This window comes from Oculina patagonica, chromosome 1 (assembly GCF_052425735.1).
Source record: "Oculina patagonica isolate OP01 chromosome 1, crgOcupat, whole genome shotgun sequence".
Classification (NCBI taxonomy): Eukaryota; Metazoa; Cnidaria; class Anthozoa; order Scleractinia; family Oculinidae; genus Oculina; species Oculina patagonica.
The window spans coordinates 6,457,387-6,524,571 of NC_135758.1; the positions used below are offsets into that span (position 1 = coordinate 6,457,387).

The following is a 67,185-nucleotide window of genomic DNA, read 5'->3' on the forward strand; positions in this document are numbered from 1 at the left end:
TTGTGTTCGAACTGAAGCTCGCGGCAGCCGAACATGTGGTCAGAGGCTCAGATACAACAAAACTAAAATACAAGTTGACAAACATCCAGCTGGAGTACGAGATGATAAGAAGCAAGGAAATTGCAGATGAAGCGTTCAGCGCTTATTCGGGCGGCAAAGAGTTCGCTTACGACCACATCCAGCGTGATAAAGTGACGGCTTTTGCAAAAGGCTCCGACACACGTCTGAATCTAAGGGTCAACCCGCAGAGGAGGTCCATGAAAGGTATCTTGCTCCTATTTATTGAGCAATATAACAAAGGTGCAAGGAGCTCGGAAAAGTACATTAACCCGGACCTTACAAAAGTAAGCATCACTGTCAACGGCTCGCCAAACATGCTGTACAACAACGGCATCGAAGGAATGGACATTTGGGGAGAAGTTAAAAGATTCTACATGAAAGAAAAAAATAAAACGCAGCACATGACTCTGCAAAAGTTTTACACAGAAGACAAGTTTGGCCTTCTTATTGATCTGCGTTCCATGGCTGACCACTCGATGCACGGAAGCGGCACGCGCCTTGTGAACACAAAGGACGGTGTCCAGCTTGAGCTAGAGAGGAAAGCAAGCGGCTCAGGTAATTTGAACTGCCACATTTACGTAATCAGCGACGCCCAAATGAATATAATTGGCAGGCAGTTAGAATCTGTGCTTTTATAATTTTTTCTTTGAAAAAGTGTACCTTAGGTACATATACGAACGAAGATGGATCCTGCCAATATACCCTTCAACGCCCTCATTGTGGGACCAACGAACTCAGGAAAAACAAGATACGTGGTCAATCAGCTTTGTGGCCCTTTCCGAGGCAAGTTTGACTACATCGTGCTCATCTGCCCGACGTTCGCGCACAACAAGACTTATTATCGCTTTGCTGAGGAAGATCTTCGATTTTTTGTTTTAATTTGCGAGCAGCACGAGGTTGAATCTTTGTTAAGGCTTTCAAGATTTCTTTTTGAGGGAACGAACACGCTTATCATCCTCGACGACTGTGCTGCTTCGAAAGATGTAAAAGGAAGAACAGGGGAGTTGGTGAATCTTGCTTTCTCTGCTCGCCACGCAGGTTTGAGCGTATGGGTGTTAACTCAAAAATTGACAAGCATAACATCCTCATTCCGCGAAAATGTTGCGGCAATCGTTTTCTTTTACACCCCCTCTGCCAAGACCACGAAGGCAATCTTTGAGGATTACGCTGGCGAACTTGCCAATGAGGATTACAAAGAAATCATTTTGAAGCTAAAAAAAAATAAGTTTTCGCATCTTGTCATTTCTCATCGCCACCCTTACGGCACAAAATTTTTTTATTGAACATATTTTTTAGAGTAATAAATGGCTGACCCGTTCGCAACAACCTCACCCGATGCTGCATGTGAACAAGAATTAGCTTCCGTAATGGAACTGCTAGGAGCTGAACCAGAAAGTACAGAAAGCGCTATGGCACTCATTCAAGGCCCTGACATTCCTGCTTTGCGTGAACAGCTTGCAATCCTTGTTTCAACAGGCAAGTCCAAAGAAGCAATCGGTGTGCAGCTGACACACGAGCAGGTGAAGCGCTTGACAGATAAAGAAGTTGAAAAGTACTTCAAGAGATATGAGGCATACGTTGGCACCAAGACAACGGAAAATCTTATTGACAGCGCGCTAACTCTTTTAACAAAATTAGCAAGTCTGCTTGTGCCCATGAAAAATATTGAAGCTTTACAAAAAGAGCTTAAAAATGACTACATTATAAACAGCGAGCTTTCCAATCTTGTCGGCAGTTTGTCTTTCAATTACGGCAAGCTTCTTGCTCCTGCTTCTGCTGCTTTGATAACAGCAAAATATATTGATTACGACTCAGCAAGTTCATCAAAAAAACAGTCAGATCTTGATGAAATCGCCTCTGAGCGGCAGGGCGCCACGGAAAAAAGCTCCGAAGGCACCTTTACTGAGTAATACTCACAAGACTTCCTAAACAAAGCTAAGAAAATACTGAATAATTAATGAGCAATGCTTAGAAATTGCTTAGCAAAAGATCTTGCTGAGCAAATTTCTATTTAAATATTATTTTTTCATAAATATAATGGCCGAGCTCGAACAACGTGAATTGGAAAGTAACTCCGAAGGAGTTAACGCGCCGCAAGGGCGCGCTCCTGTTTCTACCTCTTCTCCTGTCACTTCAACAACTCCAGCAACAAAGCCTGCCAAAAATCCAAAGCGAGTGGCTGCTGGCAAGCTTGCAGCTGAAAAAACAAAACAGGCTCGTAAAGCACAGAAAAAAGCTGCTGTCGAGGCTGCTGCAATAATTGCAAAAGAAAAGGAAAAGAAATCTGCGGCTGCAAAGCGAAATGTAACACCACCTGCCGTAACGGAACCAGCTCCGACCGAGCCTCAGCCGCAATCAAGCGGTCTCACCACAAATCAATGGATATCTTTGCTTGGTATCGGCGTTGCAATCGTTACAACTTATGTGAAACGCGAAGACATAAAAGCCTTTATAAACGAAAAAAGAAGTCCGACATTTAAAGCTCCGCCAACTCTTATAACTGATGACACACAAGTTACAGCAGAAAGTATTGGAAGGGTTGCAACGCGTTCTTCAGACACGCGCCAAACGGGCTCTAGAATTCCGCAACCAACAAACCAAAATGGCTCAAAAAGAGGAATCCGTCCGATGGATTAAAAAAATTATTAAATAATTTTCATTTAAACATTCGATTTTTTAAAGTATACAAAACACGATGACCGACACGAAGACATACACTATGCCTGACCCAATGGATTTTGGAAGCTTTGTTTTGTTGGGTCACTGTGCCGAGTTCTTTGGGAAATTCTTCGAAGAAGATGAGGCACGAGCAACAGCTGCTTTGGAAGGGACAAAAGCCTTTTTTAACCAGCTGAAACCAGAAGAATTAAAAAATTTTATTGCTATTGATGAAAAAACTGTGGAAAGTTTAAACAGGCAGTATGAGGATTTTATAAAACTTGAAAAAGAGTATGAAAAAATAGAAAATGAAGAAAAAAGAAAAGAGAAGATTGAAGAAGCAAAAAGTTTGATGTGTGCTGAAATGAAAAAAATCTTTAATTCCATGTGGCATGATGTGTTTGACCAACTAAAGTTTTAAAGAAAGTGATTTCTGTTTTACTTTCTGACTTCAGCAATTAACTTTTTTTTTATTAGAACTCTTTGATGAGATTAAAAGAATTCATAAAATTATTTTTCAATTTAAATATTTATTTTTATTTTATAACAAACACCATGTCTGACAACAAACTCGTAAAAACACTCATGGATGCCGCGACTCTCACTGGCCTTGCCGCCGGAATCGGCTGGGCTGCCAAAAAAGTTGTAAAAGAAAACTTCACATCCGACCCAAGCAGCAGTTTTATGAACTATGTAAAGTTCACAGCCGTCATGGCTGGCAGCGTTGCACTTAAACAGTATCTCGAGGACCAGAAAATTCTCCCCACCAATTAAAAAAAATATCTTAATATAAGAACAAAAACACACAATGGCAAGCGTAGCGATTATGGCTGGCGGAGCTATCTTGAACGCTGCTGCTTTCATTGGCGGCAACTATCTTGCTCGAGCTTTGGGTGGCGGAGATGACGCCGCTTTGAAAGAAAAAGAAAGACACGACAAAGCTCTCGAGGCTTACCAGGCAGCTTACGCGAAGTACTCTCGCGACCGCACGAAGCTTCTCGACTGGATCGAAACCAACAATGAGATCAAACAGCAAGCGAAACAAAACTTTACGAACACAGACTACGCTTTCAAACTCTACAACCAGGCACATCCTGACAAACAAATGATTCCTCCGAAAGAACCCAAGTTCTCTGATTTCTATCAGCCAAGTGAGCAGCAGAAACAAGGTGAACTTATGTTCGTTGGCGCAGGCGCTCTTGCTCTTGGGTACGCTGCCTTTCGGTTTCTTTAAACGTTTCTTTTTTTTCTTGTATACGCATGGATGCAAAGATTTTTGCGGAGCAAAACTTTTCGAAGAAAATCTCGAAAGTCTACTATAGCCCCCAGGGCTACTGGAAAGGAATTGTCGCGATAAAAAAATTAGCCGAGGCGGCCAAGGTTTCCGAAGATGCCGCAAAAAAGTGGCTAGTTAAGCAGGCCCTTTGGCAGATCTACCTTCCGGCACCACGATACGTTCCTCGCCCAAAATTCGATGTTTCTACCCCTAACGCGGTCCACCAGGCGGACCTTCTTTTTCTGCCACACGACAAACTGCCGAGAGGGCGAAAAGTTTACAAATACGCGCTGACTGTTGTTGACGTTGCCAGCCGTTTCAAAGAGGCCGAGCCTTTGACCTCCAAAGATTCAACTGAGGTTGCAAAAGGTTTTCAGACAATTTACAGGCGAAGTGCACTAAAATGGCCACAGATGCTTCAAGTTGACCCTGGTCGCGAATTCATGGGAGCTGTTACCAAAGAAATGGAAAATCACAAAACCTATATTAGACGCGGGCGTGTTAACATTCACAGAGATCAAGCTATTGTTGAACGTTTTAATCAAACACTGGCAGGGCGCCTGTTTGGTTATCAGTACGGTGTCGAGATGACCCTGCCATCTGGCCAGCGGTCGACAGCGTGGGTAAAAAGGCTACCCGAAGTTGTTGCCGCTCTGAACAACGAAGTAACCAGTCTTACTGGCAAGAAACCTGCTGCTGCAATCAAAGAAAAGGCTGTTTCGTCCAAACCGTCCTCAAAATATACAAGGCCTGTTGGCTTGAAAGAAAAAAAACTCCCCTCTCTCGTTAATGTGCGCTATCTCTTCCAACCTGGCGAGCTAGAAGGCGGCGTAAAAAGGGCAACAGATCCGATTTGGTCATTAAAAGTCTACAGCATCGAAAGGTCTGTTACTAAACCTGATCAGCCAGTGCTTTATTACTTGCACGATGGTCCAAAGCGCGGCTTTGTGCGTGAAGAATTGCTTATTATTCCTCCAAATACACAGTTACCACCAAGCACTTAGTGCTTGAGCCCCTTGGGCTCAGAAAAGCTATAAACGTTCTGTTTATGTCGGGGCCCCAGCCCCCTGCAACAAAAATACGAACCTTTTTTATGGGAATTTCTGGCGTTGCAGCCGGCGTTGCTACTTCTTTTATTGTTCAGCGAGTCATTTAAACACTTGCCCCTTTTCGGTACAGCAAAAAAAATGTTTTGTCTTCTTGTTTTTTGCGTCGTTGCTGTCACTTCCTTCTTTTCTCACACGGGTGCGTGCCGGTGCCCCTTGGGCACTCCTGAGTGGCTTTTTATTTATTAAAGCACTCTAGAGAGACCTTTGCTTGGCGGCTAGTTAGTTTTTTCACCCCCTTTTATGAGGCGGTGGGCTCTTTTTTTTGCCCCTTCTCTGCAAGAGCTTCGCTCTCGTGCTCCGCACCCATCCGATAGTGCCCATATGCCAAAGTGTTTATCCCATCTTCCTCTATCCATCGCTTTGAGTCAAATGGCGAAAGCGATTTTTTGTTTACCACTATAGAATGCATCTCGTGGGCATAGCTCCTTAGCATGTGCATTTCGTGAAAGCTTTCCTTGTTTTGAAAAAGTGTATCTTTGTAGTCTTCATGATCTATCTTCTCTTGTGTCACACACTCTTTTACTCCCTTTGCCTTTTTTATATTTTTTTTGTCTTCTGTCAGTATTGAATACATTTTTGGCCTCAAACAAACACACTCTGAAATTAGTTTTCCTGCGCATTCGTCTTTCATTTTTCCCAACACCTTTTTGTTTTTGTTTGAATGAAGTGAATGCTCTTTTGGGTAGTCGCATGTGTCGTACTTGTCAATGTCTTCGGCCATGTCCGCGTAAACGTCTTCTGTTTCTATCTCAAGCAAAAGGCTGTCTGTGTCTGTGTATAAAAGCTCGCAACGCTCTCCATATTTTTTTTTCAGATGGTTGTAAAAGAAGTCATACATGCATAGCTTGCTTACGTCAAGGATAGTCATGCCTGTGTAGACCGGTTTATTAAGAAAAAGCTTACTTTTTCTCATGTCTATTCCAACTAGGTCGTTTGAAAACATTACATGCCTTGAATACAATGGGTTTGAAACTAATTTCCTTATTTTATTTGTTTCGTCGCTTCGCGCTATTCTTATGTCTACACGATTTCTCAAGTTTTCCATTGTTTTTCCAAAAACCGAGTTGTTCATATCCTTGGGTAAGTTCTTTTCACAGTCGTTCTTTGCTTTTTTTCTAAATTCTGTGTTCATCCGGATGTAGGGTTCCATCCAGCATTCCTGTTCAAACTCTAAGACCCTGTGCACTTTTTTGAGTTTCATTCCCTGTTTTAAATAAAACTGCAAGTTTCGGTAATGCAAGACATAATTGCTTTTGTTTTCAAGAGTTAAAACAAGCTTTTCAGTGTTTGGCGGGTTCAAGCCAAGATTTTTTATTATTTTCTTTTGGTAAGGTGAAAACATTTCTTTGTTTATTTTCTTTTTCTCTGGCGCCAATGGATAACTGGTGTGGGCAATATGCAGCTCTTTCGGATATTCTAAGTCCACCTCTAAAATCCATCCAGATTTTGCAAACTCTTTTTTTGTCATTATTTCTTTTTCTGTTGGCATAACCTTTCTCCATCTGAAACCACTTTTCGGAAGCGGCTTGCTCATTGCCCATCCGTAAAGGTTATTCGCATCAAGGTAAGTTATGTATTTTTTTGGCTGACTCGGGTCAAATCCCTCAACATATGGGTTGTTAGCCTTTGCGTATCTCTTGCTTACCATCGAAATCCCGCCCCTTATTCCCCTTTCGATAAAGAGATGCATTTCATAGTCTGTGAGTAACTCAAGCTCTACTCCTGTCTTTTTCAAGAGTGCGTCCCAAGAAAGGCCTGGCAACGTGTAATAATGGGCGGGATCCAACTCGTACTTCTCAAGACTGTTTTTTCGAAAGTTTTCAAAAACGTCGGCTAATAGAGTCACGTCTGTTTGTACATACAAATTGTGGTAGTCCCCAAGATTTCGGCAGCCAAAGGTTTTCCACACTTTTTGCGCGTGCGCATAATCTTCATCTGTTATGTGCTCGTCAGAGAGTTTGCTGTAAAACTTTTCTTTTTCTGGCAAACTTGTTTCTTTAAATCTTTTCCATGAGTCCATGTATTCGTAAGGATAGATTCCCTTTTTGCAAAGAAGTTCAAAACATTCTTCGCTTTCTTCAGATCCCGAAAAATCCTTTGTTATATTTAATAACTCCTTCGGTACCGCCCCTACAAGTTTTTCAAGCTTTCCTTTTAGAAAGTTCAAGCTGTCAATAAACCTTAAACCCCCAAGTGAAAATGTGATGTATTTTTCCATGTTGTTTGCGACACACTTTACCTCTTTCTTTGACTCTTTTGAAATTTTTGACATTTTCTGCATTAAATGGTGAGCATCATAGCCCCTCAAGTTGTGAAATACAACTGGTATTTGGTCAGTTTTTGGTTTTATTCTCAACTTCAAGTTGCACTCGTTGTGCGCGGCTCCTCGGAACTTTCCTGTTATGTGACAGTGGTCCTTTACTACATCCCTGTAGTTAGGGTGAATAAGCGTCTTGTGGCAAGCTAAACAATTTTTTTGGTTTTTTGAGGCTATTTTGTGTGTTTCTTTTTCCAACTTTTTTAGCTCATAGTGATACTCGGTATCCAGGCTTTGCGCTGTTTTTTCCTTTTTGTAAAAACAATTTTTGTGTAGCTGCCCAAAGTAATTAAGCTCCTCATTATTTCCCATCCATACCGGTAACGAGTCCAAAAAGTTTTGTTTTTTCAACGGTTTTTCACAAATGTGGCAGTTTTTGGCGTTTTTAAAGTTTACCCAGTCTTCCCATTTCATCTTTAGCGGTTTTGGCGTTGACAATTCATTCCTTATTTTTTCCTCTTCGATTAAAAGCCTTTTTAGGAACACTTCAACTGCGTTTTCGCCTCTGTAAACCACGGGTTTTTCGTGTTTACCGTCACTCCTTACAACTGTGTAAGCAAATCCGCACGCCTCGTGCTGTTCTGTCTTTTCTGTGTAGCTTTTTGGCTCTAAGTCTTCCAGATCTTCACCAAGATCTTTTCTCTTCTGGCGGTCCTCGGGCGTTTCGCGTTTACATCCTTGCATCTTTATTAACAATGCCTCAAAGTCGGCGTAAATTACAAAAGGCACTTTCATTTGTTTTTGATAGTTTTTAAAATAAAGGGTGTTTTTCCCCTCTTCCGGCATTTCTATTCTTGTTGGCCTGCCGTTAACTCCATTGCAATATTTTTCGTGGTTTTCGAGCAAGTCTGCTCTTGTGAAACATGTCAAGCACAACATGCAAAAGTGATTTTTATGTTGATGTTTATTTTGATCATGTAACAAAGCGCTTACTCTTTTTATAAAACAGTAGTGCTGGATTAATCCTGACTCAATCAACATAAGACAAATACGGGGAATGCCTTTTTCTTTTTTGCTTATTCTGAGCGGAATCACACGGTCGTCTTCCCAGCCAAACACGTTTATCGCAAGGTTGCTGTTTTGCGCCTCAAGCTTGTCAATTTGTTTTACTGGCGTTGGAAAATCGATTCCATTGTAGTTAATTCCGTCGTCAACTGGGTATCTACTTGTTCTTTGCGGATTTTTCCCATCTCTTGGCGGAAATAATGCAGCTCTCAAAGCCCATTTCAAACATTGGTTATCCCTGTTTTGCACGTTAATAACTGCTTTCTTGTTTGCCAATTTTGGGGGCAAAGGCAAATAAGTTCCACCTCGCAACGGCTGGTAACGCGCAACATTAATGTACGCCGTTTCTATTCTTTCAATAACCCACCCCGAGCCTCTCTCTGACCAAGCCTCAATTTCTCCCTTTGCTTTTTCAATAAATTTGTCAAACTCTGGCTTTATTTGGTCTTTGTTGTCTTTTGTAAAAAATTGCGGTTCTCTTTCTCTAAAATAGTGGTGCATGTGTTGCGTTACTCTGTTTCTTTTTATCGAAAATTTTACTTCAAGTCCAAAGCTTGTTTTTTAACTTTTTAAGTCATCAATTTCGCTTACTAAAAGATCATAAAACTTTTTCTTGTTTTTTCTTGCAAAAATGTAAAGATCTTTGTTGTTTGTGTCAGTTTCGGGTATGTCCATTTTCCATACTCTAAGCCATTCGTTAAAATCGGTGTGGGCGAGTGAAAAAGACAAATTTCTTTGCGGGTTTCTTTGAAATTCACGAAGGTTTTCTTCCATCATTGCTTGCAAAGCTTCTGACGAGTATCTTGCGGCGGCCATCTTTTGCATATACTAAGAAAAAATATTTGTTCAATTGAAATTTCTTCCTAGCACACCAATGGCCGCTCTATATTTTGTGCGTAAAATGTATATTAAACATCTTTTTTAAAAAACTTGGTGTGTAAGGGTTAAAAAAGGCCTCTTGCGACCCCAACACATATGGGGAAGCCGGTTGTGGACACTAATTGTGAAAAGTAGCGAGGCGAGGCTGGCGAGCCAGGCGAGCCAGGCGAGTCCGAGCGAGTTTTCACAATTAGTGCCACAACCGGCTTCCCCATATGTGTACACGACAAGAACTCATGGAACCGGATTTCAACCGCGGACAGCTGTTTCGCCCTTATTGGAATTTGCTACATCGTGCTGATGAGCCACAATTAGGGTCCACGGTTTCAATCCTGCTTTACCAGTTCTACTCGAATTGGTGTCTCTCAAAGACTACTTTTTTCACGTAGTATAATCAGCCTTGCTATATTTTTTTCTTATTATTATATTATTATTCATTCAAAAAAGAATCGCTGACGTCACGCGGTAATGCCTGAATGGATTTTTCTGGCGCAACAATGGTGGCTACAATTGTAACATTACGACGAAAAGCTTTTCCAATTACACTTTGATAAAGACAGAAAAAAAAAAAACACACGAAAAAAACTTCAGAGGGCAGGCCTTCGTGATTTAGAGCTTATTTTCAGGACCAAAACATCGAAAATTCAGCAACAGCGGAGGAATTTGCCACTGTTTTACGCCGAAGTGAGAACTAGCTCAAACAGTAACTGGTCGCTAGAATTGAACATTATGCGACGAAAACCTTTTTCAAATTATGAGACGATTAAGACAGCAAAAACACAAAAAGGCTTCGAAGGAAAGTCGGTTGTTATTTAGAGCTTATCTTCCAGTCAGAAACATCCAAAATCCAGCAACAATGGAGGAATTTGCCACTGTTTTGCAAAACACTGAATTTATGCCGAAGTGAGAACCCATTTCAATTCATTTTGTGTTTTCAGATTTGAGGAAATATTTTGAATGAATAATAAAACAATTATTGAACTCCGCTTTCGTATGCTATGAAGAATTATGCAAATCTCTGAGGTTGTTATTCGCCTCAAGCCTTCGTCTTCGGCGGATAATACGTGGGTCTAACTTAAAAAAAAATTCTTACACCAAAAATTTATTTTTAATCTACATTTCCCTTATAATCAACACTAACGAAAAGAACGCTACGAAACTTCAATGTACCAAAGTGCACAGCTAATATTTTAACCAATGTTACTACCCTTAAAACTCTATTAAGGTATCAGCCACCCTTCAGGACCGTCCACGCGCGGATCGCTCTAGCGCTTTTGTTTTTAATACAAACCCCTACAAGCTGTTAATAGTTCCACATTATGGATTATTCCTTTACAAATGACCAAAACCTAAAACAAACGCAAAATTGAGACTATTTTTTTTGCGAAAGTATATGTCTGTGTTAATCAAGCTCCAGGCCCGCCGAAAATCAGACCTCAAGAAAGGGGAGGGGAATGGAGGAATGTAAATATTAGGGAGAGGGTTCGATCCAAGTAGCAATTTTCGGGGAAACTAAAATTAACTTTCCCATGTAATATTTCTTTTTCTAATAGTCCTTTTTTAGCCTGGGAAAATCCCATACTAATTTGGGGACACAATTAATAGGTATTAAAAATATGTAAAAAGAGAATTTAAAATACTTATACTTAGAGCTATATAAAATATTTGTGATAATTAGATATTAAGAAAATATTTAAAGAGAATTTAAAATACTTAAAGCTATATAAAGATAAAATTTATGATGAGCAGATATAAAAAATATGAAAAAAAGAGAATTAAAAATACTTAAAACTGTATAAAATAATTATGAGGAGCAGAGGGAACAGCTCTTGCAGCCATCATCCATGACAGAGCTAGGAGTGGGGTGGGGGCTCATTAATAAATAAACAAAAAAATAAATAAATAGAAATTTCCTGTGGCATTTTGATAGCTGCTCTTCATTCACTGTTCCAGATCAAATTGGTACGTGAATATCGGATCTAAATATCATTTTTTTTTTACTTGTAAGTGAAACGTTATAGCAACTAGGTTTCTAACATTGTCACTCCGTCTTGCATAAGGAATGCCATCAGTTCTTGCTCTACTGGGTGATGCGCAAGTATCTTAGCTCTCTGGGACTATAAAAGATTTAACCTGTACTCGTCAAGTGACAAATTGAGAGCTTCCAAGGTAGTGCTCTAAATCAACAAGAGTTGATAGGATCGCTTTATAAAATTTAATAGACTTGTGCACTTTCTTTGCAGTTCCAAGCGATTTTCTTCTGTCCAACTCTTGGAAACACTGCGTCATTAGTTCAAGGCTGAGTCTCGAGGTCGACGAACAAGTTCTATATACACGATTGCAAAATGGGCCTGGTAGGCACAGGATCTTCTTCTTCAGGTCTTCGACATGCATTGTTTCAGTTGCTTCTTTCAACTGCAAACACTGATGAGAACAAAGAAAAAAAATTTTATTATAAAATATAAACCTCTCGTGCAAACATAGCAATACTATTGTTTTTCATCCAATCAAATTGCAAACTTCTAAAGACAAATAAAGCTTGGGCAATGTCGCCATTCAGTTGGTACGCTGATGACCACTAATGACTCAAAAAAATTGTTTGCAAGAACAGAAAAGCTCAAATAAAGAGGAACAGTACTTAAGTTTTGTTTTAACAATCAACCAACCTTGTCTGCAGGAAGATGCCGTCCGAAAAAATTGTTTGCACAGACAACGACAAAGAAAAGATTGCCTTTTTGTCTTGAAAAAAAAAAAGATCCCCCCATTCCCCCGCCACTCCAAAAGGAAAATGGTCCGTTCCTTAGGTTCTCATAGACATCATATGACTCCAGACAGCCAAAAGAGAACATAAAAACCTGAATAAAAAACCGACGTGGCATATAATTTACAATTTTATAGAGTACCGATGACAGAATCACATCGTCACTTACAGTTTATACAGCACATAACAGGAAGGGAGACACAAAATTGGTATCTTAACATCAAATCCTACTAGTCCAAAATATCCAACATGTGTCACACATCAAATCTGCAAACGGCGGACCTTCGATTAAAAAGGATTTCAAGCCAAAGGAGTAAATCAGTCGGTGGAAATGACCGGCTTGATGTTATCTTTGTAGCCGAAGATGATATATGTAAACATGTACCAATAAATTTAAAGCTTCCTTTAACTGTACTGCTTATTGGACGAGCCAGTTGATTCCGATTTTATTTTCATACTATTTTGGCAAACTGGGGTCTCAAACAACACTGAAGGACTTTTTGCATTAAATAAAACTCAATTCTAAACGAGAAAATTTCATTGTTATAGAACTTCAACATGGCCCCCTGAAAGCAAAACAACAACGAGAGTACAGAGCATTAACAGTTCTTTTACAAAACTATCTGCTACACTAACAGTGGTTATTTTTGGAGAAGGAGACGACAAAAATCACACACACACACACACACACACACACTTCACGAATTATGAGTTGTTATAGATAAAACAAGGTACAAAGTTCTAAAAATGTTTTTGTCGGTGCGTGTATTTTACAACGACTATGCAATAGTAACTGTTTAGAATTTATCACACAGGCAAAAATACTTTCACTAAATGTGCAAAGTTTTATTAAACAATATTTGTACTAGTGTGAAGGCTACTGTTAAGTTTCATTGTTGTTCCCTGTATGAAAGTTTTCTCGCCCGCATCAGTTACTTCCAAAGATTTGTTTCTCAAACGAAGACTCCTTACCAGCCTGCGCACGTGTCTTTTACACCTCTAATTATAGCTGTATCGATGCTACTATGTTGTGATACCGGAGACTAGCATTAGCTTTGCTGTTACGGAAACCATTCACATCAAAATAATTTCTTTCGTAAGCCGCTTCCCGTTCTTTGGTGAGTAAACAATACCGCATTTGCGTGAAAGCGATTGATGAGCCCGCCTAAATTATAAACTGCTGTTTTTATTTTTATTATTATAAAGTATTTAAATTATCTCGCCTTTATCATTGAAATTTCAAGTAAAAAGGAACACAAAAAAGGAAAGAAAACGCTAGTTGTGACAATATAACTGCACTGAGCGCTCTTTTTTCTATCAGTAAAGAAGTTCCTTATTTCAGTGATTTGCATTTTTTAAGTAGGTCGACTAGTTGCAAATACATTATCGACAATCATCCATATTGCATATACAGGTGACTACATTCATAACGTGCTTACGTATTTTGCTTTTGTTTTAAAGGATGAGTTTGTTCTCGATCTGCAGTGATATCCTTCTTTAATCTTTCTTGATCTTTTGTTTATCTTGTCGATCGGTTTCTACGGATTAACTTAAATGGATTTATATAGCTCTTCATTAAGTTCAAATCGGCTTATCTCCCTTGGTAATCTTTCCCTAAGCTCGTTGCCATTTCACGGACAAATAACGACTACTTTTTGAATGCTTGTATTAATCTTCGATTTTGTGAAGCTGTTTGTTGATCTTTGTTGTGTAGATTGTGTTTTCCTCGCAGGCTTTCACCTCAGTATTCATGTATTTCATGTGTTTCTCTTTGCCCTTGCTTGTTTTTCATTCGTGTTCGTGATTAGTTGCCTGGCTGGTAAAGGCAGCGATCTCACTCTGTCGTCCTGAGCTCAGTTTGCCGAGGAGCAAGTATTGCTTCATCGCTCGCTCCCTCGTTTGTTTCTATCGTTTTATTATTTTATTTATTTTTGTAGATATCATGAAATCGCCTAGCTACATGGACTCGATTTAAAGTGATTTTGGTGTTTCTCACATACATTTAGTCAGCTAAACTTTAACCTCCTTTAGAAACTTATTCACTTCTGTTGTTGTTATGGCTACTCTACTTTTTCCTGTTTTCTCCCAACATTGTGCACTTTAGAAATATAAAAATTGTACTGTTTTGAACAAAATGGAAATAAAGTGAATACAGTGTGTACTCAGTTGTCCCTTTTAATGCTTGCATTGATTCATGTAGAGCCTCGTATTATGTTTGTAAAGTGGAAATGTCCGATTAATAAACTTGCGTTGTGCAAACTTTGAAACCCATTTGATGTCGTACAGGAGATTTCATTGGCTTCTCGGGAAGCCATTCTCAGTCAACATGATTGTTAAGACGAGATCTTTGTTGTTTGTTTTTATAGCAAGAAATTACTGTAGATTTTTTTCCTCACACTTGTCCACTTAGGATGTGCAGGGGAAGGAAATAACAAAACAATGCCATCGTTTAGAATAAAATCAAAGAAATGTAATACGCCTTTAGGAAGCCATTACGAGGAGTAAAGTAAATCGGAAAGTTTATCTTCAAAAGTCATGGCGTTTTATGAAAGGAAAACGAATTAATCTTTGTTGACATCAGCTGGAAAGTTCCCATTTTGAAAAGTACCCAAAATTTGACAGCGATCTTGTAACGATTTTCTCGAAACGCATCTCAGTTCAACGTAGTTCTTGAGAACATGGAAAAGGCAGGATCTATCCCAGAAGTACTGCAAAATTCCAGCGAAATTAGCTCACTAATCGAAGCAAAATAAACGGCTTTAGAAAGTGTAATTTCCTTTTGTGCCGGCTGAATGAGATATTTGTTCACGACAAGACGCGTGCATTTTGTTTTCATAACAAAATTAAAGAGTAATCTAAAACGTGAAAGAAGCGTGTAGTTACAGTTAGCAGACCGCCATTGTGTTTGTGTTTTGGGACAAAAGGAACTCAACAATAGACCGCGTGGTCTTTACACCTCGGCTCTGTAAACTGTATTTACAGTTTGCCGAGAATTTCCTGTTCACAGCTTCGTTTGGTAAACTGCCACAATATTTTGTTCCCCGTGCACACGAATTCAATACGCTGGATTTAAAGTTAACGCAAATTAGCTTTTTGGCAAACGGACCTTGTGGCCGTCGTCCCGACCGCCTTTTAGTCGTTGGCAAGCCTTCTTGAAATTTCAAGTTGTCCCTTGTTGAAACATAAAAGAAAAATACACATCCCATAAGTTTTAAAGAGAAAGTTGACTTTTCTGTGTGACAGGGACTAACCGAATGTGTCTAGTCTTCATTGTTTGGGAAAGCAGGCTTTTGTTTCGCTTAAAAGTTTTAATGCTGCCGTTGCTTTGTCAGCTGCTAATTTGGGCAGCTATGTTGACTTAGACAGTTTGGGGCCATTTTAGCCGCATTTGGAGAACTGCAAATGACCTCAGGAACACGAACAGTTTTCAATTTGTATTTTTCCAACTGTGAATCGTTTTAGCCGACAGTCTTACGAGAAATTTCAAGTTCAAATGTTCTTTTGATGAAACCGCAAAATTTAACATTTAAAAGGTTTTCCATCTCGCGCCCTTTTAAAAGTGGGTTTCGTAATGATTTATGAATGGCACATGTCACAAGTTATATTTAAATCAGATACTTATCTTTCTAGCACGATTTCCCGTTTTCCTTGCAGCACAGTGGAGCACGAACTCAAAAAGGAAGTCCACGTTTGTTTCGAAACCACTTCAAGTCAACTAACATTTTAAAAAAGCCGCCGCCTACACCTCCTACAGCACTGCTAAGGTAGGAAGCACTTCTGTTAGAGTAGCTATTTTTTCGTCTTCCCTGGCTCTTATCCAGAACTCAGTTTGCATTTCTTTGGGAGGCTCTTGAATCTTAAGAGTTGGTCTCGCACGTGGAATACGGCTTGCCAAAACTAAATCTATTGGTCAAAACTCTGGGGCAATCTATTTTAGCCAATTAAGCCAGCAATTCACAAGTGCCGACATAAAAATAAAACTTTATTATAACCATCTCCCGCGGCTGAAAACTCTTAAGGGTAACATGAGACCCCAGCGAAAACGTGTTTCCTTTTAATAACCAAATTTGCAGTGGTTTAGTCGCTTTCTCTTTGCTTTTATAGTTAGTTCGTACATGGACATTACCTTAGCAACTCTAAAATTTCGCACTTTGAAAATAAGCTCAAAATTGGAATTCCCGTACTGGCCTTTTTAATTTTATATCGAGTCTGAAGAAGACCAGAGAAACTGGTCGAAACGTCGATTCAAAACCAATTTTTAACCTCGGAAAAATTCCTGGAAGAGCAGACAACTTTTAATTTTTGAGATTCTTTCTTCTCACAGTCTAGAAATGAAGAACAAATCATATGTTTTATATTTTGCGGATGTGGCGTCTAATAATGTAGTTCATTCTCATTCATTCAGCATCTATTCGCAGTTAAACGTTATAGTTAATTAAAATGGAAGCGTTTGATAATTTCGTTCGGGATTTCTTGTTCAGTTTGGAGTAATCTCCTGGCTACAAAGGTTGTTTGAATTGACAGAATGTCAAGTGAAGCTATGCTCAGTGTGGAAAAACCGAATTATTGAGTATCAGACATTGTCCATTTTTCTTTCGTCAACTAAAGAACACACGCCTAACATGCGGGAAAAATTATCTGCTAGCAAAATAACTAACATTTCAGGTTGTACTTTAAAAGAGCTTTCGTAAGGAGTATTCTCCCTGGGCCATGCTCTTGTTAGATGGTTTACTTGTTTCCTCTATTTTTTTTTTTATTTTTTTTTTACTGTTGAAGCTGCCTATAGCCGTTGTCATGTCGGTGCCCTGCACATGTTTTTGTGATAGTCGCGTTTCCTGAAAACAGGTATAATGCATTTTTTAGCAGCTGTCAAAACGCCAAAAGGGAAAGTGTTGTTTTGCCTTCATCCGAGAAACAATTGCCTATTTTGTCATTGTCCTGGGCTGTCGGAGAGGCGTATTTTCCCTGGTGAAAGCGTCAACGCTGGTAAATCCATTCCAGTGGCCGAGCCACATTGAAATCTGACATGGCTTTTTCTTCATTAAACAATTTCCAAATGTCGCTTATTGATGTTGCCGTTTTCTCCTGCTTTTAAGATATTAAATGACCATTCTGTTTCCAAATATTTGTGTGTCAATTGAGTTCGATGGCTGGGTGATGTTATCAACATTCAATAGCGGAGCGGAGAAGAAAGCGTTTGACATCTTGAAAAATCGCCTGTTCGTTACGTGCGATCGGGTTTCGTTTGCTTTATTTATTTCCTCGGCAGCGCTGAAATCACAGAAAAATGTTATTGTTACTCATGGCCTTTTGATTGGGTCTCCGAACAAAACTGTTTATATGAACTATTTTGCTGGAGGGCAAAGTGGCCGTTTGTGATAGAAACAATTGCAATTTCAAGGCAAGTGAACGCTCCTTTCGTATTTGTCAAGGTGACGCACCTGCTTTGTGGACAACAGTTGTTCAATTACTTTTACACGGTGCTGTAGAAACGGGGGGGCAGGCCTTAGCACGAGTCACGTAGAAATTAACTCCGGTTGTTGCAATAAACATCCAGAAAGAATCTTTCTGTATGAATGTTTCAGTCTTCGCTTTGTTGTGCTAGCAAAACGTATTCCAACTATGACAATGTAAGTAACGCCCCTTCAATTAGAAAATACTAATTTGCAATCTTCTATTATTTCATTCTCGCGTCCTTACGCCTCCTTGCCTAGCTTAGCAAAAGTAAAACGGCCCGTTATTTTGCGTCCCTGTAGTGAACCATGAGGAAACACTCTTAAGCAATTCTAAGCAATTCATCACTTTAAAAATGACTTCTCACACTGTAATGAAGAAAATACAGCTCGCATTATGAAGATTGCAGTAAAGTAAAAAATAATTATGATGTATATTGCGGGTCTATTTTTTTTAGTCGGTTGCTCTAATGCCTCGGTTTCAAGCTCTTCAATAAGGATTTCTCGCATTTTTTCCAAGAAGTAAACGCTTTGTACAGTTAGAACGTAGAAGGATTTCTAGTTATAGTCAGGTATATGGCAAAATTTCGACGCCATGTAATTTTAGTATTTATATTGCTGATTAGCGAAAACGGGCATAAAATTAGTTTTAAGTAGAATTTAAATTGTTTTGCTTCCCGCGATGGTGGTAGAAGTGGCAGACTATTTAATAAAAGATCAGTTTTGTCTCGTTGGACTCAATCAGTTTTCGTGATAAAATTTACTAGTAAAATTATGCTTCGACCAGGAGTTTTCAAGACTTTTTTTTATTATTATTTAAAGCATTTTACTTGCTTTATTGGTATGGGAAATATATTCAGATACAAGCGAAAGGGCAGCTAGGAAAGGCTTCTCGTTAATTTATTGTATGTTCTTAGGTAGCCACACAATAGTAGTACGTTGAAAGATTTTGTGCAACCACAAGAAGGACGAATAAAAAATTATCGCTTTCAAAGAAATAAAGTGTAAACTAGGTGGGAAAGTAAAGCACTTTTTTGTTGTACTCGCAAAGATCTCGAGTCTGATTGTTTTATTTTCTTCAAGCGCAATTAGTAATACCAGCTTTAGCAGCAGTGTTCAAATTTAGAATCTGTTCATTTGAATTTAATATGCAACATCAATGGATCTATGAAATGGGTTGAATTGGATGAATTGTGCTATTAATAGCCCTTTTATAAAGTAATTTCTTTCACGAGTAAAAAGAAGTCTGCGATATTTCCACATATTTTCTTTATATTCTTCACAATATACGCTTTTTTATATTTGGTTGAAAAGAGTTTTCGCGCTTTATATACCAAACAATATTCCTTCCATATGGTCGTATAAGGATATTTATTCTAAGTCATTTTTCAATTCACTTCTAATTGTTAAAGCAATTCAAGCAGAAAATCTCAGACGAAATGGAGACAACATGAAAATCTTACCACTCTAAACAACCTTAACCGCTTATTTCTCGCTTTGCTCTTTTTTCTCTGGTTTCAGCGCTATCCACAGTTTCTTTTTAACCTCTGCGTTTCAAGACGGTTTTCTATTGTGTCATCTACTTAACTTGCACAACAACGACGACAAAATTAACTTCTTCTCAAGCAAGGAACGTCAGAAAATTATTCTCATTTGACAGGTTTCGTTTCTCAAACAGGTGGTCGATTTCAGTGCCTTTTTGCTGTCACCACGTACATTCAACAACACTATAGATCGGACTCACGTCAGTCGAGTATAGTTCGAGTTAATCTTGTATTCAACTGGTAAATTAAATTTCCTTTATACTTTACCTGTCGCTTTAGTCACTGGCACCAGAAAATAGATTTCACTGATGTCACATTCTCGCAGCTTTCAACTGTGTGAACAGAGGACCACTAAAGGTGTCTTTCTCGCGATGTTCGTTTTACTTTTATCAATGCTTGGAGTATGTTTGTCTTCTTCCAACGTTTAAGCGCGATTTCTACTTTTTTTCATGGCAGTTATTATGTAATTATTCGCTACCCATTTTGATTGTCTACGAGCTAAAAATGTCTTTAACACATTTTTGTCAATTCTGTAAAAATACAGAGGTTTCTGTTTACTTGCAATAACTAAAACAATCAGTTCGTGTGAATCGAAACAGCGAAATCAAAATTAAACAGCAGATTTTAGGTATCGCAAATCACGTCTCTTCATGTTGTTTTCTTACGAAATGGAAAGTTAATTCTTCTTAATTATTTTAAGATACGCGAATTGAGGAGTATATATGGTCACCACTGAAGCGATTATTATATAGGGAGAGTTCTATCAGCCTAAATATCACCAAATACAAAAAAAAGAAAATTGCAGTATTGAGCAAAGCTTTCTGGCAAGATCACTTTTTATTTTAAGTTTTTGTTACGCATAACCTTCATTCTTGATCAGTCGAAAATTTTGATTCGAAGTAGATGTTATATTGCCATATTTGCAGGTTAATAACAAACGTATTCGCCTGCCTAAGAACCACCTCTCACGTATTAAAGTTTCCATACTGAAACATTCAACAACAGTAAAAACGTTTTGGCAGAAGAAAGGAACATCTATATTGCCAGATAAGAAGATCGCTCTTTAGTTTTGTTCTAAGTTCGGTAAAGACGAGAACTTATGAGCCAGTTTGATTTAACATTGCTTGCTCGCCGTTAAATATGAACATGCTATTTCACAAAATCGAACATGGTAAACAACAGGGCTGTTCGACTACAGGTCTTTGTGCGTTTTGAAATAAGATCTAGCGGACAATGTCAGAACGAAACCGTTAAAAAAATGATTTAATACTAATATTTCTTTTACTGTGTACTTTAGTCGTTTTATTGCAAAGAACAATGAGTTACGAAACATAATTGTTAGATTCTTGATTGAGCCGGTCTAAGAAGAAGTTATGTTTGCCTCTCACTCTTCTGTGTTCAAGTGGATGTTAATTTTTTAGAGGGATCGATTAAGGCTAAAATACGAGTTTGTTGCGGTGTGAAATATTCTTTTTTTCTAGTAAAGCTAGTTAAGATAAGTTTTTTATTGTATATTTCAGTTCAGTTACTTCACGACGCCATTTTGAGCGGAGTGAAGTAAGCCACAGATCAAATGTCTTGAAATCATTTCGAAAACAATTAAAACGAATTCAAAGCAAAGGTTCCTTTAGGAAGCGCTTTTTTCTTCGTACAACTTTTCGCCTAACTTCTCGGGCAGCTTTTGGTGCGTGAACGGCAACTTCTTACATTATTTATTTCATGAAATGAACGATCGTGCTTTTAATTAGTATTTATGGCATCAATGCCTTGTATATATGATGCCGTAGGTGACAAAATTAAAACGGGAATGTGGTCAACGTTATTCATTTTATAATTTCTAAGTAAGAAATTGTATATTTCTTTGGAGTTTTTTAACTTCAATTTACCAAAGATTGAGTTTTGAGCTCTCCTACAATACAAGAGACACGATGACCGATAACATTTGAGACAAATGTTGTAAGGTTTCTTATTTATAATTTAAAAACGATTTTCTTTTGAGACAGTTAATACATAGTAGTTTTCATGTGTAAGTTTTATTAGAGATAAAGCAGCAGATAAATCTTTATAGCAGTACGTGTTAGCCTTCCCTCTGTGCTGTCTTTTTCTTTTGTTGCCAACTTAAGCAACAATACATTAAAAATGTACTGGTGTTCAATTTTTTTTCTTTACAGGTATTTAATTACTCTTTCGTAACTTGTATACACAAAACTCGATTTTGAACTGCGCCAATACTTTCATTCTTTATTTTGTTTTGACCCGCAATTCAATTCTGAAAGAAGGCACCATCTGAGAATTTTCCCTTCGAAATTATTTCAATATAAAGAGACAGTGCATTACCAGTAAATAAGCCGCGTTATTTACTTTGCTTCGTGCTCGTATCAATGACTTCTGCTCTCTTCTAATTCGCTCACTCTCATTTACGCGTCAATGTAAAACAACGTTAAGTACTAAAGAACAGTACATAAGTGACATTGAAGCGAATTATTCTGTACGTTGTTCTTCAAATACTTCGAATCTTCAATATGATTTATTCAGTTGTGAAAATCGAAAACTTTTTTTGTGTGTTAAGGTGATTTTGTTTCAGTTCTGTGATTGTGTTAAGATATGCTTGGTAGCCTTTACGGACTAAAATTCTCTCTTAATTTTATGCTTTTAAAACGTTTTATGGAAGCGAGGAATATTTTAGCTGTAATACGTTCTGTGGCTGACTGAATGTCGCCCCTTTGAAATAACAGTTATTCCAAATTCTTTCGTGAGCGAGTTCCTTTTATGAGAATTCGAATGGCTTCTCGAGTTCAATGACGAGCATATGGTTAAACACAGTAGTTTACAGATTTTCCTCTTTCAAAAGGCTCCTTCGCTGCACCTAAGTAAATGTTTACGTGGAAAATGTTTTCTTTTCACAGCCAGTTGTTTCAATGGTTGAATTTCCTTTGTGTTTGACTGGTACCACCACCGCGGTACCTGCATCTTGTGTAAGAATTGTGCCTATCCCCTTTTCTAGAATGGAGACAAATAAGCAATCTTCAGACAGATATATTATGCTCTTTGTTGAACCACCTCAATAGCTGAACACTGCTAGGCGGAGAGCACGGCGATAATTCGTTTAAACTGCAAATCATTTCTGTTAAAAAGAAGCGATAAATTTCTCCTGACGGGTAATCGAAACGTCTAGAATTTTTCTCAGTCAATCAAGCATCTGGCTTTTCCACACCGCTCTGAAATTTGAAAGCTGCCACAAAGACAAAGCTCACAAATTCGAAGCTTTCACGAAGATATAGAGAATTCCTCTGACGTCCGAAGCACGGTTTTTTCCTTTCCACCCAGGTTAGTATTCAACTTCAAACGTTGTTCTAACGAAATAAATATTCTTGTCTTCTTTCTTCATTATTTTTTCCCCGTTTTAAGTGCCGTTCTTTTTCATCATGCATTACCTTGCCTATTGTATTATTAGAGACAAACGATTGATTTTAATATTATAGAATGTCGTCAACCAATTTTTTTTTTGCTGTTTGCTGACTGAAACAGCTTAATCAAAACTCTCTCCCTTTGATACAGGTATTGTGTAGTCTACCATTGTTTTCCTATTTTCTTTAAATGTTTTTTTATTTCCAATTTATTTTATTAAAAGTCATCTATTTTTTACAGTACATGGAACGAGGTCTTTATGATCAACCCGTTCGCGACAATTGACATTTTAAATTTTTGCTATTAAATCTCGGTTGTCATTTTTTTAGCCAAGAGAACTTCGTTATTCAAAATTTTTTAGTACAGTACTCCTTTCATTTTTATTCTTGTTTGAAATAAAAGCAAAGTCAATGAATTTTCACAATGAAAGCGAAATTTGTTTTTATTTTATAATTAAACAGTCGATTATTGAGCCTTACCCTTTACTTTGTTGCAAGGAAATAGACTAAAATTCAGTATATGGCTGAAGAAAGCAGAAGAAAGTGAATATCAAAAATGATAACTAATACAGACTTAATCAAGGGATTGTACAGAGTTTTAGATATCTCAGTTTGATTTCTTTGTAAAACGTTCCTGAAATATTGAAGAGTACATTTTAATAAAGAAACAACATGTACATGTAGATGTACATCAAAGATCTTAGGCCCATTATGTTTGCTTTGCAGCCGTGCATTTTTTTCGCTACTCTTAAGTATACGATTTGCTATTTCCCCGTACATGAAACTAAACCTTGAATTCAGGCACCAGTTGCCTATTCTTCTGTTTCGTTTGAAGTTCTTTGAAGCTTTTTTAGTGATGGTTTTTAATTTTAAATTCTATGAAAAAAAGTAAAACACAAATCTCGTGATTTTATTAAACATAATTGTACGTGTGTTTGATTGCATGAAAATTGTTCCCTTGTGAAACGATCGCTCAAATAATCGATTTTGAACGTTATATATCTGTTACGAATGGATCTTACGGGAATTTTTATAATTACCTTATTGAAGGAGAAATCTAAAATACCGAGCCGGTTAATGAACTGTTTCTCAATTTCGTGGCCATGCAATCAATGAAAGGCAGATTGCTCATCGTTTTACCTCCCTAGTTCTTAAGCTGACAAGAAAATATGCGCTTATGGTAAAAAGTGTATATTTCGTTGTAAGTTTCCATATACCAGTGAATTCTGAATTTTGCTATTCAGAAAGTGTACCGTAAGGATACCGCACGGTTAAGAAACTTTCAGCTAGTAAGTGACTTCGCCGCTTGATAAATAAACACAGTTCAATTCCATTATTTTCAAGTCGTGAACTACGTTACTTTTCCTTTACCACGTTTTAAAGCTAAAACGTTTATCAGCTCAGCGGTATGTGTATCTAGTGTTGTGTCCCGCCTTAACAGCTTTTCGCAACAAAGTAAGGAAATGACCCTAATAGAACAACGCATTAAGCAAACGCGAATTCGCAGCAGTGAACTGCGGAAAGAGGTTCGCTTGTCTGGCTGCGCGCGGAAAGTTGAAAGGTTTTATTTGGTCTTTAATTTGTTAGTTGCATGCTCTTTGTTCTGTTTTTAGTTGAACATGAAATTTCATATTTATACACTTGAATTTCGCACAGAAATCTTTCGCCCACGTGGTTTTCACCCTTCTCGCCGGTTTTGTGATTTATTTGTCGTTGCGTTGAAAGAGTATTTTTGATGCTGTCGTTTTCGCTTTTGCGAATTTATAGTGCGGCTTATTCACATTTATTTTGCAATTTGTCAGCTCCACATTTTGTGCAGATTTCCAATGTGAGAAAAATATTGTACACAAAGACTGCTACCCGTATTTTATGTAAACACAAGATTTTCTTTTTGTGGCCAGCCCTTTCTCGATTGTGCTAGAAACTTCGCCATCTCCATTGAGAGTGAGTGAAACTTTTATAGCAGCCCTGTGTTAACACATCATATTTTGCTACACTGTCGCAGTTCAAAATATTAAAATCTCAGTTATAAATAGAGACCTTGCACTTTCTCTGCATGCATGTATTAAATATTTCAAAATGAATTTAGATCTTCTAAAGATTTAACCTGCTAAATGTCTTAATGTTTCAACAACAACGCAGCGTCGCTTCGGGAAGGCACAAAGCCAAGTACTTCTTTTATTTTCCAGCTTGTTTCTTTAATAAAAGCGAAACTTTTTTCTGCTTCATCCTAACATCCTCACAGTTTGCCAACTTATTAAACTGGCTAGGACATTTTGCACCTTGAAAGGTTTATACCTTTACCATGCCTAAGAGCGCCATTACAACAATCTTTTCTGAATAGTTTTTATTCCACATTTAGTTTTTCGTAATTGAAACTCATGTTTTCAAAGCGCGTTGAACATTTATATTTTACGTCTGCATTTAGTCGTGTGTTATGGTTTTGAGAGATAGCGCTCTTTTTTGACACAATCGTTTGCTTTAAGTGTAAAGCTACATGCTGGCATTTTATTTTTTTTTATTTAACGCCGAGTTTGTAATAAATAAATGTAGCAAAGTTTGCATGCGTGAATTCACAGCATGGCCACTGAATATTATAAACTGTGTAAATGGCTTCGCTGTTTTCACAAATCTTGTACAATTTTTCAAGTGTCTTACCAAGTTTTAGCTATGTGTCGAATGAACCCGCACATGTACTGGCAAAAAAGATAGCAAAAGAAAAAAAGCTTTTTGCAGGCATGGGTCTCCACTTATATTATAATTCCTGTCCTCTGAATTTTGTCAAAACCTGTCTGAAAAACGAAAGTACCTGCTCCCCTTATTATGAATCTTCGTCGCTAAAAGTAAACATCTGGAGACATTAAAGTGCACTTTGGCGTCGAGTGCTTTTTCTCGTTCTTAATGCGACGTTAAAGTAATGAAACATTTATTGTAAGCGAAAAAAATACTTCTTCACAAGTTTCTTTTCGGTCGCTATAGGTAATTTCACCCCGCTGTGTTGCTGTAGCATTTGCCCCGAAAAACCGACCGTTTAGAAATCTCTTGCTGGGCTAGTTAAGGGCTGACTGCGTTTTTCTGGAATGCGCAACTAAGGGATTAATACGCAGCTGCAACTAACTTAAAAGAAATTTAATATCACGTTCATACTCCTGGCGAGTGGCAAGGCGTATGAGCTGTTCATAAACTGTAGAATTCGCTTTTGTTCCTAGTTTTCTCGAGTTAAATGTTACTTTGTTTGCGCATACAAAGGGACTGCGATCGCTTTATTCTCTCCAGCTCTTTCCCTTCGAATTACTGACAAGACACTTATGTGCGCTTTTGTTTTATTCTTGAATTTTCTTCCTTCGAGTCCTTTTATTTTATTTCACTCACTACCCAAAGAAACTTCATTTTAAATGTCATTTCATTTAAATTATCTTTTTTTCCGTCTCTTTCTGCGCTAAATTAGAAACAATGCAAGCCTTGTTTTTCTTTCTTTATCACAATATAGTGATTAAGGTGTGCTTCTTATCGGGAAAAAGAAAATTAAATCCGTAAGGAATTGTCCACTTGCGTACATTTTGTGTCCTGTATCATAAGATATGGCAGAAGGTATTTCCCCCTAAAAGGGTATTTAACGGCCCGCCAACCAGAAGTGGCTGTCACTTATAGCACGGCCTTTTGAAGTTATTTACCCACTGAAAAGCATTAAAGGTCGGCACGTTTGAATCTCCGCATCTGCGGAACACAACTGTGCTATGGCCTGTCGCGTGTTTGTTCTCGATACGCAAACAATTTTATTTCAAAATAAACACAGCATTTTGCTTTTCCTGGAGTAACTGTTTTACGCTGTGCGCAGTATATTGGAAATCCGTGACTTTCCTTCCTGTGGTTTTAATTGGGAATGGCGTTTAACCTGCGTGCTTATTGACTGTTGATTTCGCGTCTCGCTTATTGGCGCGTCATATGAGCACGCTCAACCAATGCGCGCAGTGCTTTCATGACATTCCGCTTTGAGAAGGCTTCCGAACCCATTTAAAGTCTCCAACTTGAGTAGCTGGTGGCCACTCAGAGCACTTCCTTATCGGATGTTCTTTATTTTGTACCTGCCTTTTTAACGGCTCTTCTGTTGTCTGAACAGTCACTTAAGCTTTTTTCTCACACTCGTCCGATTAACTGCAGTCAATAAGCCATTTATCTCACCTTCACCGTCATCAAAGTCTGTCACTGGAAGTTTTGTTGCAATACGGCTTCTCCGATAACCTGGAAGAACATTAGCGTGAAGTAAGTAAGGAATCTTAATTATAAGTGGTGCTTCGCATACAAAATTTTAATGTCCACTTTACAGAGAAGCTGCTATGTTTTAGTGCGTCTCTGTAAGGGTATATCTATGGTAAGAGGAGTTTAAAGTTAAGCTGCGTTGAATAATGTTCAACTTGATCCATGCAAGTTGGTTCACCTATTTATCGAGCGGCTTTCAGGTATCTTTGTAGTGTTTCCCAGAATAACAAGCACTCATGCCAGGCCAGCGTATGAACCCATTACAAAATTCCTGTTTCAGCACTAAGACCCTCAAAAGTTTAAAATACTCAACTGAATAGACAGCAAACTGGCCAATGGTAGTATGTACCTATAAGGACCTTTTGTTATTGCTAAAAAAAAAAATTGTATGCCATTTTTTCATGGAAAGCTTTTTAAAATAAAATAAAAGCGACATTTCTCAAACAAACTGGACTGACAGCAATCAAATTATGAGATTTTCTTTAGGATTTGTTTTTTACGATTTAAATCCGTCGATTAAAAGTTTGACTCATTCACTCCCCCTTTCCTCTTTTAGTAAAACATCTTTTAAGTCTCGATACCGCAAGGCTGGCGGGAAGAATTAAATCGAAGCCTTAGATTAAAGACGAAATCTCGTTATACTAATCACACACATATTGTGACTATCCTGAAGGACGAATGCTTACTATTAAAACCGGACATCTCAGTTAAAATTTCCCTTGATAAGGAAATTCCGTTTTATAAACGGCGATCGACAAGGCTTTTTACGAGTGTAAAAGATCGTCGCACAATTGTTTGGAACTCGTTTAGTTTGTGTAAAAGATTAACGTTCTTTTTGTATATAAACTTTCTTCATCTTTTCTATGTATGATCGTTGAACGAGACAGCCTTCCGTTCCTGTCCGTATCTGTGACAGTTCTTCGCCGATATGCTATGATATTCTTCGTTGCAAAGACAACTCTTTCTTGGCGCGCACTCAAGTTCTTGTGCGGCGGCAAAGCAGGAGCAATCGTGATTGGAGATTGGAGAAAGAAGAGAAACGGGGCTGGGAAAAGTAAGATGCCTGTTTGCCGCGCTTTTTCCTTTTTCCGCCGCTGTATTTTGTTTGCTGCTGGCAGGATAATTCGCGAGAGAATCATTGCAAGTTGGTGTGAATGTTGCTGTATTTCAAAATTTATGTCTTCGCGCATTAAACGATCCATAGAGGCTGCAAATTATGTTACTGTATACCTTTTTGAAGTTCACTTCTAAAATACTCTTTCTAGTTCGTTTCTTCAGCTCTGTCAGCACTTTTTCACCTCAGTAATGGCCAAAATTTGAAAAGCTAGCTCTCAGTCAGAAAAAATTTTCCTTGAAAAAGCTCGGTGAAGACATTGTTCAAGTTAACGATGTCAAATACTAAAACAGATAATGATTATTTATTATCTTGCTATCATTGACAAGCAGTTTGTCGATTTTTACCTATACGAAAATTCGAAGTAAGAATAATAAGCACCTTTTCTGGCATTTCACTTTATTCAGCTGCAGTGTTTTGTGAGGCGTAAATCTACTTCATGTTAATCGCTGGTGACAGCGGTGTGAAACAACATTCCATACCCGGCTGCTTTTATTAGTCAGTTTGTTTAATAGCTGGTCAAAATATCAAGTCTCTCTGACGACTGCTCTGATAATTTGGTGGTAACTTCATCAAGAAAATATCCCCTTGTTGATTATTTTCTTTGTTCTGATAACGTGTATGTTGCAAAATAAATTTAGATTCAATGGACGAATTTCATGCTTATAGCTGTTTGAACTGAATGAACAATCGCATGCATTATAAAATGTTCTTATTTTGAACTACATTGCAAAAGTCGAAAATTCATATCTATGAGGCCGCGATAGAAAACCCAAATACAAATTAATTCAATAATTTATATAGTGATTGGGCTAGCAACGAAAAGCGCAAATTTATAGGAAGGGAATACCGTCCCCTATAGTTGATTGATTATTTTTCTGTTATATTAATTCTCGTTATCCTGTACGAAGAGTTAAAGTATAAATCAAGTTATTAGGAGGTTTGCCACAGACATTTATAACAGATAAACCAAAGATGCAGCTCCTGTGGAGATCTCTGAACTGACAATAGTAAAATTAAAAGGAACATTCTTGGCTCTTGGCGCAATTTTGTATGTTGGTTTTGTAAGAAACGCACAGTGCCTGTCTTAGAAAATAATGTCTCCATTCAATTGTATGAATCTAGATGAATATATGTCAGAAAAGTGTTAGAGAAACCGTCTCCTAGACAGTTAAGGGCTTGTGATAGGCGGTGATAGATCACTACACAATTGTGTCGAAGAAAAACGGGTTTAAGTGCAAGATAACGAGAGGTCTGAGATAACCGACTATGATGGTTGCGTGGCGACCAAAACGCCGGACTGCGAAGGAAACTACAGATAGTGGGCTGTATTGAACTCAGTTAATATTTCACGGAAAAGAGTATGATTCATGCAGCCTGAGATTGTATGGTTGGCCGAAGAGAAAAGCTGTACTTTCCTGGACGAGTAAACAAAATTTAATTTTTAACAGCTCCCCTTATTGTCGGAACAGAAATTGGAATTAATTGACCCAATATGCACTATTAACGTGCAGCCTGAGATTCTATGTTTGGTCGAAAAGAAGGCTGTGTTTTTCTTGATGAGTAAACAAAATTTAATTTTTAACTGCTCTGTTCTCCACCCCTCATTGTCGGAACAGAAATTGGAATTGATTAACCCAAGATGCACTATTAACGTGCAGCCTGAGATTCTATGTTTGGTCGAAAAGAAGGCTGTGTTTTCCTTGATGAGTAAACAAAATTTAATTTTTAACTGCTCTCTTCTCCACCCTTTATTGTCGGAACAGAAATTGGAATTGATTGACTCAAGATACACTATTTGAATAACGTGGCACTCCCCGCACAGCCGTACGTTTCTTCGCCTTATTAGGAAAACCACGTGTTCTATTCGAGTGCGCACCTTAAATGACCTGCTCTAACAGGGTAGACAAAACATGACATCCTTATATGTAGCACCTGTTGGTAGCGAGAAAGTTGTACACGTATATTTAACTTACACAAGTTAATTTCGTTTTTGAAAACCCCCTGAAGGTGAGAAAAATTTTTATGCTGTTTTTATGCTGTCTATGAAAAAGTGATCTCTTCTTGAAGTTTTGTTTGCCATGCAATTATTCCTAAGTCATGTATGCATACTCACGCTACTCACGGATCGCTGTTAACGACTGCTTTATTCAAATTATAGGCAAGCATTTCTTCTTTAATTTGGAACATTTCATTTGTCTTATATCCTATATAATTGTTTTCTTTATATGTTTTTGCTCTGCATCTTACACCAACAAGCTAAATCAATTGAACTTTTCGAATCTGACTCCACTGCATTAGTCATGAAGGTTTTTTTATTTATCCAGGGTCGTATAACAGCTTCTTAAAATTAATTCAACTAGAATGCAGTTTTACATTTTCTTTTTATTTCTGCTTGCAGCTCCCAACGCAGAATAAACCTATCGGGTTTACATGTAGTAGTTTATTTTGTCGCAGAAAATGTTTGTTCGTCTTTCTACTCATCGTTCAAACGTTGTCTTGTTAAAGTGCAACAACATTTTCTCTACTTAATTTTAATCTGCTGGATATTACCTTTAGCTTTTTGCATTGTAAATTCATATTTATCTTAATGTGTAAGCAACTCTGCGAGTTTGGTAGTAGAAAAGTTAATTTTGATATTTTTCTTCTACGGGGAAGAACTGTAGTGTAATTTCTCACCAAAATCATTGACCAACGTTGTCTTGTTAAACTGCAACAACATTTTCTCTACTTCATTTTAATATGCTAGATATAACCTTCAGGTTTTTGAATTGTAAATTTACATTTTTCTCAATGTGCAGGCAACTCTGCGAGTTTGGTAGTATTTTTTTGTCTACGAGGAAGAAGTGTGGTTTTTACTTCTCAACAAATATCATTGACCAACGGTGTCTTGTTAAACTGCAACGATATTTCTCTACTTCATTTTAACCAGCGAGATATTATATTCAGCTTTTTGTATATGCTAGTTATAACCTTTAGGTTTTTGTATTGTAAATTCATATTTATCTCAAAGTGTGAGCAACTATTCGATTTTGGTAGTTGAGAACTTTAAGTTTTATATTGTTTTTCATTTACGGGGAAGTAGTATTGCATTTAAAACTCACCAACATCTTTTCTATTACATAGAACATTGACATTTTTTTACCACAGAGTGTTACAGAAAACTTTCTTACTCGAGCAAGATACTACCTACGTTTTGAAGTTTGGCGGTGTGTGGGGAGTTAAGAATGTTATTTTTCCCCAGTTCAGTGTCTTCTTCACCTCAGGCGGGGTTTCCCTTCGACCATGTTGCGCCGTTTCAGGAATCCTCGTGAATGTCTAGCTCATAGCTTATAGCATTGTTGTTTCGAGGAAATCTATACTCTATACTCGGACCTTATAGCAAAGCTTGTTTATGTAGTACCAACTTCACAAATCGTTCAAATCTTTCTGTTTTTCACGCAGTTTGACTCAGTGTCAGTGGCATAATGTATATAGTTATATATACAGTTGGTGCTCACATAACATTAGTATAAAGGGACACTGTCACCAGTTTCACTTCAAAAACTCAAGAGCTCAAAGACATTATTGAAACTACGAATAGTGGCCCAATCTTGTTAAAAATCACTATGCCAGTGCACTGAATCGATAAACAAACGGTATTATTGTGATGCCATCAGGAACTTTAAAACTCAACTTGAAAATTTCGGGCTTTTTTTTTTCAAGTTCTGTATTTGTTAACTGGAAAAACACCGAAAACCTATAATGGCTCCCTTCTTCCTTCAACAAAAATTTAGCTTATTTTATATACGAGAAGACCAATTCGCCAATTTTAGTCCCTTTCACCGAAAAGCAGTAAAATCCCCGTGACAGTGTCATTTAATTGTCTATTCTATTGTGGATCTTGACTGGCTTCTTAGATCATCTTGTAAACGGTCTTTTTCAACTACCGGAGTGAATGATCCTATATTGTGACAGTATTAAAACCAACAGCACTTAATCAGTTCAAATGAGTTGTATACGATGATGGCAAAAGAGTGAATTGCAGAGACATTCGATAATATGATGATCAGGCTCACACAAAAGATCGCTTAATTCCTTCTTACTATTGATAAAATAAAAAAAATATATATGTAGATAAATTTCAATGTCATATTTTCGTTTAAACATTTTTCTTTTCTATCTTGCTTTCTTCACAGACCAAGTTTGCCGACGGTAGATTTTTTGAAAGCACGGTAGTTACACAAACTTCATTGAAGGTTTGTATTTCAGGTTGTTAAATGCGTCGTAAATGTGAACATGTGTATTTATTACATCCTCGTTCAAAGGGGTCGACCTGGCCAAGAAATTGAAATTTACAATCATGTTGAGATTAATTGGCGAGGAACTGATCGCTGCAAAATATTTGCCAGCGTTTTAACTTATCATGATGCACACAAACATTTGCTGGTCAGAGCTAGCCTATCTCTGGCAATTGTCGATTACGCAAGAGATTCAAATAGAACATAATTTGTTTGACAATACGCAGAATTAAAATGGGGAATGCTAAAAGTATACACGTCTTTATCTTTCACCACAAAGTTCAATCAGTTTCCCTTTTCCAATCTTTTACTTTCAATACTGCAATAGTCATGAAGGTTTTTATTTGTACAGGGTCGAATGACAGCTTCTTAAAAATGATTCAACTAGAATCGAATAGATTTTGTGAATATAAAGTAAACTTTGTGAATAAGTATTAATCTAAAGCTCGACGCCTTTAATGTTAAAATGATTTCTTAGTTATGTATTTGAATTAACGTGGAAGGCACTTTCAAAAAATCTTATATTGTTTTTTAACTTGGTTCAATTATTGGTGTTCATGGAAACATCATCCTCCGTGAACATTGCAATTAAATGGGACATGTTTTTATTTAATGTTCATTCGTCGTGCAATGGGAAAACTGACAGCTTAGCCATAATTCTTTCTGTTTTTTTTTTGTTTTTTTTGGTTTTTTTTCCAATTCCTATTTATGTCGTCTTTAAATCCACATAATTTTTTTATTTTACTTTTTAAACGCTTTACCGCCGACATCGTTTCTGGTGGCTGTGATCTTTTAAAATACTATTTCGGGTGGCCACTTTGTTTTCTTGTTTGTGTCCCGACTGACCGACTATTTACCGATTCCATTCACTCAGCTGCGAGCTTAAAATTTAGCTATTACTGATATTCTCTTTGCTTGGATGCAAATAGCGGTAAAAAAAATAGAAATTATCAGGAAATTCCCCAATTGTATTACGTGTGTAACTGATTTAGCAATAATGGAACTCTTTGTCCTAAACTATATATCGACTTGATATATCATCATATCCTAACCGTCCGTTTCCAATTTATTTCAGATGAATAGCGGAAAGTTTTGCGCACATGTTAACGGGCGCTTGATCAGTTTGGTGTTTGTCATAGAATTGAACTTTATTCTCAAATATGTCTGATATGTCGTTACTACGCTTTAAATTGGATCAGCTTTTCAATTAAAAATTCAGACATATTCAGCGTTTCCCATTATTGGAGGCGGATTTGTTTGCCTGTGTATTTTATTTGTATGAATGGATTTCGGTGTGTGCAGCAGGCTTGAGAATTGAACAGCATAGAAATTACTCTTTACTCTTTATTACGATCATATATTTAACAATATCTTCTTAATTGCAAAGAGAAATTTCAGATTTTTCGCGGTGTTTAGGTCGCGTTCCGCCCGTTCACTGCTTGAAATATTTCCCTGACTATAAAACAATCCAGTAGTAAGCAAACTCACCAAAGACTCGCGAAAATGTGAACATTTGCCAGCTTCGAATTCGAAACCCTTATTGCATCTAAACGATCTAGGGTTAGTTAGATCTCTGTCAACGAGTCACAAACACTGATTTCAGTGAATTTACTACAACGCCACTCCCTAAGTCGCCTCTTTTATGCTCAGTGTTAGTTTGAAGGGAAAATTCAACTATGTTTTTGTCAAAAATTTTATATTTTATCGTAAATTTGAGTGAATTAATAATCTGAGCAAGCATCGCAGCCTTAGAGAAAATAACGAATTAATTCTGGGACCAGTCGAGTAAATTTTCTTGACATTCCTTATTCTTTATGGAACTTTATCTTTGATTGTTCAACCGGCAAACGCGTGCGATTTACTCCAGCTATTTTAGTTCCATCACTCCACTCAACTGATCTTTACTTCTCCTTTCAGCAGTTAAATTTTGCGAGCTTCATAACACACTACGTACCTTTATTTTTGCACGCATTTTCTGGTGGCCAGATCTTGTTTCTTCCGCGGAAGCTTATAGAACTAAACACGAGGAATCACGCGCTAAACATTTGTCAATACCAGTAATACAAGAAGATTGGCCTCGAATTACACTTTAATGCCATGATGTTTTCAGTACTTGAAGCAACACTGTCTCTACTAGACAGATGTCCGCTCTGTTCTCGAAATTTTTTAAGCTGTTGTACTTCGAGGATTTGCGGGTTTTATCAGCGAACTTTTTCGTTGTTTACTTTCAGCAAACGTTAGTCCATATTTCATATCTACACAGTGTTAAAACCAAATTTCGTGAAGAACAAAGCAATTTTCCACCATGTGAAGATAAAGAGAACGCATTTTTCCCGCTTGCTTTCAGGCTTCTATGAATAATTCATTCCATTTCGGTTGGCCAGTCTTTTAAGGTGAAAAATTACGTTTCAAGGTTATTGAGCGCCTAAGTGCGTCGCAAATATTAAAATCTGTGTGAAGTTCAGTTTACGACGTGAATGCATTATAATTAAAGGAGTTTAGTATTTTGCTTTCAGGGAATTTTGTCTTTTTGTTGCTACACGACAATTTGTATTCGTAATTTTCATTATTCTATTGAATAACAGAATTGCTTTTGAACACTACCTGTTCCTTGGAGCGCAATTTTTCTTTCATTCATCGGAGGCGCATTTGCCGCAATATCGTAAAAGGTCTTTCACGTTCTCTTTCAGTTAAACATTCTTTCTAATCCTTTGCACAGTTAAAGCCTTTTACCACATGCGGTGTTATTTATTAAATTCTGAGGTAAACATCAGTCTTTAGTCCGCGCGAGTGTCTGGAACTCTGTGCGCAAATTAAGTTAACTCTAGAAACAGAGTGAGTCTTGAGAAAAAATCGACGCTTTTACAGTCAAAACGCCATTTCAGTACGCGTGTTAAGACGGAGGCCTTTGTCGGAAATACAATATTTTCATCACATGCATAACCGGTTGCTTTTCTCCGTTCGACGTAGTACAATAGCAGTCCCAAAAGACTTAAGGTTGCCCTTAGGGTATGGTCACGATTTTGATGCTCTTAAATACAACCATATTTTCCAAGGATTTCTCGCATTAAATATCACTAGACGACAGAATATCAAATAGTTTCGATTAAGTCGGTGTACACATGCATTAAAATTCACCCAAAGTGAAATCTGACCTCTTTCTTTTCCACGCAAATTAACAGGTGGTTTTCAAGCGAGGTAGCCTTAGAGGCTCGATCACGTTTTTCTCTTAAATATATATAAGCAAGGACTCAGTCTTTGTAGGCGGAGCAACAAGCTGGTGGCGAAAAAGAACCCGATCTCAAATGAGAATATAATTTTATTCTTTTCAAGAAACTTCGAGAGACAAAACACTTATCTTTTACTCATAGTGATATTCAAATGAATATATGAGTGTACGCTTCGATCACTTTATACTCGAGGCGTGAAAATTTTAAGGTACGATATTCGTCCTCTCTAACTTTCACCAAGTTGTACAGGTTTGGAAAGTTAATTTTTCATTTTCGCGCTAGTAGTTGACGGCTGAGCGAACACGCCTTCGCGCGCTTCTAAACCACAACAAAGATCGAGGAGAGAATTCTAAAAATCTTACAGCGGGCCGCTGAAAGTGTAACAAAACAGTAAGTATACTCGAGCTTTAAAGTTGCAAAGGGATGTTCACTTGTATTTGTGTTTACTTTCACGGGTAAACTGTGAATTGCGATTATCAGCTGTAGCGGTGTGACATCTTTCTTTTGTGTCGAAACACCTTCCGCTAATTTGCATGTGTTTGGTGAAAGGCTGTCGTGTTTATAAATTGAATATCACACAAACAAAATATTATTAAGTGCAGAGCGTGTAAGTAGGGTTGCTTTTGTAGAAACAGACGTCTTCTAAAAACTTTTAGCGCGTTTTCTAGCCTTTTAGTTCGTAAGTTTGCATTTCAATTATCTGTCGCCGGGCTAAAAACATGGGTTTTCTCTGTTTCGTCTTGGATTAACGCAAATGAGAGAACTGTACAAAATCAGTTGTTCATCTTTATATTCGTTTTTGCTGATAATTAATCCTTTCTAATAGTCAAAGCGAGTTTGTCGTTTTGTGTTTGTCGATATTAGAGCGATGGCCAACAAAGTCCGTTCTTTCAGTGCTCGGAAACGAGTGTGCGTTACCTACCGACTTTGAAAGGGGAAAACAATCTTTAAACGGCAGCGATATTGGTCACAGGGTAGCAACGAGAAAGAAAATAGAAACCTTTTAACGTGTGAATTTGGAAATTGATTTGCATTTTCGTAAGTTTAAGCCATTTTGGCCATTGAGTAGTTTATAGCTACAAGACTTTTCCTTTGCTTTTAAGCCCTCCAATCGCACGTCGCGAAACAAGTGAATATATCGACCAGAAAAAGCGGACCTCATCAAATGCAAATAGATTAAAGGATAAAAGCTATTATTAAGCAAATGCGAGAGAAGATTATCCAAAAATATATACGTGCCATTATCAACTTAGTATAATGAAATTGCATCTTTCTTTGCCCATCTTGAGATTCGGGTAAACCAATGAAGGTCGCCTGAAGAAATAACATTTTTGCTTTGCATGGACTTCGCAAATCTCTCTTTAACCTTAAAGCTCGGTACCATTTGTCGCCCTTGTGTTAATTTGTAATTTACTTCATTTTGTTCGCCGTATTTGTTATTTTGTAGTGTTTGCAGAGTCAAACAACAAAGCGATATTTAATTTTCTCTGTTGGTCAATTGCATTGTGTTTTCGTTCTTTTTCAAGTAAAAGCTTCTCGTTTTAAAGCACCTCTAAAACATTTCAATTTAGCACAACGCTCGGATTTTTCAGATTTTTGGGTGGCTTTCAAACCGTGAAAAATGAGTATCTTTAACGCTCCAGCAATAACTCGCTTATTTACTGTTTAGATTACTTTTCACCAACTGATATATTTGAGAAGGTTCTTTTCTCTGTTCAAGATTTAGTTATCTTTGGCCGTCTTACCGAGTGAGCGAAATAAATCCTTTCTGTTTGACAGATGTTTTTGTCTTCTATACTGACATCTGCGTGCCTAAAGGCAGATATTGATAAAATAAGAAAAAAACTCAAATCACATTTATGACGTCCACATTAAATTGTTTCATGACAATAACTTGCTAATGTATAACAGGGAAATCAGACTCTGTGGCCTTAATTTTCTACGCCTTTGCAACAACAAACTAATACAGCCGTTTCAGTTGAATCGCTTTGGCAAGTCTGTGAGTTCTTCAAAAGCAATTTACCTTTATTGTGCTTTTCAGTTATTTTTACCCTCTGTGAAAACAGCTTCTGTACTGCCTCGAAAGGAAATTACGTTAAAAAATAATCAAGTTTAAAGTAATCTTTTACGTTTCTCGACAGACAATTCAGCCTGTGTTTTATTTCGTACAAGCTTGGAAAATAGATCAGCATTGTTTCGACATCTTGAAACGGGCTTAGGTTAGGATTCTTCGCCCGGAAGCCTTTATTTTATTTAGGTTTTTGGAATTAATTGATATCCATTTCTGTTTTCTTCTCTGTTAGTGAACACAGCAGGACATCTTTGGTTAGAAGCTCAAAAGCTCTGTTGCAGCGTCCCCTACTTGCATTTTTAGCGTGTTACATGAAGGGTCAGTTTGTATCAAGCATGGACACGATCTCATCTAAAGGTGAGAATGTACTTTGACTTGTTTTCAAGTGAACTGTTTTAAGTTTATTTGCTCGATGGTCAGTCAGTTGCTTTTTGTTGGAAGTATCGAAAAAGCCGGACCTCCTGCTTTGAAGGGAATTAAGCTTGTTGTCTATATCGACAGTCATCGACTACAATCCCACCTTAGTGACTAACACAATAGCAGCTAACGCAATGTTTGACTTCAAGGCTAGCCTGCTCAGTAAACACCGAAACCATTAATAATGTTCCACAGTTTCTAAACAAGTAATTTCTTTGAACGAGGGGTAACGTTAATCAAGACTTTTCTATGTCTGGGTAGAGTTCCGTTTGGCAGGTACTTGTAATTCATAGCTTACTGAGCAACCGGCAGCAGAAGATAAGGCGTCTTTCCCTTCTTTATCATTTACCCAAGCCTCGATAACCGCAAAATTCTTAATTTTGGTAGAACGGTTCATATGAGGGAGGATTTTCATGTTCATAAAAGGAGAATCAGTCATCCCAAAACTTTACGTCACTGTTCGACGAGAATTTCAGGAGTAAATATTTGTGACTCTTCTCCCTGCATCTAGACTGTAACCGGCTTATCGCCGTCCGAGAGAAGTTAATAAAATCCTTACTTATACAAATTAGAGGAAACTTGTTTGAGGCCTTCTGTCTAAAGAGCACGGATTGGTGGCCAATGCGAATTTGACACCAAACAGAACTTTGGAAGTTTTAGTCAGTTTTGCATGATTTAAGATGCAGCGAGATACTCGTTAACAGTTTGATTAATCCACTTCATTCAAATGAAAGCTGCCCTTCCTTTTTCCGCCTTAACTAAGCCCCGTTGTCCGGTTGTAATTTGAAAACGCTGGCGATAGATATGCATTCATATCCCCGCCATTTATCTCGGCCCTGTTGTTTACAAATCCTTTGCAATCTGCATCATTGTTAGATCTTTTTTACGTCCTATGGGCTTTATATAATCCGCCATGCAGCTGAATTATGTGATCTGAAAAGAAAAGAAGAGGGTTGTTTTCTAGTTTTATCTTTTGCTACCTTTTTTCAAGTTGACGTTTTTGAAAGGATGTCAAAATGGCACACGCCCAATTTACGGTCGGGTAAGTTTTGGTATATATGATCTATGGGTTATCTTACGAACTTCTCGCAATTCTCTAAACACTAAAACATTGCACCAAATCAAGAATTTTTTTCTTTTTTTCTGAAATAATATCATTTGCTATTTCGCGTCAGATTTTCATTGAAGCACACTCAATACCAAACTGAATTCGTTATTTTCCATTTTGTAGCAAAAAGAGCTATGTTTAAATCAACTCATTTCTATCTGTAGAAACTCTACACATCGTTCTATCACTGCTCTAGCTCTACCCTAGAACATCTCATTATTTAGCTCGACCAATTTGTGGTTTGTAACAAGAAAGTATAGTTAATGTACTGCACAATTTTCGGCTAATGAATATTTAATGCCATCAGTTACTTTAAGCTCGTTTAATCTGGTGCTTTTGAAAGCCGAACATTTTCGAGGTAGATAAAACTTTGTGAATTTTTTTGTATAAAATTTTGTCTTTTTTATTGTTTTACTTTTCTTTAAAACTGGCAAAATTTCCGTATCGGATCCTAACAGTGGGACGTGCTTTCATTTGTGCGTGGGTGAAACAAGTTCGGACAGCGATTATAGCTCCAGGCATATTATTTAGCTTCTTTCATAACATAACAATAACCACAGTCGCAGGTTTTGTAAGACTGATAATGGCTGCTTTTAATAATCCCAGCCCTCGCATCCTGCCGTTATTTGAAACGATATTTGTTATGAAAAACTCAGGAAATTACATTAATTGAAAACTACGAAAAAGGGTAGTAACTTCTGCTGCCGGTTTCCGTCTATTTTTTTTATAGCGAGCATGGCTGGTGTATTCTGTCGATTATTTGCCCGAAAGTCACGTTTTTTCATTGTAATAAAGACTGAAGCAATCTCGTTTACATTGACTTTCAATATTCAGCTCAGAAGAACAATTTTATTCACACGAACAGTTTCAAATGTGTGTGTGCATGGGTGTCACTTATTACTTTGAAATTTCTTTGCATGTAAGGATTGACTTTTTTGCACCCGTGCATTCATCTAGTTTTCCCCGCTTCGATTCGTGTGATTCCTGTAAAACTTTATAATTATGTGTCCAAACCAGCATCTTGGTTTGAGTTTATCTTTGGCTCTGGTTACCCTGGAAGGCTGAATGTTTATCTCGGCGTCTACCTTCTTTTAGAAACCAACACCCAAACTTCTGCTGCTCCCTGATTGCGCACGTACTTTTTTAACGAGCTGTGAATAAAGTACGTAATACATAGGTGAAAACTGCCATTTTGTTAATTTTGTCGCAATCGGCGCCAAGTCTTTTGAAAAAAATGCCTCTTGTGAAAAGAGAAAAACCATGATCTTTTCATTTGGGGCATGCACACTTTTGTGTATAAAAGCATTAGATAAGAATAGGGCATTTATAAAGTGAATGTGTGTCCAACAGTAGCAATGAAATATATATCTATGATAGATGCGAATGCGGCTTGACTACTGAAAACCTGAAAAAAAATTTTTAGGCTCTGAGCGGGAGTCGAACTCACGACCTTTGCGTTGCCAGTGCACCATTAAAGGGTTTACCCATAAACGACCGCTCTCATGTGGCTTTGAAGGTCTCTCATGTGGTTTTGATAGCTCAGTGGTAGAGCATTACACTGGCAACAGAAATTTTTTTTCAGGTTTTCAGTAGTACAGGCCGCATTTGCATCTATCATAGATATATAGTGCATTTTTTTTTTTTGGCTCAATATTGTTTGTCCTTGTGGTTTGGTGCGTCTTGATCTCGTAACCCTTTTCACTTTCACACTGGAGAAATCAATTTTAACCAGAAAGCTAGGCATATCGAGGCGAACTTTTTTAGTTGATGATTTCTTATTCTTACTAGCTATCTACCCGACTACGGTTTGCTATTGTAACGAGAAAAATGGCATTGACCTCTCTTGGAAATAAAAGGATTTAAAGACCCACACCACTTACAGCAAAAATATATATCATGCATTCACAAATATCGAAAAAAGGGTGATATTGTCTTGGAAGAAAATGATACTAAACATCATTGTCGTCTAAAAAAGGAAAAGAAATTCTATGGCTATTTGGATCTTCATTTTCTTGCTCTAGTGATTGAAGCTTGTAATTTTTTGCTCCTGAATCTTTTATGAAGCAATTAGATACTGCTAGCTCTGGATAAAGATATAATCCGTTTTAGAAGCCGCCCTCTAGTCGCTGATCTAAGCCTTCTGCAGTTGTTTTGTCTTTGATTCTGCAAATTAGGCGACAAAGGCTTTTCGCTAAATTTATTCTGCCTTTAATATCTTTAGCAGGTAGAAAATCACTTTAACTCCAGGCATTCTTTCATTCTTTTCTGAGTTAAAGAAAATGCAAATTCATTATTAATCTTATCACTGATACCACTAGTACACTATCCTAAGCCTTTGTTGTTTTAACGCTTCTAGAAAAAAAGTTATGAAACATTAAAACATAGTATCATGTTTTCTCGTACCAATAAAAGCATTTAGATGATTTCTTTTGTTTCTCTGTTACTTCAAGAGTGCCGAATGTTATACAAATATTAATTGAATAAATTCTTGTTTTGGTAGCACGTTGCAAGCCTGTAAACCATGAGATATATATCTCAAACAATGACAACAACAGTGTATCAGTGAAATTTGGCTTTCAAACGAAATTAAAATGTTCTTGAATAAATCATGCAGCTTTGATACATTGCAAAATCAAGGCTGGTTCTTCAGTTTTCCTCTCAACCTTTGTTTTGCATTCTTTGCATATGTTGTAGTTTAAAATAAATTTTAGGTCCAAATCATTTAAAACTTATTTTATTTGTATTTTTCTTGTTAAGGATTATGCTAATAAATTTGGAACAAAGGAAAATAAAAATCAAACTTGTTTGAAATCATTTTAACCTAAAATTCATTTTGAACTACAGCATGTACTTTAGAAAACGGTTTCTCTCGAAATGAGATCAAAAAGTCAAATTTGTACTGTATCTGGTTGAACCAAATAACCGAAGCCACTATTTGTTCCTTAAATTTGTTTCTTCAAACTTGAGATTCATGCCAAGCTACTTGTGCTTGCAAGAATGGCCTCGCCTCGGAAAAAAAAGTTTAACGTTTGTTTCATTCGCAAACTAACCCACGTTTGGCTCTTTTTGGTAAAGTTGTTACCTAAGGTTTGACGCGCTCTCCCTCATATTTGTACGTCTTTCTTGCTCGTGTGGAATATTTCTGATATCTTTAATTTCTTGAATTGTGTTCCATAGCGGAACATTTTGTACCATTTAATATATATAAAAGAATGCACATCTTTTCTAAAGAGAACAATGGTGAGATTTTGTTCGGCTGTGTTCCAAATTGGCGTCGCGAAGTCGCAATTTTTTCTTTTTATATTTCCGCCTATTCTTTGTGTTATCACGAAGAAAAACTAATAAAGTGTTTGGGTTTTGTGTTTGGTATAGATAACAGTTTGCGATCGCCCTTAAACTTGCAGATTTAAAAAAAACTGGCAACAACAAATTTTATTAAATTTATATCGTGAATGTTTGTTGTTATTAAAAGAAAGATACAAATAAAATTAATTAGACTTGCCCCGCATATCTTTTTATTAAAAACGTGCAAAGCAAGTATATGAGACAGATCTTTAAAGCAACCTTTTCTAGAAATGAAACGACTTTGGAAGTTCTGATTAGCAATCAGCTAACTAAACTTAGTCTGTAGATCTCATTGCAACAAACTGAACTAAGCTCTGGCTGACTTCATTACACAACATGTAATTTAACTCGTAAAATGCTACAAACTGCCACAAAGAAATATTAGAATGGGCTGTATTGTGTATCATATGCTTAACAATTCTACCGATTTACTTTTCCACCTGGTATAGATCCTCCGGTCGATATTTGTCAAAATTAGACAGCATTTTGCAAGTTGTGAAATTTCACTTAAAGCACCAACTTGATTAAAATCAAAGGCGTCCATGTTATTCCTTTGTAATCCTGCTTTTATGAAGTCTTTCTTTACTGCATCCGGATTTCGCAATGATAGACTAGCATGGTGATAGCCAGTGGGGCCAAAAACAAAAACAGATATGAGTTTTATATCTCTTTTTCCGAAATTGTAAAATTTAATTTCGAACGGAATATCAGGGTAACTGATTTAAACGATAAAAAATCTGGATACTTTACAGCGCCTAAGGCAGAGTTGCCAGTCACTTGTTCATTACTTCTAACTCGGGTGAACTGGTAAAGGCCATTAAGACGGAGGTAAATGTGAATTTGAGTGAAACTTTAGAAGGTTTTAAGAAAGAAAAGGAGATAGAACATTGTTTTTGAAACACCACCAGACAGTTGACCCCAACGCAAGAGCACTCCAGGTTGTCAGGAGACTGTTTGGTGTCCACCTACTAATTTTTAACTGCAAATTCTAATTGTTAAATCACACTAAATCTTCAATATTTCTTATTTCTCCCAATTTTGCTACTCCTTTGAGAAAAACTATCTCCTCTCAAAAATCCCTAAAATTCACCAAAACATTCACAAAACACCGCAAAACATAGATTTGTGAAATGAGCAAAGAGTTTTTGGATTGCTTGAAACGCTAACGAGATATTTGCATTTAACCCACATCAAATGGTGGGAAAACGGCTTTCACCATTGTGTTCACATGAACCCCCACCTTAAATAAAGGACATAACCTCCAATAATAACTGACCAGCTAGGAGAATTTGCTTGTTGATACTCGGGGCTTAACAGGTTGATTAAAAGGAAATAACCTCCAAGTATAACTTCTCCCAACCTTACCATAATAAATATATGGTGACCAGTTGGGAGAATTTGCTTGTTGATATTTGGGTTTAAAGGGGTGAATTAACGTCGAGGCGACTCCAACTGTCCGTCTTACAAGGAGTCATAGTTACAGTAAAATGACTGAAAAACGACAGGGACGGGACCAACACCAGATGTCCGTCTTAAAAAGAGTTGAGAGTATACTACAAGTTGCCCACTATTGCCTAACAGCGCTCAAACTTTGGAAAATTTTCTTAAGTTTCACTCTCCATAAAGGTACCACGTAAAAATTTAGAATCCCCATGTGAAGTATAATAAGAATATATCGCACTACATGAAGTACTGCTCAGTTTCACTTGAATGGTGGCACACACGAGCCCGAAAAGGGTTCCATCAACAGATTCTAAAGTTAGATTCTCTTGTACAGCAAAACATGAATAAACAGTACTACGTGAAAGTAATGCTTAATAGCTTTCAATTGCTGTGAATGGTCAAAAACTCGAGTTTTGACAAAAATGTGACACGAGAGTTTTTTTTTCAATAACTGTGATTTGAATGGTCATAGAAGGTTTTAAACTACAGGCATAAAGAAAGTTGGAAGCACCATGTACAGTGTAATTTTTTAAGTACAAAATGAAAGTCATCTGAATGGTCCCACTCTAGGGTTTCATGCACAGATTCAAAAGTTATGAATCACACAAAATAGCATAATAAACATCATTACATCAATATTTAGTGATGATGATGATGATGATGATGATGATGATGGTAACCTCTCTATTTCTAATGGAAAATAAAATCTATCGGCATTAAAAAAAAACTGCATGGTCTTAACAAGATGTCCAAAGTCAAATCGAACATTTATGGTTCTCAATTCCGTTCCTTTTTTAAAGTATTTAAAACGTCTTCACGGGTTATAATTACTGCACAATATTTTTCACTCTAATGACGGTGATACTAACATCTTAAGAGTTGCACCATATATATTTCTTGAATTAAATGGATGATCGATAAAACATGCATGGAAGTTTCGTAAGCACATGTACTACATGACTGCATGATCTGCCCTAACATTCTCCTTATACTTGCATAAATTTTCTAAAATTCCCCTTGAGAGAATTTGTTTTCAATCAAGACATTCGTTTACTCTTTAAGAGGTGATCACAACCTTCATTCTCATGACCTGCTCGCTTAAAATTGATATGAAAAGTAAAGAGAGTTTAGCAGTTAATCAGTCGAGTGGTTTCAAAGTGCAAACGCTGTTAGATAAATTGACACGTGTTTCTAGAGTTAACATGAATGTTTTTGAACTGTTGCGATATCAAATTGTAGATGTTCTTCATAAATGATTTATTCTTAACAAAATGGCGTGACGGTGGTTGTAGGCGCAATCTCGAGAAAGAAAAATAGCAAAAATGCCAAAAATGTAACTAATTTGTCAATAATAAAACGTTTTACACGGTGGTCAACTCGGAAAAGAACAGAATCAGCGTTCGGGCCAATTTCTTCAACATTTGCAACATTTATGAAATATTTTTTTAATGTAGTTTTCGCAATTTTTTTGGCTAATTCATACGTGAGGTGTATTTTCATTGTTACGCAACTGTAGCTCGAGTCAAGTGTACGTGCTTTATATTGTTAGCACTTATTCATCAGTAATCAATTTGAAACGGTCCATGCTAAATTTGTTCTGGGTATTCGAATCTCTTTTATATTAGCCTCTGACACCGAAGGATATGAGCAAGCATACGCATCTGCTATTTTAGCTGTGTCACTGCAAAAAAAACTTGATATGAGAGTCGAGATTTTGAATGACAAAGATTTTGTGCATATGCCAAAACCGAGAACACAACCATCATGAAAAAAAAGTCATTTTGCCTTGTTCTTTTAATAGCTTGTCCTTTAGACTACGTGATATGAATTTTACACATTTGAGCTCGACTGCATTCCAGGGCAGTCCGTGGAAGTTCACAGAATTAACCACATTGTTCCCTAGGTCTAATATAACACCACTTTTGGTTCCAAATAAAACTCCAGATATTGCTCTCTGTTATGAGATCTCATCTGCTTGTGGTTCTTTTTCCAACTCATTATATAAGAGCTTCGAAGTATCATAGTGATGTTTCTATGGAAAGTGTGAAGTAATAAGAAATTATGGTTTTCTGGCGTTCATTAAGAAGTGAACACACCATTTTGGGTTTTCCTGTTAACGTTTATACTAATCATTCAGTGATTCAACATTCCAGTTTCACGCCCGCAATCTATATTGACATCCTTTACCTTATATAGGAATTTCAAAATTCACCGCTCAAGGTGGTCGAATTGTCCTTTCTGTGAAATTCATTTCTTGGCATCAAAAAGTTCTTGTTTCTTTTTTCGCTGTTATACATTTGATCCCGTACGCGTCAAGAGCGTTCGTCATGTTAAATGCTGAAGTCAAAGAGCTTTTCTCTTTATATAAAGGCAAGTATTTATTTTATCTCCGCCCAGAGTCCGGGCCGGAGGGAGTGAGTGAGTGAGTGAAGTATTTATTTTCTTTTTCTTTCTTTTTATTTCGATTTCTGTTTAATCCTCTCGTTGACTTGTTTAAAAAAATGTAACCAGTTTATTGAAACGTTAACTGAGGCGATGAGTATTATTCAGTACACAGTTAACCATGATTACCTCAAAATTAAACTTTCCAAAATCAAGCACTATGTTACACAAAGATTACTCCTGTTCTCAGACTCGACAACACGAAATAAGAATTATTTAACCATCATCCTCTCTTGACCAACACGTGTTGCGTATGTCCTGAGATCGTGGATATTTCACGAGGCAGGTACACCAGCCAAATGATCTGTATTTATCGGTATCCAACAGGCGCGAGTGGAATAACGGTTTTATAATGTTTTTATGTACCAACTCTCAGGAAAGCAATCGATCTTTTAAGTTTAAAAAACCGAGTACTAATAGGATGTAGCAAAAGTAGTCACGGCAAATCACAATGAAAACTAACGAACTCTTTTTTGACTGATAGCCTATACATAAAGTTGTAATTTTTTATCTTATATCTTTAAAGATGAATTACAGTCCGTACTGCGCAATCTCGGCTGCAATGTTTATGTGAGCCTCACAAACAAAGCAAAACTAAAAATTACGTGACAAACTTACCTGTTTCTTCATTATTAACGCCAGATATCCTTGCAGAACAAATAATAACAAGTAGAAGAACCTTGACGCTATTTCAAACCGACGTTTCAGCTCATCGGAAATTCTTGAACGAAGTGAACTGTAATGGCGGACTAAAAAACTTCATGTATGCTGTCAACGAAGTGTAACGTTTCAACGAATTCAAAACAAAAACGAAAACAAACCCCGAGTCTGCGCAGTACGGACTGGAAATCAGCTTTAATCATTTCTTTATATATTTTTAAGTCTATTTTTAATTTTTTTTAATTTTGTAAGACACTTAAAGCTCCCGTTTTTTGTTGTAGGACCTCCGTGAGCGGAGTCTCCTGTTAAAATATTGTTATTGTTATTGTTGTTTATAAGTTGAACAATACCTTTTCAATCGTAATTTCGCGTCCTGAAGAAATCAGTTTATGTTAGAGTTTTATTAAGTTCAAATATCGTTGCAAAACAATGATTTCTTAAATTCGAGTTCAGGAGTCACATTATAAATCAACAACCCCGTCTAAAGACGTTTCTGAGAAATTCAGCCACATGCCGAAGCTAGAAATGTGTTTGATAGCAAGAAGAATTGGACATCAAGTCTCTTTGACAAGTTCGACGCACTTATCAAAACTTAATAAAACTTTAAGATTGCTGTTGTAAGATATTTTTCATACAACAGCGATCTTTAAGTTTTATTAATTTTTACTAAGTGCGTCGAACGTGACAAAGAGACTTGATGTCTAGTTCTTCTCACCCGTCTAAAGACGTTGTGCGAAAATTCCCTGTTTTAATCCTCCACATTAATCCTTGTATGTTGAAAATGGCGTTTAGTTTGCCTTATTGAAATTTTTTCCTAGACTTTTCCATTCCTTGATTACGACTGCCCTCCCCCCCCCCCCCTAACCGAATTGTCTTGTCTACTAGAACACACCATGAAACTTCACTTGCCATACAAAATTATTATACTAAAAGAATGCTTCATTTTGCTAATTCACCATTCAATCGCAACTTTGAATAAACTTCGCATTGCAAATCCGAATAAGGTAGAGGTGGTATATTGTCTCCTGCTATTTCTAGTAGAGAACCAATCAGATACGCCGAATATTACTACTACCACCACCATCATCACCCCCACCACTCACATACTACAACTACCACTACTACTTCCACTACTTCTATCACTACCACTACCACTACCACTACCACTACCACTACTACCTCCACTTCCACTGCTACTGCTACTGCTACTGCCGCTACTACTCCTACAAGTGCTTTTGCTGCTGCCATTTCCACTGCTACTGACACTGCTGCTGCTACTAGTTACTGGTACTGCTAATGCTACTACTGCTACTGCTACCTCTACTGCTACTGCTGCTGCTACTAGTTACTGATACTGCTAATGCTACAGCTGCTACTACTGCTACTGCTACCTCTACTGCTACTGCTGCTACTACTCCTACTAGTGCTTTTGCTGCTGCCAATTCCAATGCTACTGCTGCTTCAGCTACTGCTACTGCTGCTGCAACTGCTGCTACTGCTGCTGCTGCTGCTGCTGCTTCTGCTACTGCTACTGCTACTACTTCAGCTACTGCCACTATCTTATCCAAGCCATAAGTGGCCTTAAATTGAAAATAAAGCCTTTAAATTTGAAACATGTGAAATAAAAACATTAGGAATATTATTAATTGTAGATTTTTTATTCAAGAATGTGCACTATATTAGGTAAACCGTTTAAGCAGTTCAGCACTACTGCTGAAATAGTGCTGAACCAGAAGTAACAGTGCAGTTCAACACAACGACTTTTAAGTATTTTTTAGCACAGAAAACATGCTGCACAAGTTGTCAGTAAACTTGATCGACTTGAAGGAATAACTGATAATTATAAATAAATTGGATCAACCTTGCGGTTAGCCTCATCCATTGGAAACTTCTAGAGTTATACGTGTCGGATTTATGTGGTTATACTTAAAAAGACAATTTTTCTCGTTGCTTCCGTTTGACTTCCTTTTAATTTTGTGTTGTTAATGCCAGATGATAATTGTAACAGGCTTGTTCCATTTCGCGTAAATCTTGTAGATACCAAACTTATTTTAGTAAATGTGATGTCTAGACCTGGTTTCACTAACTAGTAGGTGGGACTTGCGGTCGATAAATTCATCGAAGGTAAATAATGTTACTTACAAGGGCTTCCCACAATAACTGTACATCAGTTCATATTGCAATGGAATAATTTTTATTCAAAGGATTGAAATCATTCTCAAAGTAAAACAATAAATAAGCATTTTACCCGTCGGAAATATAATAAAGGTGTTGAAGTACTTGAAGCATTTTAAACAAAATGCTTGTGCGAAATCTTTCGAGTGGGTATTTTGTGATTAAGATTCATCTGGTGGTATCTCTTGAAGGCGTGTTTCAATTTGAAGAGTTTTCAGAAAACGAAAAACCGATTGCGTGTCTTGCTCGAACGAGTGGTGTGCTTGATAAGCAATATTTGGATAAAAAGTTTGATAACAGAAAATATTTTACACTTACATTACAATTTTCATGTTCAGTTTTGAGATACGAGCTTGTAGTGCGAGATTATTGTTTCAAGACATTTTCAACTTTTTATCTAAAGAAAAAAAATTGTAAACATTGATTTGACAGGTTGTACTTGTACAGGTGTATCTATTGCTTTCTTTTCTACCGGAGTAATAGGATTTGTCAGATTTTAAGCAATGAAACATTTATAAGTATTAAAAAATATGTATATAAATTTGGATCGCGGGATTTCTTATCATTGGCTATCCGATTGCTTAAAATTAATGTATCTTTTCCTTTCTATCTTCGTTTTGTTTGCTAATTCCTCTTTACTTACAGTCTGTTGAAGCCAAAAGCCTTGACACTTACATTGAATTTGCCGAGGTCTGCATGACACAAATGCAACTAACACACATAAAGAACATTCGTTTCAGAAAGCTTTTAGTCTTAATACTCATTTTCAAAGAAGCGATTAAAGAGAACCCATGCAGTTCAGATTCGTACTTCATGCTGTGTCAATTATTTCTCAATTTTCGATGATTTGTAAACGTTACTAGTAAATAGCGTGGATTATTGTATCTTCTGACTTGTGAAATAAAACCTTGTGTCTTATAATATGAACATATACAGAGGTAATTTAAAAACAGAGAATTAATTTCGTGATTTGGCATAACAAACAACTTCAATGCCTTGTTGCTTGAGGGAGACATAGTGTGACAAAGAAACATTTCCTTTCAGATAAGAAATCTTTTAAATTATTCGATTTTTGTAACAGAAGATGTTTCACGAGTGAAAAAGTTTTCAAGTTTACTTTCCCCCTTGGAACAAAGAAATGTTTTTTCTTATGAGATTTAAAATACACATTTAGTATTTTCAGGAACAAAAATATGTATTTTCCTTTGTGACCAAATACTATTCTTTCGATAAACTACACTTAACGCACATAAAGATATAAAATTTGTACAATGAATTTTATAAACTTTTCCAGATATGATCTTTAGGGAATGCTGAAATCTAAGTACTAGTGCTGCAAGGCAAAGCAAGTTTAAAATTCAAACTTGAGCTAGTCTTCATTTATAAGTTGCTTTTCATGTTACTTATTCCAAATGTGCACTCTTCTAAAAACAGAAGCCGGTTGATGACTTTTGAATGCCAAGTGTATATGTAATGCAAATCTACTTTCGTTTGACTTCTTTTGTGCGAGAAAGACAAAAAAAGGACAGCGGAACGGAATAATTATAAAAAAGATGTCATGTTCACAATAGAAGTTGTTTGTTTTTATCACTACGAGGGCTGCCTAAAGCGAAAATTCCCACGGGGTATTTCATGTAAACATATTTTCTTTTTCTTCGTTTTTTAAATATTGTTTATTATTTCCCTCAAAACCTCTCCAATTAATTTTAGAATCTCACTTCACTCAACACTGCACTGAACTGGCGTTGTTCGATTTTCTTTTTCACAGAAGGTATAACTTGAACTACAAAATCTACTCGTCACTAATTGTATCCGTAAATGTTTTCTTCGTCCATTTGCTTTCTCGTAGCAGATGTTTTGGTCTTTGTGTTTCATTTCCTTCCACATTATTAGGAATTAGACAAGGCAGGAAAAAAATAGTAAACCGAGAGGTTTACGGGACGATGTTTTCTCGTATCAACCACGCGATGTCTTAATTTACCGCCTTGTATAAAACCCGCGTTATCCACTCGCGGTAGCAATCGACTCTCGCCTTGACCATTTATTTTCCCGCCATTTTGACACGGTGATTGTTTTTCGTAATACCGCCAGCTGAGATATAACAAAGCCAAAGCAAATTAACAAACATATCTGGGAGTCGTTTCGGAGGAAACCCTCGCTAAATGTCATTTTACTGAAAATAATAATTCTTATTTTTCGCTGTAGACGCCGACTTAAGCTTCAGTAGCGATAGTGTCGTTTAAATCTGTTTCTTGTACAGACTGTACATGATTACATTTCACCGGCTCAAGAATTGAATCAAGGGTACATATTGGGATTTCAAGAGGCGCTTAAGACCGTGCAATTCAATACAGACGTCTTTTTGATCTATCAATATAATTGTTGAAGTTTACACAGCTCTGTGTACACTGATTCATTCACAACATGAAGCGGCTTGTTCTACAATTGTCGTGTATATATTGATTCTAATTGCCTTGAATTCTTGTCCTTTCCTTTATTTCGTATCGCGCGTATGATCTATAAAACAAACGCTTCCTTCAGGACGACAACAAAACTCGTGCGCTCATGTGGCCGATTGAGAAACAATTGTTCATTTTGATTTTCAACTTGATACATGGAGTCAGCAGTTTAGTACAAAGATTGGCGAAAAATGCGGAGAAGGGAAAACGACAAAATTGTCAGGTTTTTTTGTCGATGTTAATTCGAATGTTCAACAAATAGAGCTGACTGATTATCTAAAGCTCTTTGAAATCGGACTAACCTTTGCACTACATAATTTCCATTAAATAAGTTCGTCTCTTGCCCACTCTGCAAAATTAAGGGTAAAAGGAATTCCAATCTTATGCTAAATAGATATTGTGGTTTAATCTGTTATTTTTTAGTTTTCAGAATTGAAAATATTAAAAATTTCTTTTATTTACAATTTTTTTACGAGTTGACATTACCAGATAGTTAGGCTAATGATTTGACTTTATTTTGAAATTTCCAAGATTATTTCAAATTTCACAAGATTAGAAGCTTTTGTTATTTAACTCCGCTAACAATCGACTTTTTGAATCTAACACATAGTCCATCGATAGCCCTGACACAACTCAAAATATCAGCTAACAGGGCGTCGAGATTGTCGATGTATTTTGCCAGGCGTTCTTACGAAAAAAGGATTTAATTTTAATTTTCGATTACACTGTATTCTCTTCCGTCACGTTGGCAAGACATAATGGAGCCGTTCGCACCTGTTTTTATAGTTTTTGATTATTATTTTTTTTTTCTTATTGTAGTAAAAAGACACGTTCTCGGCGGAATAGTTCGCACCGGGCTGTATTCATTATTCCATCTCCTAATTTTCGTTCTCATCAGGTTTTGTGAAAAGATCGAATTGAAGCGATCGAATTTGAAATTTATTTTGTTGAAGCCATAAATTGATTCTCCCGGAAACTCGGCCGGAACAATACTCGAGAAGAAATGCGACTCCATGTAAAGAAATCATGTACATCTTGATCGACCGCGACCAAAGTGGCGCCACTGCAAAACACCATCAGACCAATGGGCTTATTAGGTTCCGTTTCTATGCAAATGATCTGGTCTTAGGAACTATTTCAGTCAAGGCAACGAAAGATGTGTTGCAAAGACGGTGCGAAAAACAAACTTCCTAACGACCTTTTTGTGAAGAGTTCACCCGAAATAAATTCGCATGTGGGTTGTGCTTGTCTTTATTTGCGTTACATTCGTTTTCGGGCGTAATTATTTGCTAGCAATCAGAATTAAAAAGTTTGAAAAAATTCGACGAAGCGAGTAAATATTTCATCGGGTTCTTCAGCTCAGTTCCACATCAGTTGTTTAACTGTTGTTGTTGATAGTCTTAATCTTTTTTGTGCGTACTCCAAAAATGTTATCCTCTAGTAAGACGGATCGGAAATCCCATAAGCGCGACAGTTCGGCTTAGGGATGGACAATCCAGATTAGGATTATAAACGCTCCATTAGAGAAAGGAAATTACAGTCAGTCCCTCAAAGTAGGAGGTCTGGTGCCGAGGGGTCCGTAAATGAGGTGTTTGACAAGTGAATATGACAGATAATTAATATATGAATTAGTTGGGCTGGCTACAACAATGGAATCGAATCATGAGCAGACGATCAAGAGATATGTTTGACAACGGTGAATGGTTTTTTAAATCCCCGAGTTCAACTAAGAAAACAAAAGCTATTATTCCACGTTGTGTTGGGCACAAATGTTTTCAATGGCGACTTTGTTCTGCTATTCAAAGGGAAAATTTCTCGGGTAAATATTTTTCATTCCAATTTGTGTCAATATCATGACCTCTCTAGTTTTCAACATCGCGGCTCGTCTGGGTTTTTGTGGAGGTTGAGGGTTCCTTTCATCAAGCGATAGTGTGATACCGACCCGACACTATCTCACCATTTGGTGACCGCTGAGGCGGAGCTTCTAACTAGAACGTGCTAAATCTCGTTTGCTTCCTTTCACAAATTTCTGCTAATTATATCGAAGTGTTTGAGGTTCAATGAGATCCAACCCCAAATCCACCCTTTTGTTTTGATTCAAATTTGCTTGTTGTTGCGTCGCCAAGCATAGAGAATTGAACAATGGTTTTCACATTGCCCTCTCTCGGCGGGCACGGATTTGACGGCTATAAACACTATGCTCGTTTGAATGGCGACCTCAATTCAGGAGCAAGGCCAACGAGCCTGGATCAATCCATTTCGTGAAATTATCGTGAAGATTTATTTCACACGGACCCAAACAGATATCCACGCGTCTCTCAAGACGAACGCTAGGAGATATTGCTTCAGTGACTTTCCACGTGTGTGAATAAACGTGAAATACAAAAGTCATCTGTCACTTGAATCAATAACAGCTTGGAGGTATTTGCTAGCGACGGGCCAGAAATCTTGATCTCTAATCTCTTGCCGGGCTCTTTACTCGTGATCGGGAAGGCAAAGATCGCCAGACTCTTCTGTGCATTTCGAAGAGTGTACTAAAATTTCTCTGCGGTCAATTTCTTAACATACACCTGCGTTTATCACTGTTTTAAATCTAAAAAAACGCGCAAAGTTTGACAAGTGGTGAAAGGTGGGCGACCAATGACGAGTGTGGCATTCACAACTGGGTACCAATTTGTAAAATTGGTGGTTGAGCCTCCGGCCAATAAACTACCGGACAATGACAACGCGAGTCACGTGGCATTGTGCGAGCTGGCTGCACCAATGAATTGATCCCTACAAAGAGATCGGAATTTTGAAGTATTCGGTTCGTCAGCTGGCAGTGTCGCTCAGTTAGTAATCCCATTTTGGTTGATATCACCGAGCGTGTCTTGTTTAGCTTCCTTGGGAATGAGCGATCAGGATCTTCAACGTATGTAGTTAATCGATGCGCTGCCCTGCTCGTCAAAATAAACTTTGCCTCAGCGCCGTGGCTCTCTTGGACGCTCAGAAGTATTTCCTGTCACGCTTTAGACCAAGGAGCTCTTAAGTTTTGTTTTGTGTTTCTTTTGCAGAGAAGCGTCGAATATCCATGTGTGTCGGCTGCGGCTCTCAGATTCAAGACCAGTACATTCTCCGCGTTGCGCCGGACCTGGAATGGCACGCTGGCTGCCTCAAATGCGCTGATTGCCACACGTATCTGGACGAAACTTGTACGTGTTTTGTGCGAGACGGAAAGACGTACTGCAAGCGTGATTATGTGAGGTAAGCTAGACCAGTCTACTGCTGAGAAATCAGGATCTGAGACCTGCCGGGTGCGATCAAACTGCGATCAACGCATACTCTTCCAGTTTTGACCGCCGGCGTTTCCACCGGACCGTGTTCTTAGGATTACGACAGCTTATTACAAACACTGACGGCATATTATTCCGGCGAAGGAATCAATGTTGTTAATTAGGAAGACAGAGTAGTTGTTTGATGCTTATGACCGTATTGTCTTCACAAAGCCATCGTATAAGCCACTCGCTAGTTATTTGCCCTGATTTCTCCCGCTGTGTACAGTCGTGCATAGTTATTTTTATTATTTTATATTCTGTGGATTTCAGGGAAGCTAATTATAAAGAAATTCACACGGTTACCGGGCGGCTGGAGTTCAGGAAATTTAGTTCACACAAGTTATATTCTGACTCCGCCTCTTTCTTATTGTGGGAAAGCGAGGCGGGAAAGTTTGCCAACTCGACAAGCAGGAGGCTAAAAGTACAATTTAGATTTGTGGTTTTCTCTGATTTCGCTTTCGATCGCAAGTTTAAAACCGTAGCGCGCTTCTCGCGCGGCTACATCTTCAGGATTAGGCCTGATAGCGAGTGGCAACATTTTGAAAACTCGCATTGACGGGTCACTTCGGATACGTATGAAACCGAAACAGATATATTTGCGAAAGTCGTTCTTGCGAAGCGCATTATTTGCTTTCCATCTATTCAACAAATTTCTGCTTTCTTGCTCTTCAGGTTATTTGGCACAAAGTGCGCCAAGTGCTCGCGGTCGGTGACTAAAAACGATTTCGTGATGAGGGCCAAGAATCAAATCTATCACATAGACTGTTTTCGCTGCATCGCCTGTAGTAGGCAGCTTGTACCTGGCGATGAGTTTGCGCTACGGGAGGACGGGTTATTTTGCAAAGAGGACAACGAAATTGTGGAGAAAGCTACCGCTACAGCGCAAGCAGCACATGCCCGAGGAGGGCAAAGATCTTCGTCTCAATCATCAGGTACGTTCGTCTGTTTCTGCTCCTAGTCACTGCTTCGATGCGGTAGGTCTTGTCAGTGAACATATCGCAATCTAATCAAATTGGGGTTGATAACACTATTAGCGACTCGAATTGACTCTGCACGTATCCAAGGTAAATTTTCAACTTACCGAAGTCGAGTTGACTAAAGAGATGACGCTTAGAGTTTTCTTGGATTTTTTGTTTATTGGTGTTATGGCGCTTAATTTAAGCCCGGTTTGTAGCTGGGCAACTTTGCTTTCGGCGATCTTGCCGTGCGGTGTCACAGATCAAACGCTGGAGACATGCGAGAATATTATATACTGTTCAGTCATCGCTGGTAGTTTAATTCAGAATTGAATGTTTGTTGGTAATATCTTCGCTTCTCAATTATAAGGTTCAACACGCATAAGTACTTCTGACATTTATTTCCGATCGTACAGTTTCCGTGATGGCAAATTGGATGACCCATACGCAGCATTAGCCTGTTAAAATACTGCACAGTCAACTCCGGTCTTTAGTTTGAAGCCAGAAGATTGGCTTGAAGCTGTAACAATTCTGTTACAAATGACGATGGGTATCTTAAAACTTTCTCTGAAGTACAAACATTTCCGCAGGAAAATACAAAAGCTTAAACTGAAGGATGTTTGTACGAGAAGTATAATTGCGAGATCAGAGTATAGTGCTTTGTGCATTTGAGCACATATTCCATTTATAGACTTCACAGCCCCGTATTGTCACTGCGAAGTATTCCCCTCAAAATATTAGTTTCGACCCTCGAAATATTAGTTTCCATCGCGAGTGGAGCGTGAGGCTAAGTTTACCATAATAATACCTTTACAGTGCACTCAAACGGTCAGCCCGATGGCTCGCCAACACGGCGTGGAAAATCCGAGAAAACGACCAGGGTAAGGACCGTGTTAAACGAGAAGCAGTTACACACGCTAAGGACTTGCTATGCGGCGAACCCTCGGCCCGACGCAATGATGAAGGAACAGCTCGTCGAGATGACTGGTCTGAGCCCTCGAGTCATACGCGTCTGGTTTCAAAATAAACGCTGCAAAGACAAGAAAAAATCCATGCTGCTGAATAAAACGTCTTCGCACCACCAGCACCAAGGAGCGGGCTCGGATGACGGGCAGGTAACACGTTGAATTTCAACTTTTATTTTTCCGTTTGCGTTGAGCGCGTTAGCGAATCTTGTCAGTATTTTCTAAGGCAAACACTTTGTTCTGTCACCACAAAGACGGAAACAAGAATACTATTTACGTACAGGTGGTTAATCGAGCTTGGCGAGCAAACGTAAGGCTTTCTCCCCTCTGTTTTGTTGTCTTTAAAAAGCACCTTTCGCCTTGATTCGAATGTTTTTTCATTGCCTTCACCGAGCGAGGATGTTTCTTGTTAACATAATTGGAAGAATTAGCCAGAAGGTGTTAATTTAAGATTGTTAGGCTTCACAGCTGGCTTGACGGGTCTCCGATATTTTAGAGATTCAGTCAAACACGAACGTCCCCAACTTCCTCGTTAAACTATCGACCACCCATTGGAATTGTTTGTTTATTTCGCAGCGATCTTGGTTCTGGAGAAAGCGACGTTTAAGCGCGCTTTGTAAATCATTCAACCTTTTTGAATATGAATGTACAACAAGTGTGGCCTATTATAAAATCATTCTTGTTCGCTGACGGACTCGCCGGCGCGCTCGCATCTGCTGTTTTTATTATCATACGCACACACAGTTGTCTTATGTCAACTAGAGTTGTTGCACTACATTCTTTGACTCCATGATTCGTCTCATGTTTTACCGTGCCCGTTGTACTTTACTCGTTACGCGCAGCATTCAGCCAAAAATGCAATTACCATTACTCTCAGTGGGGAACCGAACTGTATACGTTTCATAAAGGCAAACATAGCTTCATCGAAGTCATAATAATTGACGCGATTTTATTGCCTTGTTTTTAATCAGAGTGTATCTTTTCGACGTTTATTATAGAGTCCGACGGGTAGCTCTCCAAACGCACTCTCCAGCCGCTCGCTACCACCATCAGCTATTTCGGGTGTTCAGACTTATTCTTCGAATATAACTCCACCTTCGCTTAGACCGCCAACTGACGTAGGAATGGGCGATATCCCAAGTTATCAACCTTGGAAGGCGCTGAATGAATTCGCCTTACACAACGAAATGGATCAAGGTCCGTTTCAACAATTGGTAAGTCTATAAACTAAGGAACAGTCAACTAACATTTTATCAGTTTATTTGCGACGTGGTTCTTTTGTCTTTTTACGCTGTTTCAACTCTTGTTCCACCCGCGTGATGCGGAGCATCTTGAGCGGTTTAAATGGCCCAATTATACGGCTGCAGAGCGCTCTCTATTAACGCAAGCAAGCGTTTAACCGAAAATGCCATGAACGAGCGGAAAACCCTTGTGTCAAAATAAATTTACGGTTAAGATTGTCTACCCTAAGGGGACCATTAATCCAACAAGCCAAGCGTGTATACATCGAGGCAGGCTAGTGTTTTTTTGTGTGTGTGACAAGATAATTGCTCCCCTTCTGAATAGAAGGCTTGCCTATTTTGCATAACTAGATTCAACGTATTCGCTCAAAGCAACAAGAACTGAATTGCAAATTTCACTTGTTCAGATCCTCTACCGATCCAATCGTACATTGCAGCAAAGTATTTTTAATCGGGCTTTGCGCTCGCGACTTGACCAAGAGTACTTTCAGAAGGGTTTTGGCTTCCCTCTCTATATGCCATTATTTCAAAGCCCAAACTCTTTTTGCTTGAGGCTTTACTAAAAATTTTAAAAATGCAGTGCTTGATTTCTACTTAACTTAGAAATAGGTTATTTTGGGAGGTTTCCATCGTTGTAACGAGATGACCAACGGTTCGTGTGATGTAAAGAAAGCAGTTATGGGAAAGTGAAATTTGCCAGTATTGTATAGCATTGTGCTTTGTACTAATTGCCTCGCACCTTTCACAACAAAGACTTCTCGGAAGAAACGAAAACTTGGCGTTGTGTATTTTTCTTGCTCCTAAAAAAAAATAAATAAAAAAAAAAACCTAAAAATTTGGCTCGCAAATTTCGCCAGCTACATCGGTCCAACAAGATCCCCTCAATTCACTGCGATGATATTGCGAAATTTCCAAGTTCTTTGAAATAAACTCACACCCATAATGAAGAAGCCACCGGCAAGACATTGTTATTTATAAGCTGTACGAACACCTTTAAAAATGCGACGATCAAACTTATGACCATAGTACGCTGTTTTGTCAGTTTATCTGTATACAAAATGTAACCAAAGTCACGGCTAATTTACGCACATTTTCGTCTTTCATATTTCTTTCTTGCTCTTGGCATTTCTCGGCTTTCCTCGTGAGATACTTGTAACAATATTAATTTTCAAAGGCAGACAGTTTTTCCTTCAAATTTCTAGCGATCACTTCGTTTGTCAAATGGAAGTCTTTGTGTCCATAAATTTAGAAGAGCTGGCAGTCGGTACCTCCAAAACTTAAACATTCAATCAATAACAAAGACGTTTTTGACCTTTTTCCTAACAGCGGGATATTTGTTGAGTTAATCGTGATAAACATCTACTTCCCAGCGTGCGGTAAAAGAGTTCATTTAGCGAAAACAAAGAACACATGCGTAAGCCTCTACACTATGCAATGGTAGCATTTTTCTACACAAAAATCGAACAACGTGTTGTTGCTACGTCGAAACAACTGCATAACAGAAAGCTGAAGCTCAATTTCCTTTGCGCTTCTTCACTAAAGACGGAGCGCCAGTTTGATAAAAAGAAAAGCTAAAACGGGTACCCTAAAACCTGAACTTCACTGGAATGGGCTCGACCACAAGTCCAATGTTAAAATCGATCGTACATGTGTCATTTGAAGAATTCATGATTTGTTTGTTCCCGTTGTGTGGATAAAACAATTCGCGCGTTTGGCGCAAAGGTTTTCTTTTCCATTAATTAATCGTCAGTTTCTTTCTCTCTATCTCTGTTGTTAGGTGCAGTTTTCGGAGCAGGCGCCTCATATGGTATCGCGACCGCATGAAGGAATTGGAGCAAATTAAATCCTCCGCCGATTTCAACAAGACGACTTTTAAACAGGGACTTAAGAGAATTGCACATATGGCTATTGCGCTCGCCTTCCGGAAATCTTAATTTATTTCTTCTATCGCAAGCAACGAACATTCTGTAAAGTGTAAAGTTCATGACAATTATTGCAAGGGACGTCACATTGTACTCTTGTGTTAGCAATGTATATATTTTATGGGATAAGTTTTACGTGTTGAGAGAAAAGCTCTCAATAAAAAAGTGTACAAAAGTGTATGTGAGTGTTGGTGTAATTTACGTCTTTCGCCCTCTACGATCGTCAGACTTTGCCATTATTTGTTCAATACTTCAAAACGTTTAGAAATAGTCCTAACTCTGCGGAAAAAACGCACGAAGACATTTGTAATGGAGAGTTTGTATCGTGCGCTGAACTCTCTGCCCGATGCCTGTCGGTGAAGCTAATTTCCCGCGCGTGTTGCGGTAGAGATACCTATCTTCGGCTCGTGCTGTTTTCCTAAATGTTTTGAAAACAAATAAGGCAAGTTTCTCTTTTGGCGGGCAGTTGAGATGAAGTCTTTCGTGTTCTGAGCATAAGTTCCCTCAATGGTAAAGAAAAAAAGGCTGTCAGAATTGGCTTGAGAGCTTAACCTTTGGCGTAAGTAGATGTCCCAAGCGTACGTTGGATTTTCAAAGCGTACTGTACCGACAATTCTGGTTCATCAATGTTCTAAGGTTGCAAGTAATTAAAGTAAAAAGCGTTCAGATGTTGAGAATTGTTTGAAGGAAAATTTTCTTACAGACACCGTGGTGCCACTAGAACGTAAAACGTCAGGTGGTGTTTTGCAAGTTTGACATTTCTAACCCCGCCTTATTTTGCCTTCTGCCTCATAATGTCAATCCCCCTTTCTCTTTGCTTCCTTTCTAGATACTGCAGATAATCAGATAAATTGCCCACGAAAAGGGAGTAATGAATAGATGTATAGAAGTATACATCGCCATCGTTCATCACTTTCAATGGAAAAGGCGGGGTGAAACGGTTAAAAGTCGATGTTTATCAAATTGCTCGCGGACTAAATCGTTTTAAAAGTCAAACTATCTTGGCTCAAGGATATTGTGAAACTTGCTTAAATCGCACCTGCTTTAGAAGTTTCGTGCGTTTTGCCCTCGTAGCCTCGGGCGAGAGGGAAGAAAGAATGGAATTTTTTTTTGATAGGTTTTTTTGTTGTGAGTTATTATTCTGTGTATTGCTTGTGACAGCTATTGTAAGGTACATGTGATTTCAAACTGTATGAAATTGTGTGTTTCTCAGGAAAAGCCTTCCTGTTTTTTCAATTATGTGTTATTTGGCGCGTGGTTTGGCAATGTGTGCCCACAGTTTAGCCACGAATCCCGTGTTTCACGTGCTGGAAAAGCTTGCGTGAGGTTATTGTCTTTGCGTGCTTGATATGTAGACAAGGTTGAACTAAACAGATGACCTTCTAATGCCTGCGTACATCAATAATTGCTACTCTTTTAAATATTTTTTCGCCACATTGTGCTGTGTTTTGATTCGCATCATGACAAACAAAAACGTAAGATTGACGATTCCGAGTGAAGATAAGGTTTGGTGTGTAAAAAAATCGAACAGAAAACTACGCAATGTTTATCCAGTCCTGTATCTCTTTCGTCATCAAGCTGGGCTGAAAGATCTGATTATAATTTCATCGGTAGTTGATATATTAGATTTATTCTTTCGTCAGCTTTACCACAATTTTATTTTCATTATATACGCAAATTATAAACCTAATGGGATATTTTCCCGTAGAAAATTACCTCTTTTGGGCCATTTTATGCAGGGTGATCTTGCAAATTCGGTAACTACAGGAAAATTGGCTCCGAGCCTTAAATTAAGGATATGCTTGCTGAATTACAGATTTGGATCTTTTAGAATTTCGCGATCTATGAAATAGGATCCTTTGCTCAAACTTTCTTATATTTGCTTTGCGAGGCCCTGACATTTCGTAAAAGTTAAAATTAATAGCACTTCTTGCGCAGACTTGTGAGTATAAATAGCAAATTCTTGCATGTGATAAACTGCGTTCCCTCGAAACGACACGCAACACTTTTTAGCTGATTTAATAGAATAAAGACTGTCATTTGTCGTTTATATCCTTCAAAAACTTAATTGGGAAATAATGTAAGCTCGAGAAATGTATACACGTCACAAATTGTGAAATATACAGTTCCATATGGTATAAACTCTAATGCCCGAGCTGCCTCTGTTTGTGGCAACATAACAGTACTGATTGCCCTAAGAAAAATAAATTAAAAGATTTTATCTGATATATGCAGAGAATTTTCCAAAAACGTTTTTAGACAAAGCTAAAGGAAGAGGGAAATAGTGAATTTTTTTATTGCTAGACTGGCGGAAAAGACCAAAATTTCCTTTCAGAAGACGCAAATTACCGTCGCGTGCACAAAGCGATAAACTTTTGAACCGGGTTCCGCATAATTGCGACATAATACAAAGAGAGATAGCAGCGTTTATCCAATGTTCACTGCGTTATATTTACCCTGAATTCAGTGTAAATTTTTCAAGGTCCGCTTTATTACTGAAATCGTTCGCTTTTTGTTCAAAGAATTTCGTGGTAGCGCAGTTTGCACCGAGAAATATTTTCACGGTGAAATCAGAAGGACAATATAATTTTAACTAGAGTACTTGAAATTCTACTGACATCCGAAGGGTAGGGCGGGTATAGTCATTAAACACTTTTATTGCAGACTAACTTACCCTCAGGCTTGAGACTCATTAGAGTCTTGAATAGTTTGAATGTTCATCTGGTTATGAGGCATATGTTTAGCTAACTGACACCAAGAAGTGTACCCTGCCTTCTGTGCATTCGGACATTTTAAAAACCACAAAGTTCCTCGTACGCGTTTGCAAAACGGTTTGTAGCTTGTCTTGATCTTTTGAGAGATGAAACTAAATAGATCGGTTCCTAATTTTGCTTTAGTGTTGAACATGATTAACGATCCCTCAAAACTCCACTTGTCAGCCGCTTATATTCCTGAAAGGTCATACTTCAGGGCCGTAGCTAGCATGAGGCAAGATGAGGCACTTGCCTCGTCTAGATCTTAACCCAAAATTAAAAGCGTAATACGTTTAGTTGGGAAAATAATCTCCAGTTGAACGAGATCAATTTTTCTTAATTAATATCTTATAAAAAAAAACGCTTAAAATAGCGTTTTAGAGCTTCTATATTTCAAAATTTTCTGGGACCGTGTCCCCAGACCTTCTATGCCAAATGTTTGGACGGCCCTGTTCTTCATGTTTCGATTCCGAAATACCACAACAATAATACCGGTCCACAGCTTTCAGTTAAATTATCTCACTTGCGGCACAAACTCCGGAAAAATTATGGTCAATAGCTGACAGCAAGCAGCAAGTATCGTTTCAGTTCAGTGTTCCGTTTTTCAGTGAACTGAAACTGAACTAAAACTGTTCCACAAGAATGAATTTATCAAGAATTTTCGTTTGTACTGATTGTATTTTTATTCACAACTAAACTGAACTGAAAGGCATTGATCAGTTTCAATAGCTTCAAAACAACCGCTCAAGTCTTGCCGCACTCAGTAAACTCAACCATTTAAGGAAAACTCGAAATGAACTGAAAGATTTCTTACCTAACGCAGAAAACATATTTTTATCAGTTTTACAATAATATAATTTTATATATAATTTTTTATTATATTATCATTTTTCTAATTTCAGTTTCACTGCCACTAATACTACAAAGTAATACTACAAAGTTAAGAAAGAAATCAAGATTTCGTGATCCAAAACAATAATTCGGCGGTCTGTATTTAAAGCAGTTTGGCTTCGTACCTAATATTGGGGGGTTACAACCTATGCAGTGCTTCTTAGTCCAGGTGATGTTGTTTTTTTTTTTTTTTTTCAAATGCTATTTAAACTGTAGTAGGTCTTTCGAGCTACTTAGCCTAAGTCATTATTGCGTTTTATTGATGGTTTTATGGCAGGGAATAGTAAGATTAAAGAGCTCATTTCTGTCGCCATGCACTTCAAGGTAGTGGTTGCTGGAAAGTTATATTCAAGGGCTGAATGTTGATTCAAGGGCTTCTGAGATAAAATAGGAACAGTATTGCATGTGACTGAAGTTGCCAAAAGGTTCTAGTTCCTTGGTATTAAAGGGATACCATATGACGGAACTCGAATTAATAAAACTGACCGCAAAGAGAAACGAAAAACATTGCGTTGACATTCATGAGGTTTACAGTATCGCCGTGTCTAATCTGCCAAGTCTTGGCAGTTCACAGAAAGCCAAAAGGTTAAAGAAAATTAATCCTATTCGTTATTTTCCGATATCTCCTTTTCGCTCCTACTTTCCAAATGTTGTTCCATTCCACGCGCGCGATATTTTCACAGAAACCGCGCGCCGAACATCCAGCCTGTTTCACTCAACAGTGAAATTGATAACCATGCTATCATGTCATGTAGATTGCATTGACCGTCGCGTCAAGATCGCTCTATTCTGATAACAAGACTCAATGAATGGCATTTACTCGCTAAATGATATAAGATGCTTACACGTTATCCTTTTAGCACCCCGGCCTAAGCGACAAATAGCCCTTTCCGGCTTCCAAGCGCGACAAGAAATAATCTTTCTTTAAGCGTCCATGCGGAAAGCCCTGCTTTATGTGCATTCACAATCTAACCCTTATCCTGTCAACCGATATTCGCTTGATATCGATCTTGATAAGCCCTGTGATGGGACACAAAGCACACGTCTCTAGCAACCTTATCTAAACAAAGAATCTCGATTGCTGAGTTCCAGACGCTGCGTGTTTCGGCTTTGTCGGCACCTCATTTCTCATCGGCGATGCGGTAGTCCTGTTTGCTAAAACATTTCCCGCCATAGTCCACGTTTTGTCGGCAAAGGTATCTTTGGAATGGTTACACCGCCGTGGGCTGGGTTTGCAAAAACATTCCTCAAGCCGAATTTAGACGCCTTGACCCAATTGTTGTTTACTGAAATAACAAGGCTAAGGACTGCATTGTTCTCATACAGTGTCTCGTTTCCGATCGCTCGCCTGTTTGCAAAAGTGTGCCATTGTTTTGCGTGGGAAAAACTCGACTTGGAATAACAAGCCCAGAAGATGGCGTGATTCTCTATGTAAACTCCTCGAAGATGTAAAGCAGTCCGCGATCAAACCTCGTGGCAGCGAGTTAACCCCTCGTGACCTCCTCTAATCAATTTTATCCATCCTTTGCCAATTGTTTGTCGAGAACACTGGGTACACGGGCACGCGGGAACTTCCTGCGTCAAGAACATTGTGCAATAAAGCAACATCATAAACCTTTCAGGAATGCGATGTGCAAACAAACGTAATTTTCTACATTCTTTGCCGCCTCGCACGAGGTTTTTTCCCACGTGAATTTCGTCACTGTCTATTCTAATTCAAAAGGTTTGCACAATTGTAAATATTTTAACAGACTGCAGTAGGTTAGGACAGAAAGGAATGTAGATCCCTCTTGTGGAACATGTCCTTGCGGTCTAGGCGTTCATCATGATAACTGTAAATCGCATTGACACGACAAAAAGATCTTTACAAGGTCACAGCATGTATTTACATTTCGATTAGAGAAACAGAAAAGATAATCTAGATAAAATAGAGCTATCATCAAGAAAACACAGGGGGCTGTCACGGTCTTCAGAAAGGACTATTTTTAAACGTGGCAGATTAACAGTAGATTGATCTGACGTGCGAAGACTAAACCTTACAAAACACTGTTTAGCTATAGCTGGGCGCGGTATAAAAGATCAGCGTTCCGGGCGTTAGATAAAGTTTATATGAATCACGGATGCTAAAGACAACGTATCATTTGAAACAAGAGTTATGAATGACCCGGAAATCACACAATGATCAGTTTTAGAGTAAAATGTGAGAGCCCATGCCTGAGAAATTTTTGGCTGCAATACATAAATACATTTTTTTTCTGTTATAAACGAGCACAAAAAAAACCTGAGCCACCCACGAATCTAGTCTAGAAATTTCATTTCTGAGTGACGGATGTCTAAAATTTTGATAAACGATATAAATCCAAAGAAAATCCAAATTTAATCCGCTGGGCTAGTTAAGGGTGTATCAAAAACATTTCGAAAACAGGTTAAACTACAGGCAATTCAGTCAAAAATGGGGGATCATTTGAAAAGTTAACATTGCAACAGAAGGTAATTCTAATGTTAAAAAAATTCGAGCATTTTTATGTCCGAGTACAGAGACTTAACTTAATGGTAACAATATTTTATGACGATTATAAATTCGAAACAACAACACATTTCGTGTGTTGTGGTTGGTTTAAGGGCATTGGCCGTTTAATATCTTGACAAAAAATAATCAGTTCTTTAATTCGGATCATTCGCCCACGTGTTTCGGGCTAGTTAGAGCCAAAACAAATACGGCAATGAGCACGAACGAAACCTCAGACCAAAGGCATGTGCGTCTGTCAGTAAGAAACAATTATTTTTGTCACGAAGCGTGCTGTTGGCCTGCGAGTAAAAATAAACGAAAAGTATACTAGAAACGCACGAAAGAGACGAACTCAAACAGACTTTGTTACCTTGTCGCCTCTTGTTGATATAATGAGAACGCACAAGAGAACAACTCAAACGGACTTCGTTGCCCCGCCTGCCTCTGGTTGAACAAAAATTACAACGAAACGAGATCCAATTTTGTTATGTTCAGTTGTGATCTGTTATGGAAACGTGTGATGTATATAAATGCAATTTCTACTTTTGCTTACATTATATAAATATATATAGCCTGTTTCTAATTATAAAGTACAGTCTATACAGTGAAAACTGAAATCCATTTATCTACGTTTTCCTGCCTGTTTCCGTAACTCCAAATAAATCTGTCTGACACTGTTTATAGTCTGACATTCTTTATCCTTGACGGATAAAGGCTGTCACCAAAAAATACTTCCTGCCAATTCCTTTACACTTTCTGTTTTCTATAAGAATATATTTTAAGAATATCGAGGCTAAAATTTGCGAAATTTTAAAAATGTTTTAAGAACAAACCCGAGGCTGAGACTTTGAAAAGAACATTATTTTGTGTGTTGAAAATGTGTAAATGCAATACAATTATACGTTTTTAACTAAACCGTATTAAATTCTTCCTTTCTCTAAATAACAAAACCAGCTAAAAAACAACAAGAAAAGCAGCACTAACCGAATGTTTGATGCTAATAACATTGCTGCAAGAAAATTTACACTTGTAATTGATACCCCAATACATTCGAAAAAGAAAATTGCCATACGCTATAATCTAAGAATATTCACAAGAATATTTCAACCTAAAATCGGAAGAAAAATTAAAAATATTCAGCCTAGGTCGTAAAAAACAAAA

The 67,185-nt window shown here is 37.7% G+C and overlaps 1 protein-coding gene and 1 long non-coding RNA gene across 11 annotated transcripts; one reads left to right on the forward strand and one right to left on the reverse strand.

The window, feature by feature from the left end:
• Positions 1-9,991: 9,991 nt before the first annotated feature.
• Positions 9,992-32,002, reverse strand: LOC144653194 (uncharacterized). Of its 2 annotated transcripts, XR_013570694.1 has the most exons (3): positions 31,105-32,002; positions 26,652-26,711; positions 10,375-11,728 (listed from the first exon to the last, which is right to left on the reverse strand). It is a non-coding gene; the product is annotated as an uncharacterized LOC144653194 (long non-coding RNA). The 2 variants fall into 2 exon arrangements; XR_013570700.1 differs by lacking the exons at positions 26,652-26,711; positions 31,105-32,002 and adding an exon at positions 12,235-15,295 and having other exon boundaries at positions 9,992-11,728.
• LOC144653147 (insulin gene enhancer protein ISL-1-like) lies at positions 15,343-60,049 on the forward strand. Of its 9 annotated transcripts, none has more exons than XM_078513119.1 (8): positions 15,343-15,829; positions 32,022-32,081; positions 37,657-37,781; positions 54,527-54,716; positions 55,460-55,719; positions 56,560-56,858; positions 57,707-57,926; positions 59,727-60,049. In XM_078513119.1, exons 3-8 carry the CDS (start codon positions 37,736-37,738, stop codon positions 59,771-59,773), a joined length of 1,062 nt encoding a protein of 353 aa, XP_078369245.1. In that variant the 5' UTR covers positions 15,343-15,829; positions 32,022-32,081; positions 37,657-37,735; the 3' UTR covers positions 59,774-60,049. The 9 variants fall into 9 exon arrangements, with proteins under 9 accessions (XP_078369245.1, XP_078369198.1, XP_078369214.1 ...); XM_078513072.1 differs by having other exon boundaries at positions 57,707-57,922; XM_078513080.1 differs by lacking the exon at positions 15,343-15,829 and adding an exon at positions 26,552-26,732 and having other exon boundaries at positions 57,707-57,922.
• Positions 60,050-67,185: the final 7,136 nt, after the last annotated feature.

Excerpts from the sequence above, each read along its gene's own strand:
- LOC144653147 (XM_078513072.1), top strand. The coding sequence starts at position 37,736 with ATGAAGGGTCAGTTTGTATCAAGCATGGACACGATCTCATCTAAAG. Across the intron at positions 37,782-54,526 it reads GGACACGATCTCATCTAAAG|AGAAGCGTCGAATATCCATG; the intron begins GTGAGAATGTAC and ends TTTCTTTTGCAG. Across the intron at positions 55,720-56,559 it reads ATCTTCGTCTCAATCATCAG|TGCACTCAAACGGTCAGCCC; the intron begins GTACGTTCGTCT and ends ATACCTTTACAG.